Source organism: Hordeum vulgare, chromosome 5H (genome assembly GCF_904849725.1).
Source record: "Hordeum vulgare subsp. vulgare chromosome 5H, MorexV3_pseudomolecules_assembly, whole genome shotgun sequence".
Taxonomy (NCBI): Eukaryota; Viridiplantae; Streptophyta; class Magnoliopsida; order Poales; family Poaceae; genus Hordeum; species Hordeum vulgare.
The window spans coordinates 574322140-574394228 of NC_058522.1; the positions used below are offsets into that span (position 1 = coordinate 574322140).

The following is a 72089-nucleotide window of genomic DNA, read 5'->3' on the forward strand; positions in this document are numbered from 1 at the left end:
TAATGATGTGATCCCGTTATCAAATGACAACTCATGTCTATGGTTAGGAAACCTTGACCATCTTTGATCAACGAGCTAGTCCTTTAGAGGCTCACTAGGGAGAGTGTGTTGTCTATGTACCCGCACATGTATTTGAGTTTCCAATCAATACAATTATAGCATGGATAATAAATGATTATCATGCACAAGGAAATATAATAATAACTAATTTATTACTTCCTCTAGGGCACCATGTGATTCACACCCAATAAGTTCTGGGGTATATCATGTTTTGCTTGTGAGAGAGGTTTTAGTCAACGGGTCTGAACCTTTCAGATCTGTGTGTGCTTTACAAATTTATATGTCATACTTTAGATGTTGCTACCACGCTCCACTTGGAACTATTCCAAATGACTGCTCCACTATACGAATCCGGTTTGATACTCAGAGACATTCAGATTGGTGTCAAAGCTTACATCGACGTAACCCTTTACGATGAACTCTTTTGTCACCTTCATAATCGAGAAATATTTCCTTAGTCCTCAAGTTACTAAGGATAATTTTGACCGCTGTCCAGTGATACATTCCTGGATCACTCTTGTACCCCTTGACATACTCATCGCAAGGCACACATCAGGTGCAGTACACATCATAGCATACTGTAGAGCCTATGGCTAAGGCATAGGGGACGAACTTCATCCTTTCTCTTTCTTCTGTCGTGGTAGAACTTTGAGTCTTACTCAAATTCACACCTTACAACACAACCAAGAACTCCTTCTTTGACCGATCAATTTTGAACTCCTTCAAAATCTTGTCACAACATGTATTCATTAAAAGTTTTATCAAGCGTTTTGATCTATCTCTATAGATCTTGATGCTCAATGTTCAAGTAGCTTATTCCAGGTTTTCCTTTGAAAAACTCGTTTCAAACAACCCTATATGCTTTACAGAAATCCTACATCATTTTCGATCAAAAATATGTCAACCACATATACTTATTAGAAATTCTATAGTGCTCCCACTCACTTTCTTGGAATTACAAGTTTCTCATAAACTTTGTATAAACCAAAAAACTTTGATCATCACATCAAAGCGTATATTCCAACTCCGGGATGCTTGCTCCAGTCCATAGAAGGATCGCCGGAGCTTGCATGCTTGTTAGAATCCTTAGGATCAACAAAACCTTCTCGGTGTATCACATACAACCTTTCGTCAAGGAAACCGTAAAGGAAACAATGTTTTGACATCCATCTGCGAGATTTCATAATTAAAAAATGCAGCAACTGCTAACATAATACCAACAGGCTTTAGCATCGCTACGGGTGAGAAAGTCTCATCGTAGTCAACTCCTTGAACTTGTCGGAAACCTCTTTGTGACAAGCCGAGTTTTCTAAATGGTGACATTAACCATCATCGTCTGTCTTCCTTAAAGATCCATTTGTACCTGACAGTCTTACGACCATCAAATAGTTCTTCCAAAGTCGACACTTTGTTCTCATACATGGATCCTATCTCGGATTTCATGGCCTCCAGCCATTTGTCAGAATCCGGGCCCACCATCGCTTCTTCAAGCTCGTAGGTTCATTGTTGTCCAACAACATGACCTCCAAGACATGATTACCGTACCACTCTAGAGCAGTACATGTCCTTGTCAACCTACGGGGTTTGTTAGTAACTTGATCTGAAGCTTCATGATCATCATCATTGCCTTCTTCTTCAATATGGTGTAGGCGCCACAGGAACAACTTCCTGCGCCCTTCTACACTCTGTTTGAAGTGACGGTTCAACAACCTCATCACTTTCCACCATCTTCCCACTCAATTCTTTCGAGAGAAACTCTTCCTTGAGAAACGACCCGTTTTAGCAACAACCACTTTGCCTTTCGGATCTGATATAGGAGGTATACCCAACTGTAGGCAGCCAGGGACCCCCTCCAGTGGGTCTTGGTTCCAACATTTTTCTATTATTCCAAAATAATTCTCCAAAAAGTTTTGTCTAATTCCAAGAACTTTTATTTCTGCACAAGAACAACATCATGGTAGTTCTATTGAAAACATTGTCCATTCGGGTTAGTTTAATTCAAAAAATACAAATTAGAGTCCAAAACAAGAGTAAAAACGTTAGGAAAAGTAGATACAACGGAGACGTATCACCCAACACTTTTAATTTTTGTTTTTGTGTGTTAACATGATTAATCTACTGTAGTAATCATGTTTTGTATCTTTTAGTTTAATAATGTGCCAAGTATAGCCTTTGGGATAGTGTGAATACTTGTTGATTTGTTTCTGTGCAAAAACAAAAACATTTGTGTCTAGTATATGAATTACGTGGTTTTACTGGAACGTCAAAATGTTCTGAAATTTTGAACAGTTTTTCTGTGCTAATTCTCCGTGTTTCCTAATGTTTCAGAATTTCCAGAGATATAAAAGTACGGTTTAAGTTCAGATCTTTACAAACTATTCTGTTTTTGAGACATTCTGTTTTGCATGCATAGTTTGCTTGTTTAATGTTTTCATATCTTATATTTAGTCATATAAATAATGAGAATGACAGAATATAGTATGTATTATGTGAGAATAATTATGAAGCTTGTCTTGGCATTGCCTAGGTGTATGATCTATCTTTATTACACTAACCCATGTCACGAAGTTCCGTTAAGTTTTGTGTGATCGAAGTTTTCAAATTTTGGGTGAGATAACGATATGTGAAGAATAAGGAGCAGCAAGAAACCAAACTTGGGGATGTCCAAGGCACCCCCAAGGTAATATCCAAGGAAGACACAAACGTCTAAACTTGGGGATGCCCCGGAAGGCATTCCCTCTTTTGTCTTCCACACTATCGGTATATCTTATTTGGAGCTATATTTTTATTCCTCACATGATATGTGTTTAGCTTGGTACGTCATTCCATTTTGTTAGTATTTGATTGATTCAATATATAATCATTTTTTCAATAAAAAAGTTCCAAGAATTGCATTTAGAATGCTTGATTTGCATGTGTGATGTATGTTGTATAAAAATTGAAACTTTTGTTGTACTATTTGAATTATGAGATATTACTGGAACATGGAAAATTTCTGAAATTTTTACACAGTACTCTTATAAAAATTCTTTATCATGTCCATAAGTTTCATCATTTTTGAAGTTACATAAGTACAATTTTCAAATTAATTTCTAGAGACTATTCTGTATGGATAGATTGTTGTCATTGTCTTGTTGTCGACTTATCCTTGAGTTTTCATGACTTACATTGGTACATATAAATTATGGAAATTATAGTATATAGTACATAATGTTTGAAATTATTATGCAACTTTATTTGACAGTACATGAAGTGTTTATTTATTATTATATGTACTAACCTATCTCACTAGTTCTTTATAAGTTTTATATGCATGAAATTTCCGAGACTTAGATGAGACCGGGATATGAGAGAATTGAACGAGACACAAAGCTCAATCTTAGGGGTTCCCAAATCACCCCAAGTAAATATTATAAGAAGTCTCAAGCATCTAAGCTTGGGGATGCTATGCATCCCACCTCTCTTCGTCAACAAATATCGGTTAGCTTATGTTGAGCCTAAATTTTTATTTTTCCACATGATATGTGCTATTCATGGAGTGTATTTTTTTATGTTTGAATAAAATTCTCAGATCTGAAAATCTTTATTGAAAGAGAATCCTCGCATTGCTACTTAATTGTTTGGCTAATCATTGTTATTCACTTGTATCTCTTTGAGAGTAGTTTAATATTTACTCTTGTACTTCACGCATATCCTAAGAGTAAATTATGATTGAATCAGATATCATAAATCTGAAATTATCATTCTGCTTTATGCTTAGTACTAGTTTTACATTTGGTTTACAAAGTAAAATCTACTGAAGCTTTGCAATCATCACATTGGCCATTTGAAAAATTCATGAATGATTAATATAAGAAAGAGAACTTTCACCTACAAATATACTATCTTGGGTATCTTTTATGATTGTGAATACCTAGTAATTATTTTCAACCTTCAGCAAATTGTTGAAGTTGGATAAGGAAGACAACGTAATTGTTATGTTTAGGTATATTTGCATAAAAGTTATATTTTTATGGATCATCTAACATGTGGTGCTTGTTTAGAACCTTTTGCTAGCCAAAACTTCATGTTATGCTGAAAAATAAACATATGTTGTGTCGAGCTTCTTCTCTTTTCACTCTCCTCTTGAACGCACTTTAGATTTCGTCTTCTGCAACAAGCTTGACGATGTTCAGTTATAGAGTACCTTCGTAACTATTTTAATAAAATAATAAAAACTAAGTCAACGCCAACGCCAAGGAGGACCTTGGCCCGACCCCGACGCGACTCCCGTGCCCCTTCGCTCCTACCCTTGTGCGAACTATCATCAAGGTTTTTCTTCTCTCTCGCGGGCATAGTCGCCGATATGCCTCGTCTCCTATGTTCACTGGTGGAAAACGGGCCTTTAGTCCCGATTCCAAAGGGCCTTTAGTTCCAGTTTTCCAACCGGGACTAAACAATCGGGAAAACAGGTCGAAACTTTTAGTCTCGGTTGCATTATGAACCGGTACCAATGGCCCTCCACGTGGCTGCTGGGGTTGGAACTGCTCCGGCCGAAGCACGCTTAACTTTTTGGTTCTATCTACCCTAGTTTCCAAGTCTGCACTTGTTGTTTTCTTGACAATAGTAAGCTATCAATCCTATTAACCCTTAGGTCTTGATGTCACAGGATTTAATTTTTGAATTCCAGACAATTATTAAAATAAAGAACAATGATTAACAAACAACAATAATTAATTTAAAAACTCAAAAAAACTTCAAAAAAGGCAAAAAATTAAAAAAAAACTCAAACAATTCTCAAAAAACAAAAAATCCAAAATAATTAAAAGTTCAAAATAAAATAAGTAATAATATTATTGAATTTCAATGAAAATAAAATAAGTAATAATATTATTTTATTCATTTTTTGAATTTTATTCATTTAATATGGCATAATTAATATCTTTAAATCTATAAATTGAAATTCAACAAATAATATATCCATTATTATGAGAAAATTGTAAGGAATCCAAGTATGACCTAAAGCAAAATGATTCATTCAAAAACTAAAAATATTTTAACAGTTATTCCAAATCTAAATACATAAATTGTCCTATTTAGAAAAAGAAAACAAACCAAAAAAGAGAAAACAGACCTTTAGTCCCGGTTGGAGCCACCAACCGGGACTAAAGATCCCTTCCCGCACGGAATTTGGACCGACCAAAAGGAGACATTTAGTCCCGGTTGGTGGCTCCAAGCGGGACTAAAGGGAGGACCTTTAGTCCCGGTTGGTGTTTCCAACCGGGAATAAAGGTCCCATTCGAACCGGGACTAGTGCCTATCGAGCTCCGTCCAGTGTCCTAGGCGCTCGAACTGGGACTAATGCTCACATTAGTCCCGGTTTGTAACGCGACCGGGACTATTGCTCCGATCCGGCTAGGATGAAAGCCCTGTTTTCTACTAGTGGTTCCTTGGACCATGGAGGCGCGTGGATCCTGGACCTTGCCGGTGGCAGGGCATTATTTTTAGCTATTTTTTGTTTTGTTAGGATTTATGCCATGCTCAAGAAGACAAGGTGATGGCTTCTTGAAGGTGGCATAAGATTCTTTCCTTCACGTCTCCGTCCCGGTGATGCTTCAAGCGTTGCCAAAGGACGTGTTGAGGTGTGTCTTCTGCGGATTTCGTGGGATCCAGTCGTGGTTTGTCTTTTGTGGACACGCTTGGATCTGGTCTTCATTAATCTATTCATGTGTGTATGCAGGTTGGATCATTCCGATCTACACTTCTCTTCTTCGATGTCGGTTGTTGTTCTGATGCGACGGCCGCTATGCGGCCTTAGCATGAAAACTTTCGGATGGTTTACTATAATAGTGTTTGCATGACTCCGACGAGGGTGGGGCGATGACGGCGGCACGCCCTTCATCTCAGCACAATGCTTGTAATCGTTGCTAGGTGATCTACAGACCGGGATGTAAACTTTACTTCTAGTGTTGTTTGTACTACCTTGACAATTGTTGAATAGATCGAAAGTTTTCTTGCAAAATATATTACGAAAACCTAGAATCTCATCTTTGTTGCACATCCTTTGTTCTAAAAAGTGAGCTAGGATTACAATTGACAATCATCATGCCATGAATGATAGAGCAAAACACTTGCATAGCGCTCTCTACAATTTTTATGGCGGCTTTTGCTAACTGATATAGTTAACGCACTGCTACGCGCCCTCATCCACAATTATAGAGCGAGCACATGCACAATATATACTCCCTCCGTTCCATAATATAAGTCTTTTTAGAAATTCCACTAGAAGACTACATACGGATGTATATAGACATACTTTAAAGTGTAGATCCACTCATTTTGCTCTGTATTTAGTCCATTAGTGAAATCGTTTGAAAGACTTATATTTAAGAATGGAGGGAGTAGTGATGTATTTTAATGCTTTTGACTTGACAACAATACGTAGTTATAGTTGAATGCCTTTTAGATCCAATGAGACCGGACTTTAGAAATTTCAAAAAATAAAAATTTCAAGTTTCAAAAATCTGAAATATAATAATTTCTACACATGGATGTCATATACCGAAAAAGGATTTCCACTCGCTTTGTATTATAAAGCAACCATCACCGAATACATCCAAGAGACCAAACAACACACACAACACACACACCCAAGGCAAGATAGTAAGGTGTCGTGCACCGGCACACCACCCCACTGACAACAATAGAGAACTGAATCAGACAACAACGAAGCCAGGCCTCCAAAGCGGTCTGGCGGTGCCTCCAAGAAGGGTACAACCAAGGATAGCCGCCAGCGCCCGATCCGCGGAGATCGGGTTTTCACCCGGAGCAAGACGACATGAGGGGATCACCGCAACGGAGCCTTCAGGAAGGGTACATCGTCAACGGCCGCCGCCACCGTCGGCTAGTCAAGGGACTGGGCAAGTGGTGTACCCGACCCTCACACCCCACCATCGCATCCTAACTCCGTCAACCACCCGGAACCACGCCACCCACGAGGCCATGGTTGCCCGCCCACACCTGAGACGCACGCTCCACCACAAACACTATGCCTCTGACCGCTAGAGCCGCCGCCCTACAACCATACATCCCCGAGACCTACACAAAGTCCCCGACTTTGGATCAACCGATGACCCTCGACCGACAGAACCAACCGCACACGATCCGCTGGCGTAGAGCTGCGCCAACCAGACTGCGGTCGAGGAACAAGGGATAAAAGGGAGCGAACAAATCCGGACCAACACACCCGTGCCAGTGATAGGTGACTCGACGACATCCATGCCACTCATCCCTCTAACTGAGCTTCCCGCCGAGCACAAGGAAGGGGGGAGGAGGAGTACCCTCGTGTTGCCCCACCATGGAGCTGGCACAACTCTCCGTGAGGCCGTCCGCAAGCGTGCGCCCGCCGATGAGGGAGACCAAATCGACCCACCAACGCAACCGAGGAAGCTCAACGGGAGGCCCTCCCGCGCCGAGCACCGCCATCTAGCCGCAAGGGCCCGACTGAACGGGGGACATCCACCGATGTCGCGCTGCCCGCACACCATCATGCCACGGCGAGAGAAGCCACCCGCGACCCGCAATATCACGGGCGGATTCGGGCGCACAAAGCCTCAGTTGACGTCACCGCCAGCTGGCCTGCACCACCACCATGTCGCCTGTCGCATCACCGCCACACCCATGTCGTCTACCCACGCTGGAGCGCCGATGCGCCGCCGTGCCAGCAACTAGCGTTGCATTCCGACCGCGACGGTTGTCCCGAGCTGCTCCCCCGAGCGAAGAGACAAAAGGATCCGCCGTCGCCAGCGACGCACGGGCTTCGCGTGCGCGCCCTGACGATGGCGACGGGAGGAGGAGGAGGGGAGGGGAGGCGGCAGATCTAGGATTACCTCACTGGGGCGTCCGCTGGAGCGCCTCGGGATGTAGGATGGAGGGGGTCTTTTTTCACTAACTACTTATGGATGTAATATATGTACATTTAATTTTTTACGCACATGTTTTTACATATGATTATGCAAAAAATACAAGACCGTTTGCTACTACAAATCCACAAAATTATCCTTTTTCAGTAGCTCGTATGCTAAATATCTCGTACAAGTAGAATTCATCTATTATATACATTTTTTTATATTTAGTAAAAAAAATTGAATAGAATTTCTACTTCATAAAATTTAAGCTCACATCAGAGCTCCAGAACATCTCACTCGTAATTATAGGTATCGCGCTATTCATCACCCTGGGTGAGAAATAGTTATTCTTCACTCCTCTGTGTTTTAATATCAATGCACTGTAATTTTATGTTTCGTAAACTTTGTCTTATTTATACGTAAAACGAGACTGTAAAAAAATATAAGCAATATAAAAATATTTTATATCACGTAAAATTACGAGCATACAAAAATAGTGCAAAAAATACAAAAAAATCAATTTTTTCAGGTATTATGACCTATATTTTTTTTCTTTTGTCAAATTTTACGTAGTGATTCAATATAAATGTAATATTTGTATTTAAAATTTAATTTATTTGTAAATTGATCATAAGATTATCTCGGGTGAAGAATAAACTATTCTGCATCCTGGGTGATAAATAGAGTTTTTATCTATATATAAGGTAATTTTTTAATTGAATATTTAAAACATCAACAATATATGTAAAGTTCCACACGTGCAAGTGCTAGGATCATCTATGTGCATGCTTATATGTTTTCATATACTTTTTCCTTCACGTGTTAAACAATTTTTTTAAACTCAGTGCACAAAAATAATAATTATTATAATAATTATTATTATTCTCTTGATATTTGCAAGCATATGAGAAACAAGATAATATTTTTTGGACGCCAATCCGTGGCGAAAAGATCGGCAGGAGGGATGGCAAGCGCAGACGCCTTGGATGGCATTTTGTGTGTTGGGGCCCGGGGCTGGCATTTTGTGTGTTGGGGCCCGGGGCTGGCATTTTACAAAACTGCTATGCCATTTTGTTTAATTTATGAAGAGATTTTAGCGAAAACTCTGAGCGTTCGTTGAGATCCCAACCGAGCGAACGTTCATCAGATATCTATATTGTACTTCTGATTTGAATCTAAGGAGGTTTGTTGATTATACGACAAGGTTACAATAAATCCGAAGTTATCCAACAAGAACTCCAAACATAATTTTGACATATATGAGCACTTACATCTGTTTTTGACAGTTGAAACTACTGTTATTTTGCAGATTAAAAGCAGGTAACTAAGGGGCAATCTACACAGACTGGGTGGAGGTAGTATGTGTGATAGAGGCAATCTAATATATTACTCCCTTCGTCCTAAATTTTTTGTCTTAGATTTGTTTAGATATAAATGTATCTAGTTACGTTTTAGTATTTTGATACATCTATTTTTAGACAAACCTAAGACAAGAATTTTGAGACGAAGGGAGTAGTAAATAAATCACATTCTGGCGAGAGCGAGACACACAACATGCAGGCATCTACTATTGCACGACGATGCCACCGTGCGAGAACACAGATCCACCACAACGATGCCATCATAGTAACACCATTTTTTGTCTCAAAAGACTGGTTTTTAAATTCATCCCTAATTCGATAACCTTGTTAAGGTAGGATCCGAAGAATATTTATTCAGCGTCATCATCGCCATCATCAAAGCCATTCGATCAAAGTATTTAACAAAAAACTATCACAATTTGTGGAACAATGCCTACAAACTACCACTTTACACATTTGTCCCGAAAACTACCAGTTTTTCATTAATCTTGAACTAAAAACTACCATGTCTGAAAAGCACACGATTCATCTCATTTAAACTCGATTATCATAGGGTTGGCTCACATGTAAGTGTTGACGTGGCACAGTAATCAACTCCGTTAACTTTGTATAGATCGTACATTGGCGGATTCACCGACGAAGAGCGCCGCCCGGGCGTTGGGAGACTGTTGCAGGAAGGCACCAGGGCGTCGTCCGGTGGCTCGCCTTGCCTGCAGGTCGTGCTGCGTGGAGGCCCAGGTGCCGCCTGAGGTCGCCGCCGCAGGGAGGCCCCACGACGCCGCCTGGCCGGTCGCGTCGCTGGGAGGCCTCGCCTGCAGGTCGCGTCGTCTCCTCTAGATGCGGCCACGTTGCCGCCGTACTTCATCTTCTCCGCCTTTGATGAAGTTCGTCGCTGCCTCGATCTCTTTCTTCGATGACCCGTGTGACCTGCGGCTGGCGCCAATGGAGGAGCTGGTGTCGCCCAAGCGGCCGGCGACGGTTGGTCTCCGTCGTCCCTCGTTTCATCATCCACCGCCGGCGCCGGTGACTACCTTGGTCTTCCTCCATGGGGAATTTTAGAGGAAGGAGGGGAATTTTAAAGGAAGGAGATATAAATGACACGTGGGCCTCATATGTTGATGGTCAAACTTAACGCTAGTGACTTTTTCAGTCTTGCATGTGGGCCAACACTGTCATAGTCGAGTTTAAATGAGCTGAATTGGGCGCTTTACAAACTTGATAGTTTTTAGTCAAATATGAACAAAAGTGATAGTTTTTAAGATAAATTCGTAAAGTGGTATTTTGTAGACGCGGTTCGACGAATTGTGATAGTTTTTCGTTAAATATTCATTCGGCCAAGACGATAAACAACAGAAAACCTAATAAGCTAGTAAATTCTGCGACCCCACTAGTGGGGACAGGGCCTATAGCCCCGGCCCGTAAGGGGCTTTAGTCCCGGTTCACCAACCGGGACTAAAGGGGCGGGACTAAAGGCCTAACCTTTAGTCCTGGCCCTGTTCCAAGCCGGGACCAAATGTGCTCCACGTGGGCGCCTCGGAGCGCCCTCAGGGGCAGGCCCTTTAGTCCCGGGTCTTAACACGGACCGGGACTAAAGAGTTTCAGATTTTGTTTATTTTTGGGTTTTAGGGTTTAGGTGTTCGGGAGATTAACGTGATGCCTCGTTTGATGTTCGGGAATTAGTTTTCATATAATTATAAATAGAAATAATTATGCATATATATATATATATATATAAGATTAACTTATCTTACAAGCGAGCATATATATACAATTATATGGAGATCTGAATTATCGGGACTAGAGCCCGTCTATTCGATTACATGGACCAACATCAGTAATGGCCCCTAGCTACACTAAATCGTCATTTGTCATCTATAGCTTCCGTCCTCATAAAGGTCGCAAGCTCCTCTGCAACGGCAACCGCACGTTGCTCTGGTAGGGACTTCTCCCTCATGGCCGTGTACTATATAAGAGAAAATGAAAAGTGTTTGAAATTGAATAAATAATTCAAAACTAAAAGGTTTAGTACATTCCATACATGCATTACATAAAAGGTTTAATACATTATTACATTATTGCACCAATATTCCTATCTATTATTTCTGTTTTCTTCTGGATCGTAGCCATGGAGAATCTTCATCATTCAGTAGGATGCTTGGGTCAGTTTTCACTTTGAAGGGCGGAATTTCACAAAACTTATTATAATCTACTGACATGTCTGTCTTGTCATCTACTCCCACGATGTTTCTTTTTCCTCAAAGAATTATGTGGCGTTTTGGCTCATCGGACGATATCTTCTTTTGCTGATTTCTTTTTCTCGTTTTTGTAGACATGTCCTTCACATAGAAAACCTGAGCGACATCATTGGCTAGGACAAATGGTTCGTCCATGTAGGCAAGATTGTTGAGATCCACTGTTGTCATGTCGTACTTTTGGTCTACAACTACCCCGCCTCCTGTCAGCTTCACCCATTTGCACAGAAACAAAGGGATCTTAAAAGTAGGTCCATAGTCAAGTTCCCATATCTCCTCTATGTACCCGTAATATGTTTTCAAACAGTGTCCATTCTTGTCTGTTGCATCAAAGCGGACACCTCTATTTTGGTTGGTGCTCTTTTTATCTTGGGCAACCGTGTAAAATGTATTCCCATTTATCTCATACCCTTGGAAAGTACATATAGCCGAAGATGGTGGCCTGGCCAAACAGTACAGCTGATCTCCAACGGTGTCATCATTCATGAGATGTGTGTGCAACCAACAGCCGAAAGTCTTCTCGTGTTCCCCATTAATCCAAGAGTCAGCCTTCCCCGGGTTTTCGGAGCATAGAATATTCTTGTGTCTCACGATATACGGAGCCACCACGGTGGAATTGTGTAGAACTGTGTAGTATGTTTGAGAGAAAGAATGCCCGTCCATACATACTTTTGCTTTCCTTCCTAGTGTGCCTTTTCCTGTCAGCCTACCCTCATACCGAGATTCAGGAACACCAATCGGCTTAAGGTCAGGAAGAAAGTCCACACAAAACGCAATGACCTCCTCTGTTCCATAGCCCTTGGAGGTGTTTCCTTCTGGCCTAGCACGGTTACGAACATATTTCTTTAAGACTTCCATGAACCTCTTGAAGGGGAACATATTGTGTAGAAACACAGGACCGAGAATTCTAATCTCTTCGACTAGGTGAACTAGGAGGTGTGTCATTATATTGAAGAAGGATGGCGGGAACAACAACTCAAAGCTGACTAGACATTGGACCACATCAATCTGTAACCCTGATAGACTTTCTCGATCGATTACCTTGTGAGAAATTGCATTGAGGAATGCACATATCTTCACAATTGCCAGGCGAACATTTTCCGGTAGAATTCCCCTCAATGCAACCGGAAGCAATTGCGTCATAAGCACGTGGCAGTCATGAGACTTTAGGTTTTGGAACTTTTTGTCTTTCATATTTACGATTCCCTTTATATTCGACGAGAAGCCAGTCGGGACCTTGATACTGAAAAGGACTTCAAAGAAGATTTCCTTCTCTTCCTTAGTAAGAGCGTACCTGGCACGCCCTTGAAACTGCCCTCGATGCATGTCATCTCTTCCTTTATGACGTTCCTAGTCCTCCCGTGCTTCCGGTGTATCTTTTGACTTCCCGTACAAGCCCAGGAAGCCTAGAATATTAACGCAGAGATTCTTCGTCAGGTGCATCACGTCGATTGCCGAGAGGACCTCATGGACTTCCCAGTAGGGTAGCTCCCAAAATATAGATTTCTTCTTCCACATGGGTACGCTCTTATTAGGGCCGTTAGGAACAGGTTAGCTGTCAGGACCCTTTCCAAAGATTACTTTTAAATATTTGACCATATCAAATACTTCAGCACCAGTACGGATGACAGGCTTCCCCCGGGGTTCTGCCTTGCCATTGCAATGCTTGCCTTTTTTCTTTAAGGGATGCTTGGGCGGAAGAAAACGACGATTGTACGGGTACACATTCTTCCTACATTTGTCCAGATATATACTTTCTGTCTGATCCAAACAGTGTGTGCATGCATTGTATCCCTTGTTTGACTGTCCTGAAATGTTACTAAGAGCAGGCCAATCATTGATGGTTACGAAAAGCAACGCTCGAAGGTCAGATTCCTCTTGTTTGTGCTCGTCCCACACACGTACACCTGGTTCGGCCCACAGCTGTAAAAGTTCATCAACTAATGGCCTTAGGTACACATCAATATCATTGCCGGGTTGCTTTGGACCTTGGATAAGCACTGGCATCATAATGAACTTCCGCTTCATGCACAACCAAGGAGGAAGGTTGTAGATACATAGAGTAACGGGCCAGGTGCTGTGACTGCAACTCTGCTCCTCAAAAGGATTCATGCCATCTGACTCAGACCTAACCATAAGTTCCTTGCGTCAGCTGCAAATCTCGGGAACTCTCTCTTGATTTTTCTCCACTGCCGACCATCAGCGGTGTGCCTCAACTTATCATCGTTCATACGATCTTCCATGTGCCATCGCAACAACTTCGCATGATCTTTATTTCTGAACAGACGTTTCAGCCGTGGTATTATAGGAGCATACCACATCACCTTGGCAGGAACCCTCTTCCTGGGTGGCTCGCCCTCAATATCACCAGGGTCATCTTTTCTGATCTTATACCGCAATGCAGTGCATACCGGGCATTTATCCATATTCTCGTACTTCTCACCGCGGTATAGGATGCAGTCATTAGGGCATGCATGTATCTTCTGCACGTCTAATCCTAGAGGGCAGACAAGCTTCTTTGCTTCGTACGTGCTGGCGGGCAATTCGTTCTTTCTTGGAAGCATCTTCTTCATCAGTACCAGCAACTTTTCGAATGACGAGTCAGTCACACCGGTCTCTGCCTTTCACTTCAGCAATTCCAGTGTGCTACCCAGCTTCTTCTCGCCATCTTCACAAGTTGGGTACAACAATTTGTTGTGGTCCTGTAACATCTGCTCGAACTGCAACCTCTCCTTTTCTGTGTCGCAACCTCGCCGTGCATCAGAAATGACCCGGCCAAGATCATCAGCGGGCTCATCTGGTTCCCGTTCTTCATCCTGATCTTCTTCTTCATTGTCTTCCATTGCGGTATCAGCATACTCAGGGAACATAGATCGGTAGTTGTCATCATCGTTCTCTTCTTCTTCATCGTCGTCTTCCATCATAACCCCTCTTTCTCCGTGCTTGGTCCAAACATTATAGCCCGACATAAAACCGGACCGAAGCACGTGGCTCTGAATGACTCTTGAGGAAGTGTAATCCTTCTCATTCCGACATTCAACATATGGACAAAACATATAGCCACCACCATGCTTGTTCGCATCCGCTGCATCTCGAAAAGAATGCACGCCTTCTCTGTAAGCGGATGTGCGTCGATCACCGTACATCCATGGATGGCTCATCTGCGTTATACGACAGTATATCAAATACAATCACGATCCTAAAAATTAGTACCGCACGGTCTAAACGAGGAAATATAGTTGCTAACCTTTTAGAATAAGTAGAAATAAAGAGGAAGAGGTTTAAGCGTGGCTCGGGCATCTCATATCGTAGTTGTGTTCGGTGAACTGAAGCGGCATCGCTCTAACACACATTTCAACAAACACCTCTAGTGCATAAAAAAAATGGAGAGCTAGCACACACCCACACTCTTCCATCCAAGAAAAAGGCAAGGAAGAGGGGAGAGGGGGCTGTGCTATATATAGGCAGAGGACTTTAGTCCTGGTTTAAGACACAAACCGGGACTGAAGGTGGCGCACATGCGGGCTGCACACCGCGTAGCCCTTTAGACTTTAGTCCCGGTTTGAGACACAAACCGGGACTAAAGGCTCCTTACGGGCCAGGACCAAAGCCTCGTGGGCGGCATTGCGATTTGGGGCGACGTGGCCGGGCCTTTAGTTCCGGCCCAGAGGGAGGCCGGGACTAAAGGGTCCAGGCCAAATGCCCGTTTTCCACTAGTGCCCCTCGTCATTTGCAAGCACATGAATGACTGACATTCACATATAATACTATTTTTGTGAATCTACGGAGGTTTATTGATTATTGGACAGGGTTACAATCACGCTGAAGTTATCCAACAAGAACACTGGAACATAATTCTGACATATATAGGCACTTACTTCTGTTTTTCGACATTTGGAAAATAATACTGTTCTTTTGCAGGTACGGCTATCTCATCTGTGATTGCCAGCAGGTAACTAGGAGCCAATCTACACAGACGGGATGGAGCTAGTATGATAGAGGCAATCTAATATATTAGTGAACGCACGCACGCATCTACTACTGCACGATGCTGTCGCCGTAGAGGGCGGCGAACGCGACGTCGGTGTCCTCCCTGGACCGGCCACGCCGCCGCGTGAACGGCATCGTCAGCGACGTCGCGAACCGCGCGGACATGGACCGCCGGTGCCGCGGGGCCGTCGTAGTCGCCGTAGGTGGCGGCGATAGCAGCGCTGCCGACGACACGCCAGCGAAGGTCCAGCGCGCCGACGTCGAGGCCGGACATGTCCACCGCGCACCGCCGGTGGATGCAGCGCGTGCAGAGGCGCCGGGCGGCAGCGCGAGCCTCGGAGGTAGCTGCAGCGGCGCCAAGGACGGTGGCGCTGTAGCGGCGGCTCCGTGGCCTGCCGGCTTCTTCGGGATGCCCGGCTGGAGCTCCCACTTGAAGGGCACGGCGCCGGGCGTCCTGAACGACGGCAGCTCCTCCGTGGACGCCATTGGTTGCCTCTGACGGCCGGTGTGAGGTCTCAACTCTCAAGTGTGGTCGACTGAATCACTGAAGCAAAGCGCAATAATGCAGAGTGCCATGGCGTGCCATACCCGGTGGTTTTATATCGCCATCGTCGGAGACGATCACTTTTGCAGATTGAACCTTGGGAGTTTTATCATTTTCGGAGTTGATTCCTATTTGGACCACCTTTTTGTCACGATCCTATAATTGTGTCATTGCATTTTGGATTTTGCAATATATTCCGATTCGCGACATCACCACATTTTATAGTGTTTGTCCGCTACACACTGTACTTTGGATTCTGTATATGATGTATTCCATTTTGCAACGTCATGACATTTTATAATTTTGCCAGGTTTGCACTATATTCCGATTCGCAACATATTTTGTTTTGGGGTTTGGCCTTACATCGCACAATGCTCCTATGCACCCTTGATCTGATTCGAAGGAACACAATGAAGCAAATATACAGTTCGCCCACCGGACTCTTCTTATTCCGCCGCACTCCCCCAAACTCCGAACCCGAAGCACGCATTTGGTGGGAGTGGCTAGATCATATGGGACCTAGCGCCAAGTAAACGGCAACTGAAAATGTGCCTCTGATTTGGGTAAGGGAAAGAAAAGAGTAGTTCTTCCTGTCATGAAAAATAAAATGCAGTACAAATTAATATTACATATATCCAAAACACGTTGCAAAGTGTCACTACGAGGTAGTCCAAATCAGAATTAACTCTTGTTATGGGTACAAAAAATTAGAGCCGACATGTACCGTCGACGACATGGATCGATACATGTATGCTCAACACGATACGGATAATCCATGGACGTTTCGAGCACAAACTAGTGATGTTTACAGCACAAATTAGTAAGTGGGGCCAGGACATTTCACACGTATATCCTTGCCAATTGGTGCCCACGCAGCCAGTCGACATTGTGTCGATGTCGGAATTAAGCACCAGGGCCAACGTATTGAAACGGGTGTAGACTAATCCTACACCCCTCATGATGGCCAAATGATAGGAGAGCAGTAGCTTTGACCAGATGCGAGGAGCCCGTGATGGAGCGACGAGAAAATTCGAGGACCAGAGTGCAAATACGGCGCTGCTCATTAAGCAGAGGAGACAGGTCCAAAGCTGTATTGTATTGATTATTTAGCATAGTAATACAGGCAGGCAGGAACAAGCTGTTTGATGTGCACGGCCAAATTAAGAGACACAGAGACTAATGACTGTTGTTGTTTTGCTCCAAGTGTCGTCTTCCTGATCACTCATGGCTAAGTCCCACTGGCGTCTTCCTGATCACTCATGGCTAAGTCCCACTGGCATCGCCGGCCGGATTTTATATCATTGTTTGATTATTATTCTATTTTGATCTCTAATTTTTTTGACAGAAAAGTACAAGCTCTCTTAGCTAGCCAACTGATTCCATGGTATTTTTATGTTGCAACACCATTTCCGCACCAACATGACACCGGTGATTCTTTTTTCAGGTTAGACCGAGTTCGGAATTCCACCAGCTCCGTGAAATCCCAGGAGCTGCGCAGCTAGGACACAGCTGCTCCACATTTTTCTACCATAACTCCATCTACTTCCAGAGTGGAGTTGTAGAGCGGAGGTACTCCGAACAGGGCCTTAGTATCATATCAGTGATAGTAGAGTGTTTCAGTGTCCACACTCATCTGCATCCGGTCAAAAACAAATATTAGAAAAATTCAAAAAAAATCATTTTTTATGAAAGATAATTTGATGCATGTGGTCCGCTCTAATTTTTGTATCATTTGAACATCTGAACAGCTCTCAGAAAAAAGACAAATCAGATTAAAACAGTATATGAACAGTAAATTTTTTTAGAGATCCCGAATTTGTCTTTCTATCCTGATTGAAACAAATAATTGGAGGCCCATGTAAAACCTGGGTCGGGCCAGGACGGCATGGATGGCTTGTATGGCCCAGTAATATGGCCTTTTCACACCAACATGGCACCAGCAGTTTTTCTTTTAGCGAAACATTAGTGGTTGTTTTTGTTTTTTACTTTTCAGAAGACACCAATGTTTTTTTCTCTGATTGAGACAGAAATTTCGAGGCCCATGGGAAACTAACCGGGCCAGGACAGCCTGGATGGCTTGTAGTACCCAATGATAGATAGGCCCAACTGGACTAATCGGCCTATCCAGCTAGAAACCAATACATGAATGCATTTTTGCAAATAAAGCATACAAATGCTTGGATTTACTTTTCGAGATCAGCACACGAATTTCAATATGCGCAGGACCACAGGATTGACAAAAATTCCCAAAACCAGTGACCGCAGGCTTAACAAACACATTGGCAGACAGGAAGCATAAGCGTATGCGTATGCGTATCGCGTAGTCTCCCAAATTCCTCCTTTTCTAGTGAGAAGTTGGAACAGGAGTGTGTTCTCACCTTGTTGACCTCAAAGGAAACCTTGCCCTCCAACCAGCCAATCTGCGACGGTTCCTTGCCCTCCAACCAGCCAAGCCAATCACAACTCTTGTTGATGTTGATTACATTGTTTCCTGAAACAATAGACAATATAAATGAGATTGAAACTACATCTTTAAACAAAACATTCGACAATGACAGGAGGTACTTTATTTGTTGCATGGATGACTTCCGGTTTTCATGCTCGAATTCTTTCGCCGGACGGTAAGCATCAATAGTGATGTTCAGTTAAAAGAAAGAGGTGTCGTATCTCTCAAAACGAAAACAAATGAAACTATGAGACAACAGGCCCAAGAATTAGGGTCAAGGTCTCCCCTGCTGTGGTATGGTTAGTGATATCATTTGTGGTAGTTAAACAAACTAACACCTTATCGCTTGAGCACCATACCAACTTGTGTTTACTTATTTGCAGGCACAAACCTACTACAAATCAGTTTAACATGGTCTGGTATGCTGTATGATAACATGTAACATGAGTAATCAGCGTCCACCTATGCTGGTTTTCCTAGCTAGCATTTTCCTGCCAGCAGCTGCAACGCTGGCCAGAGCCTCTTCCGGGCGCTCCGTCTCGCTGCCAGGATGCCCCGACAAGTGCGGCGACGTGCCCATCCCATACCCATTTGGCATCGGCGCGCACTGCGCCGCGACCAGCCTGAGCAGCTACTTCAACCTCACCTGCAACGGCACGATCGATCCGCCGCGGCCAATGGTCGGGAACGACGAGGCAGTGGTTGAGATCACCGACATCTCGCTTGAGCACGGCGAGATGCGCGTGCTCAGCCCGGTCAATCACATCTGCTTCACTTCGGAGACCACCTTCACCAAGTTCCTCGGAGGGTATGAGCTGCAACTCACGCCCTTCCTCCCCTCCCCATCGCGCAACCGCTTCACGGTCATCGGCTGCAACACACTGGGGCTCATCAGCGGGTACAAAGGCACCGCCAGCCAGTACGTGGCTGGCTGCTACTCCTACTGCGAGGGCGTCAACAACACGACTGAAGGCGCGCCGTGTGCTGGGATGGGCTGCTGTGAGGCTGCCATCCCTGCCAACCTCACCTCCTTCGGGGTCAAGTTTGAGATGAACCAGAGCAAGGTATGGGGCTTCAACCCGTGCTTCTACGCCATGGTGGCGGAGGTTGGGTGGTACAACTTCAGGCAGCAGGACCTCGTCGGCAGACTTGGGTTTATTGATGATCGAGCCCAGAGAGGTGCCCCCGTTGTCGCTGACTGGGCAATTAAGAACGCCTCATGCCCAGAGGAGGGGAAGGACATGCCCAATGACTATGCCTGCATCAGTGTCAACAGCCATTGTGTGGCCGCGAACAATGGTCCGGGGTACTTATGCCAGTGTTCCAAAGGATATGAAGGCAATCCTTATCTTTTGAACGGCTGTCAAGGTTATATCTACTCAAATTTAACTTCCGTAGTTTTCCAGGGATCATTCTCTCAAAACTGATGCAATTCTAAACCATATCTCAGTGTTAGTTCCACAAGATGTATCATGAAAAATTAGGTTTCAACACAAGCCTTCAAAAAAACATTGCTAGTAGCAAAAGGCAGCACTCATAGTCATATTTGATTTCTACCACGCCAAAAAAAAAGAACTGGAAAATAATGGCCTTCTTTTCTACTGTGAATTTTTTATTTTAACACATGATGTAATGTTACTTTAGAACAAGTAATGTATAGGGAAGTTTACAGCATTACAAAGCGAACTGACTGGTTGGCTTCATTACTTGTTGAAACTTTCTTCGGCTGACATATAACAATGAAAATAATGTGTGTTTAGTTTGACTATTGAGTGCATGTTCTCGTTATTGTCTTCAGACACAGATGAGTGCGCATTGCGTAAGCAGCACACCAAGTATAAAGATTTGTATCCGTGCAAAAATGGGGTCTGCCACAACACACCAGGAAGCTACTTTTGCAAATGCAAGAAAGGAACAAAATCTGACGGTACAGATTTTGGATGCCAATCTCTGCATTCTCCAGCTGACAAAATGGTTATTGGTAAGTATCATCATGTAAAGAGGTTACCTCTGATTCATATTTTCATCTACATTAAGGCGTGTCGCGTAATGACAAACACCCATGTAATACTAACATATATAATATTAATTCTAGACACTACTTAGAAGGAAAAGAGTAGAAAATACTGAAGTCAAAATCTGTGCAGAAATTTACTAGAAATATATTTTTACAGGCCTCAGTGTTTCTGCCACGGTGGTGATGGCCTTAGCATGCTTGTTGCTCATGCAATTGCAAAGGAAAAAACACAAGAAGGAGAAAGATGAGTATTTCAAACAAAATGGAGGACTCAAGTTATATGATGAGATGAGGTCAAGGCAGGTTGACACAATTCGTATACTTACTGAAAAAGAGATAAAGAGAGCCACTGATAACTACAATGAAGATCGAGTTATTGGCTGTGGCGGCCATGGGATGGTATACAGAGGAACTTTGGATGATCAAACAGAGGTCGCCATAAAAAAGTCCAAAGTAATCAGCGATGATTGGAAGGAAGAATTTATCAATGAGATAATAGTCTTATCACAAATCAATCACCGAAACATTGTGAGGTTGCTAGGCTGTTGTCTGGATGTGGATGTCCCAATGTTGGTCTATGAGTTCGTCCCTGGTGGTACTTTATCTGAGTTTCTTCATGGCGCTGGTTGTAGATCACCAATCCCTTTGGATCTTCGCCTGAAGATTGCTACACAGTCAGCAGAAGCTCTAGCGTACTTACATTCTTCGACATCTCGCACAATCCTACATGGGGATGTCAAGTCTGCCAACATTCTCTTGGATGATCAGCTCAATGCAAAAGTTGGCGATTTTGGAGCATCGGCACTTAAGTCCATGGATGAAAGTGAATTCATCATGTTTGTTCATGGAACACTGGGCTACCTTGACCCAGAGAGCTTTATCAGTCGTCATCTCACCGACAAAAGTGATGTATACAGCTTCGGGGTGGTTCTTCTGGAGCTGATAACAAGAAAGAGGGCTATATATACTGACAACTTCAATGAAAAGGAATCATTGTCATATAGTTTTCCGTTGATGTTTCATAAGAGGAGACACCTTGTTATGCTGGACACTGAAATTATAGATGATGCAGTTACGGTGGTGCTTGAGAACATGGCGGAACTTGCAGTGCAGTGCCTTAGCTCAAAGGGAGATGACAGGCCAACGATGAAGGAAGTTGCTGAGAGCCTACAGATGATGAGGAGACTCCGACTGCACTCAGCTAGTGATCCTGAAAATAATCACTATACACATAGCTATGGAGGATCATCTTCAGTTGTGGTCCCTTTGGAAGAGACAACACGTGGGACCATCGATATGTCCGAACTGGTTGTCGATCTTTCAAGATGATGTTTGTAATTTTTTATGCACGGTCAATTCTTTTGTTTGTGATATGTGACAATAAATATTTAACCCCCACTGTGGCAATAGTTACACCAATTTATGGGGCAAAGAGCCTAACATTCAATTTGACATCCCAGAGAAATCACCACATACACCATTGTTTTGGTTTTCACAAGAACACACACGCCATTGCAGGAACATGTGGATGACAGGCGTAAATTTTGATTATGGGTATCCAGACTTTGTTTTGGCCATTTAATTTGTAAATGTTCCCATTTGAACTTAGGACATATCTACTTATGCAACACAAAATGGATTTTATTAGTTCCATAACAGCAATCGGAATTTACCTGTGCTGGGTGAGGAATGAGTGTCTCCCCATTCCGCGTGTCGATACGCGCTACAGATCCAATCATGAGCTGGTGACCAGCTGCCACTGAGCAGACTCGCTGGCGTCACTACAAACTGATCCAAATTCACCAGTACCGGCATTCACCACCGGCCTCCATGCCACATGGAACCCTCCCTCTCGGCCAGGGTCACCGTGGTTCGCACGACAGAACCTTAGCGCTGGAAGCCCGCAGTGGCGCCCTGGACGAGCCGCTGCGCTCATGCGTCTGCTGATGTGGAACAGCTCTGGAGCATCCTGCCATTGCTGCACAGCTTCATGCTTCCCCGCCTTTTGTACGGCACCTCAGCTGGTTCAGAGGTTGGCCGGCAAGTTGGGGGAGGGATGCTTGCACACTGGAGCAGTGGGTTGAGTGATTGAAGATATTCCTGGGAACCGTATCGTGACTTGCAAAGCATAATCTTCAATTGGCACTTTCATTTCTGATTTGTTGTATTTTCTAACCCGTGGGAAATAGAAGTTCACTCATCGCATTCTTTGCTCTCTTTGCTGCCACTGTCACCAAACAACCATTGTTCTCAAGTAGCAGCGATCATGACTTGTCCAGAACATGGCGATTATTTCGCCAATTTTGATCCGGTTCACCTCGTCTGCCTCATTTTACTTTTCCGAAAACCAACAGGAACCGCATGTTTGTCAACGTTCGATAGCCAAATGATAGGAGAAGCAGTAGCATCGATTTGGAGATGCTTGTGAAAAAGCGAAGAGATCCAAATACCTAGCTGCCAACTGACTCCATATCCTTCTTTCTCTGCAACTATGTTTCGACAGCAATACATCATCAGAGTTTCAGCGTATAACTTGGGCCGGGTCAGAAGCCGGATGGTATGCATTTTCCCGAGCCCAGAGGTAAATAGGCCCAACCATACCACCCAGCCCATCCAGCTAGAAACCTGAAACTCATCACCCGCTCCTCTCCTGATGCCCCTTATAACATAAATATATTCTTCTAGGTGAACACATGAATGTTGATATGTTGCAACTGACCAATCCACACACCCTAACAATGCAAGTTAACACACTTGCGAATGAGAGTGTATTGTGTAGGCTCCAGATTGTAGAAGTTAATCATGTTGTTTCTTTAGGATTAGGAAAGAAAGTCAAACCGAGTCCTAGTAGTATTAGGATTCCTAGTCCTAGTCTATTTTCATAGTCCCTTGTGGACGTGTATAAAAGACACCCTAGGGGTGTTGATTGTAACACCAGAAAAACGAAAAGCAATACAAAGCAAAGGCTCGACACGGGCCTTTAGCCATCAAATCCATCGATCAGTTTTATTCGTGTCGCTAGTTACGCAAGTTCCGTCAAGTAGCCGGCCGAAGCAAGAATCGCGTAGGCACGCCTGTACAGCTGCATACGCACGTTCAAAAGCCAACAATTGGTATCAGAGCCTCGACGATCTACGATCTACGATGACGGACAGCGACGCTGAGTCGGTCAAGTCCGGCAGCGGCGGTGCCAAGGCGAACAAGAACGGCGACAAGGTGAAGAAGGGCGTCAAGTCAGCAACCAGTGGTGGAGGAACGAGCGGCGCCAACGTCCAGGCGCATCGCAACATCCCCATCTAGTACCCGATGCTCACTGACGCCAACTACGGCGTGTGGGCGGTGAAGATGAAGATTATTCTTCGATCCCTTCGAGTGTGGGAGGCCATCACGGACGACGAAGTCGACGAGGAGCGCGACGAAGGTGCCATGGCCGCCATATCCCAGTCCGTGCCGGATTCCGTGCTAATGACATTGGCGGAGTTCGAGACGGCAAGAGAGGCGTGGAACGCACTCAAGGAGATGAGGATCGGAGAAGATCGCGTCACCAAGGCTCGGGCACAAGTGCAAAAGCGCCAGTTTCACAAGTTGCAGATGGAGGAAACTGAATCGGTGAACGACTATGCCATGCGTCTTACTACTTTGGTGGGAGAGATCCGCGCGCTTGGTGCAAAGCTCGATGAGACCGAGATTGTGGAGAAATTTTTTAGTTCGGTGACTGATAAATTCACGTACATCATCGGCACGCTCGAGCAGCTTTACGACATCGACGACATGACCATAACGGAGGCAATCGGACACTTGCGGACATGGGAAGAGAATGCTTGTGGCTGTCGGAAAGGCAAAGGAGGAGGTAGCGACCAACTCATGTACTCGCGCGCAGATTGGGAGGCCCCAAGTAGCAAAGGAAGGCGTGATGGTGGCGAAGGCTCAAGCAACGTGAAGCGCGACGGACAAACCGAAAAAGGCAAAGGAAAAGGCAAGCCACAAGGTCATGGTAAGGCGGACCAATCTAAAGGGCGGAAGCCACAGAACTTGGATTTATCCGAGGTTAAGTGCTATAACTGCAACGAGATGGGTCACTTTGCAAAGGATTGTCCGAAGCCTAACAAGCGGGAGATCAAGGCAAATTTGGCAAAGCAGGAAGACGAAGGCCCGGGTCTTCTGATGGCCGAAGTTTGTGATCTCGCTAAAACGGTGGTTGTGAAACCAACCCGGAAGGTGCTACTTCATGAGAAGAATGTGACACCTAAGTTATCCGGGGATCACAATGGGTCGTGGTATCTCGACACGGGTGCCAGTAACCACATGACGGGATGCAAGGAGAAATTCCTCGAGCTGGAATACGATGTTGAAGGCTCGGTCAAGTTCGGTGATGGTTCAGCTGTGGAGATTTGCGGGCAAGGATCTGTCCTCTTCGAGGGTCTCACAGGCGAACATCGCATACTCACCGGAGTGTACTACATCCCACGGCTTCGCAACAACATTATCTCTATTGGGAAGCTTGACGAGAATGGATGCAAGGTGAATATCAAGAACGGAGTGATGACGATCTTCGACAACCTCCGAAACGTGCTAGCTCGTGTTAATCGCACACGGAATAGGCTCTATATCCTCAACCTTGATCAATCTCAACCGGAGTGTTGGCTCGCCAAGAGTGATGATGATTCATGGTTATGGCATGCTAGATTTGGACACGTTAACTTCTACGCCTTGAAGAAGATGTCAAAGATGGAGATGGTATCCGGGATGCCATTTATCGACCATGTTGATCGAGTATGTGACGGGTGCTTGGTTGGAAAACAGCACCGCAAGCTGTTCCCTGCTCAGTCTACCTATCGTGCAAGTGATGCACTCGAGCTGCTTCATGGTGATCTATGTGGCCCTATCACCCCGGCAACTCACGCTGGAAAGAAGTATTTCTTCCTTGTGGTAGACGACTACTCGAGATATATGTGGGTCATTCTCCTACGATCTAAAGATGAGGCGTTTGAAGCGTTCAAGAAGTTGAAGGCTGCAACAGAGATGGAACACAAGCTGAAGGTTCGCGCTCTACGGACAGATCGCGGCGGAGAGTTTACGTCGAATGAGTTCAACGACTACTGCGAGAAGATCGGCATAAAGAGGTTCCTCACGGCACCTTACACGCCGCAGCAGAATGGGGTCGTTGAAAGGCGCAATCGAACCGTCGTTGACATGGCAAGGAGTTTACTCAAGAGCAAGAACCTGCCGGGGACTTTTTGGGGAGAAGCTGTCTCGACGGCGGTCTATCTTCTCAACCGGGCTCCAACGAAGGCGGTGATCGGCACGACTCCGTATGAAGCAATTTACGGACGTAAGCCGAATGTGTCTCATCTACAGACATTCGGGTGCGTGGCACATGTGAAGACGGCGGAGCCGCACCTCTCAAAGCTTGCCGATCGTAGCACCAAGATGGTGTTCATCAGATACGAGAGCAGTTCTGGCACCAAGGCATACCATTTCTATGATCCACAAACCAAGCGTCTACGGATTTCACGCGACGTCGTGTTTGAAGAAAACCAAGCGTGGAATTGGAGCGCCGCAGCCGGCGATGCTCCAAACAGTAACATATTTGCAGTTGAATTTCCAACTGATGATGCAGGGGAGGATGTCCAGGTGGTTGGCAAGACGCCCAACCAAGGTGACCACAATGGTAGTGATCATCATGGTGCCGATACCGACGACGACGTGCATAGGTCGCAAGAAGATAGCGACAACGAAGCGCACGGCACGGGTGGAGATCTCGATGACAACATCGACAACGAGGCGCATAGTGACGATGACAATCAAGATGATGATCATGATCACGACGACTACGCCGACGACGCGGATGTCGATGACACGCCCGAGACTCAGCCATCTTCCTCAAGTGCATCAACATCGACACAATTTGTGTCACCTCCTTCGCAAGCCACAACGGATTCCTCAGGGCCTCATCGCTACAAGACCCTCAAGAAAGTCTACAAGTACACAAAGCCAGTTACGCTCGAGTACTCCGGACTATGTTTGTTCGGAGTTGAGGAGCCGGCGAACTTCGTAGAGGCGAGCAAAAGTCCTAGCTGGACGCACGCCATGGATGAGGAGATGAAGGCAATTGAGAGCAATGGCACGTGGACTTTGGTAACCCGACCTCCAAACCAAAAGACGATAGGTTTGAAGTGGGTTTACAAGTTAAAGAAGGACACGGAGGGTGCCATTGTGAAGTACAAGGCAAGGCTCGTTGCAAAGGGCTACGTACAACGTCAAGGAGTTGACTATGATGAGGTGTTTGCACCAGTTGCTCGAATCGAGACGGTGAGAGTGCTCCTAGCTTTGGCGGCACAAGAGGATTGGAAGGTTCATCATATGGATGTTAAATCCGCTTTCCTCAACGGCGATCTCACAGAAGAAGTGTACGTGAAACAACCCCTCGGCTACGAGAAGAAAGGCGAAGAAGGGAAAGTTTACAAGCTCAAGAAGGCACTTTATGGGTTGAAGCAAGCGCCAAGAGCTTGGAACTCAAAGTTAGACCGAAGTCTGGTCTCGCTCGGGTTCAAGAGATGTCCCCTCGAGCACGCAGTCTATACAAAGAACTCCAAAGGCTCAAACCTGCTAGTTGGAGTTTATGTCGACGATCTGATTATCACCGGAGATAGCGTACAAGAAATTGAACGTTTCAAGGCGCAAATGAAGAACAAGTTTAGCATGAGTGGTCTGGGATTACTCAGCTATTACTTGGGCATCGAAGTGAAGCAAAGCTCCGGAGAGATTTCCCTATGTCAATCGGCTTACGCGGTCAAGTTATTGGACAAGTGTGGCATGTCAGATTGCTACGCGACACAAGTTCCAATGGACCAACATCACAAGTTGAGCAAGCGTAGCTCAAATCCGCCGGTGGACAACACAATTTATCGAAGCGTTGTGGGCAGCCTAAGATATTTGGTGCATACCCGACCTGACTTGGCTTATTCAGTCGGGATCGTGAGTCGTTTCATGGAGAATCCGACAACCGAGCACATGAGCGCGGTCAATCAAATCTTGCGCTATGTGAAAGGCACCATTAATCTTGGTTGCACGTACAGAAAGGGAAAGGAAGGATTGATCCTTCGTGGATATTCAGATAGTGACATGGCAGGTGATGTTGATGACCGAAAGAGCACAACGGGCATGGTTTTCTACCTTGGCCCGAATCTGATTAGCTGGAATTCTCAGAAGCAAAAGGTGGTGGCACTGTCTTCATGCGAGGCAGAATACATAGCGGCAAGCACGGCGGCTTGTCAAGCAGTGTGGCTGAGAAGACTCCTAGCTATTCTTGCAAAGCGGGAGGTGCAGAAGGTGTCATTGAAGATTGACAACCAAGCTGCAATCTCATTGTGCAAAAATCCGGTTCATCACGAAAGGAGCAAGCACATAGATACCCGGTTCCACCACATCCGGGAGTGCATTGAAGAAGGGTTGATCGAGGTTCAACATGTGAACACGAAAGACCAACTTGCCGATATTTTCACCAAGTCCCTCGGTCGACAGAAGTTCATCGAGATGAGGAGGAAAGTCGGAGTGCAAGAAGTGAAGTCAAGCAACAAGATTAAGGAGGTGAATGTAGAAGTTAATCATGTTGTTTCTTTAGGATTAGGAAAGAAAGCCAAACCGAGTCCTAGTAGTATTAGGATTCCTAGTCCTAGTCTATTTTCATAGTCCCTTGTGAACGTGTATAAAAGACACCCTAGGGGTGTTGATTGTAACACCAGAAAAACGAAAAGCAATACAAAGCAAAGGCTCGACACGGGCCTTTAGCCATCAAATCCATCGATCAGTTTTATTCGTGTCGCTAGTTACGCAAGTTGCGTCAAGTGACCGGCCGAAGCAAGAATCGCGTAGGCACGCCTGTACAGCTGCATACGCACGTTCAAAAGCCAACACAGATTTCTTTTCAAATGAGCTCAAACAGGTCTGTGCTCACCTTGTTAATTTTCTATTAAAGGTAGGCCAGAACTGGTCAATCTGTGATGATTCCTACTGGCTGTATGTTACCACACAGCAGATCACCTCGTTTCCTGAAGACAAGAGAAAATAAAATGAGGGGGTGAAACCATTGACAAAAGAACCCCACAAATAAAGAATCAAGACTACGGCAAACACGCAATCAAGGTCAAAGCATCTGTGGATGTTAACGTGCACTCCAATATACTAATACCACTTGTAGTAGTTAACTGACACTCTTGGAGATTCCCTCTCATGAATAACCATATACAATCAGTATTGTGCAGCAAACTTGCAAGTACATGTACGAGTACATACATGTAACATGACTAATTGGCATCCAATCATGCCAGGAGCATCAACAGCCCTGCTAGTTTCCATGGTATGCATCTCCTTTCCAGCAGTGGTAGCAGCGGCCGGAGCCTCTTCCGAGCGCTTCCATGTCGTTGCCAGGCTGCCCCGATAAGTGCGGCGATGTGCCCATCCCATACCCTTTCGGCATAGGCGAGCACTGCACCGCGACCAGCTGGAGCACCTACTTTGACCTATCCTGCAATGGCACAATCGATCCACCACGGCCAATGATTGGCGATCCTGTGATGGTGTCAACAACACGTCAGATGGCGCACCATGTGCTGGGATGGGCTGCTGTGAGGCTGCCATCCCAGCCAACCTCATCACCTTCGAGGTCATATTTGAGATGAATCAGAGTAATGTATGGGGTTTCAACCCATGCTTCGATGCCATGGTGGCCGAGGTTGGGTGGTATAATTTCAGGCAGCAGGACCTCACCGGCAACCTTGGGTCTATCAATGATCGAGCCCAGGGGGGTGCTCCCATCATTGCTGACTGGGCCATTACGAATGGCTCATGCCCGGATGAGGGGAAGGACGCACCTAATGACTACGCCTGCATCAGTGCAAACAGCTACTGCATGGCTACGAACAATGGCCCAGGGTACTTATGCCAGTGCTCCAAAGGATATGAGGGCAATCCTTATCTTCTGAAGGGCTGTCAAGGTTAGATATTTACTATAATATAACTTGTGTAGATTTTCAAGGATATTACTCTATAAACTGATGGAACTCTAAACCATATTCAGTGTCAGTTAGACAAAATACACTTCCATCGTTCCATGAAACATCTGTATGGAAACTCACCAGCACGTGGATTCTTAATTTCACCTTGTGTAGCAACTCCAACTTTTAGTTTCAACAGAAGTCTTCAAAACTTCTGTGCAATGTGCATACAGGTGACCACCTGGCACACCTGCACTAAAACAGTGAAGTCCAAATTCCAATAGAAATTCACTGTCAGTTTCCCCAAAATATACTTTTGCAGGCCTCATTTTTTGTGTTTCTGCAACTGTGCTATGGCCTTAACATGCATGTTGCTCATGCAATTTCAACGAAAAAGGCATAAGGATATTTCAAACAAAATGGAGGTCTCGAGATATATGATGAGATGAGGTAAAGGCAGGTCAACACAATCCGCATACTCACAGAGAAAAAGATAAAGAGAGCCACTGATAACTATAATGAAGATCGAGTTATTGGAGTGGTGGTTATGGTCTGGTCACAGAGGAACTTTGGATGATCAAAAAGAGGTTGCCATAAAGAAGTCCAAAGCAATCAACGGCGATTGGAGAGAAGAATCTGTCAATAAGATCATAATTTTGTCACAGATCAATCACAGAAACATTGTGGGATTACTCGGCTGTTGTCTAGATGTAGATGTCCCAATGTTGGTCTACGAGTTTGTCTCCCATGTCCCATGGTACTCTATCTGAGTTCCTTCATGGTGCTGCTCCTAGATCTCCAATCCCATTCGATCTATGCCTGAAGATTGCTATACAGCAGAAGCCCTAGCTTATTTACATTCGTCAACATCTCGCACAATCCTACATGGGAATGTCAAATCTGCCAACATTCTCTTGGTTGATCAGCTCAATCTAAAGGTTGCCGATTTTGGAGCATCGGCACTTAAGTCCATCGATGAAAGTGAGTTCATAATGTTTGTCCATGGAACACTTGGCTACCTTGACCCTGAGAGCTTTATCATCCGCCAGCTCACCAACAAAAGTGATGTGCACAGTTTTGGGGTCGTTCTTCTGGAGCTGATGACACGAAATAGGGCTATATATTCTGACAGCTTCAATTGAAAGGAATCATTGTCATATAGTTTTCCCTTGAAGTTTCATCAGAAGACGCGCCACATTATGCTGGACTCTGAAATTACAGATGATGCAGGGTTGGTGCTCCTTGAGAACATGGCTGAACTTGCAGTCCATTGCCTTACTCAGAAGGGAGATGATAGGCCAACGATGAAGGAAGTTGCACGGGAACAATGCTCATGAAAACAACCGCGATGCGCATAACTATGGAGGGTCATCTTCTGTTTTCGTCTTGTTCGACGAGGAAACACACGGAACCATCGATATGTCTGAACTGGTTGAAGATCTTCCAAGATGATGTTTGTAACTTTGTATGCACAGTTAATTCTTTTGTTTGTGGTATGCACTACTAAACCCACACACTGTTGTAAATTGCAAATAATTTACAGTGACAATAACACTCTAAAAACACAGCCTCTATAATGATTTAGGGTGCACTCTAAAAGTATTTTAGAGGCTATGGAGTGCTTTCTCATTTCAGACACTCTAAAACTGCAGCCATTATATTTTTGTTTACATGAACCCACTTGGCAGTGGTTTACCATTTCTTTCTTTCTTTTTCCCTTTCTTTTTCTTCCTGTTCATCCCGGCTGCACCTCACCCGTCTAGGCCGGCCACTCTGCTGACGGCCTCTACCTACAGGGCCACATGTTTGTCAACCTTTGATAGCCAAATGATAAGAGCAGTAGATCGATTTAGAGAAGCTTCCACTCAAGCGAAGAAGAATAAATTCTTAGCTGCCAACTGAGTTCACATCTTCTTTCTCTTCAACTATGTTCTGATAGCAATATATGGTCACATATTCTCAGCTTATAGGTTGGGCCACATCGAATTCCGGATAGTGTGCATCTAGCTAGGCCAGAAGTAAATAGGCCCAACCATACCTCCTGGCCCATGCAGCTAGAAACTCGCCACAGCTTACTACATGAATACCCCTAAAAAAAAACTTACTACATGAATGTTGACATGTCCTATACTGACCAATTTCTTAAAGAAAAGCCTCTGAGAATGCAAGTTAACGCGTTGGCGAATGAGTGTATGTCTAGGCCACATATTTCCTCTTTTCTAATGAGAAGTTGGAACCGGGGTGTTCTGACCTTGTTGATAACTCCAAATCGTCTCCTTCACATTATCACCAACACCAAATCATCTCATTTCCTGGAAACAACAGAAAATAAGGTGAGGGGGGCGAAACCATTGACAAAAGCAAGAACTCCAAATAAAGAACTAAGAGTAAGATAAACACAATCATGGTCAAAGTCTCTGTGCGTGCTAACATACACTATAGTAATACCACTTGTAGTAGTTAACTGACACTCTTGAATATTCTCTCAGATGAGCTATATACAATTAGGATTGCATGGCAACTTGCAATTGCTTTTTTGCAGAGACAAGCATACCACATACTGATTTAGCTGGGCAAGCTGATGTGCTGTTTGCATACATATAACATGGGTAATTGGCATCCAATCATGCAAGCAGGATCAGCAGCCCTGCTAGTTTTCATGCTATGCATCTCCTTTCCAGCAATGGCAGCAGCGGCCGGAGCCTCATCCGACCGCTCCATGTCTTTGCCAGGCTGCCCCGACAAGTGTGGCGACGTGCTCATCCCATACCCCTTCGGCATTGGGGAAGACTGCGCCGCAGCCAACCGGAACAGTTACTTCAACCTCATCTGCAACGGCACGATCGATCCACCACGGCCGATGGTTGGTCAACCCGAAGCAGTAGCTGAGGTCACCGACATCTCACTGGAGCATGGCGAGATGCGTGTGCTCAGCCCTGTCAACCACATCTGTTTCAAATCAAACACCACATTCACCAAGTTCACTGGAGGGTACCAGCTGCAGGACACGCCCTTCCTACCCTCCCCATCGCGCAACCACTTCACAGTCATCGGCTGCAACACCATGGGGCTCATCGGTGGTCAAAAGGGCACCGCGAACCAGTACGTGGCTGGCTGCTACTCCTACTGTGATGGTGTCAACAACACGTCGGATGGCGCACCATGTGCTGGGATGGGCTGCTGTGAGTCTGCCATCCCAGCAAACCTCACCACCTTCGAGGTCATCTTTGCGACAAACCAGAGCCAGGTATGGGGCTTCAACCCATGCTTCTACGCCATGATAGCCGAGGTTGGGTGGTACAATTTCAGGCAGCGGGACCTCGTCGGCAACCTTGGGTTTATCAAAGATCGAGCCCAAGAGGGTGCTCCCATAATCGCTGACTGGGCCATTAGGAATGGCTCATGTCCAGAGGAGGGGAAGGACACACCTAATGACTATGCCTGCATCAGCACAAACAGCTACTGCATGGCCACGAACAATGGTCCAGGGTACCTATGCCAGTGCTCCAAAGGATATGAGGGCAATCCTTATCTTCTGAACGGTTGCCAAGGTTAGATATTTACTCGAATATAAATTGTGTAGATTTCCAAGGACATTACTTTAAAAACTTATGGAACTCTAAACCATATTATGTGTTAGTTAGACCAAATACACTTCAAGGAAACATCTATACGGAAACTCACCAGAAGGTGAATTCCGAATTTCACACAGTGTGACTGCCTGGCAGCAATCATATAATCATATTTGGTTTGCAGCACACCTCAGTGTAGTAACGGCAAAAAAAAAGTCATGTTTGCTCTTTGCTGTAATATTAAGTTGAGACAAATTTACAGAAAGCCAAGCTACAGCATTACAGAGAGAATTCCCTACTTGACTTTATTACTTTTTGATCAATATTTAATGAAAGTAAAGAGGAATTTGTGTTTAATTTGATGCTTCTAAGTGCTTTCGTCAATATCTTCAGACACAGATGAGTGCATGTTGCGTAAGCAGGACCCCAAGTATGAAGATTTGTATCCGTGCAGAAAAGGGATATGCCACAACACACCAGGAAGCTACTTATGCAAATGCAAGACAGGAAAAAGATCTGATGGTACAAATTTTGGATGCCAATCTTTGCATTCTCCAGCTCAAATATTGGTTATCGGTAAGCATCGTTCATGTAAATACTTTATTTATATTCATGATTCCATCAACATTAAGATTTGTACTGCCATAACCAACATCATTTAATATATAAAAAATTACCTCGGAACCCTACTTACAAGTTGCAAACAAGAGAAAAAAACAAAGTCGAAATTCTAAAAACAGGAATTTACTAGCATCAGTTTCTCCAAAATATATTTTTGCAGGCCTCAGTGTTTGTGTTTCTGCAACTGTGCTGATGGCCTTAACATGCATGTTGCTCATGCAATTTCAAAGAAAAAGGCACAACAAGGAGAAAGATGAGTATTTCAAGCAAAATGGAGGTCTCAAATTATATGATGAGATGAGATCAAGGCAAGTCGACACAATTCGCATACTTACAGAGAAAGAGATAAAGAGAGCCACTGACAATTACAATGAAGATCGTGTTATTGGATACGGTGGTCATGGTATGGTCTACAGAGGAACTTTGGATGATCAAAAAGAGGTTGCCATAAAGAAGTCCAAAGCAGTCAACAATGATTGCAGGGAAGAATTTGTCAATGAGATTATAATCTTGTCACAAATCAATCACCGAAACATTGTGAGGCTACTCGGCTGTTGTCTAGATGTAAATGTCCCAATGTTGGTCTATGAGTTTGTCTCCCAAGGTACTCTATCCGAGTTCCTTCACGGTGCTAATCCTAGATTGCCAATCCCATTTGTTCTTCGCCTGAAGATTGCTACACAGTCAGCAGAAGCTCTAGCTTACCTACATTCGTCGACATCTCGCACAATCCTACATGGGGATGTAAAGTCTGCCAACATTCTCTTGGATGGTCAGCTCAACGCAAAGGTTGCTGACTTTGGAGCATCAGCACTCAAGTCCATGGACGAAAGTGAGTTTGTTATGTTTGTCCATGGAACCCTTGGCTACCTTGACCCTGAGAGCTTTATCAGCCGCCGCCTCACTGACAAAAGTGATGTGTACAGTTTTGGGGTGGTTCTTCTGGAGCTGATGACACGAAAGAGGGCTATATATACTGACAGCTTCAATGGAAAGGAATCATTGTCATATACTTTTCCTTTGATGTTTCTTCAGAAGACGCACCACGTTATGCTGGACTCTGAAATTACAGACGATGCAGACATGGTGATCCTGGAGAACATGACTGAACTTGCAGTTCACTGCCTTAGCCAGAGGGGAAATGACAGGCCAACGATGAAGGAAGTTGCAGAGAGACTAGAGATGATGAGGAGACTCCATTCGCACACAACCAATGGTCATGAAGACAACCGCTATGCACGTAACTATGGGGGATCATCTTCGGCTGCTGTCCCATTCGACGAGACAACACGCGGGACCATGGACATGTCCGAACTGGTCGAAGATCTTGCGAGGTGATGTTTGGAATCTTGTATGCACATGCACAGTTAGTTCTTTGGTTTATTTTATGCAAAACTAAACCCAGCCGCCCTTATGATTGTGAAGCGTAACAAGTTAACCTGTTCATGGAGCAATTATCCTAACATTCGATCAAATCGCCACACTTGCATTTCTAGGTATGCAGCATGTATGTACATAACGCGTGCATACTGTATAGTTTGACCATGGACAGCCATAATGTGTGTATACTGTATAGTTTGTTGGTTATTGCCATGTGAATTGTCCCCATTCTGAACTCTGAAGATGTATTCTGCTATTTACACTGGTGAATCGAAGTTCACCTGTGGTGGACGTGGAATGGATCCCCTTGTGTTGGCGCAGCTCAATCCAATCCTGAACCGGCGACCAGCGGCTGCCGAGCAGACTCGCGGCCGTCGCGCTGAACCGATTCGAATTCACCAGCACCGGCGTTCACCACCGGTCGCCGCGCCGCACGGACCTGTCCCGCCGAGTCCGCGGGACGGAGCCTCGGCGCCGGCAGCTCACGGCGGAGTCCCGGAGGAACCGCGTGGCCACCGCCGCTGCTGACGCGGCCTCTCGCTGAAGCCTCCCTCCATCCCCTGCCGCAGAGCCCTCCCGTCGAATCCGCGTCTCAGTTCGGAGCCGGAAGCCCGCGCTACTCCTGCCGCACCAATGCGGACGCTCGCTGAGGCCAGCCTCCGTTGCTGCACAGAGTCGTGCTTCCCCGCCGGCCGGCCGCCACCACGGCAGTCGGCGCCGCGGCGGCGTGGGAGGCCGTCCGGCGACTTGGGCAAGGGACTCTCGCTGCTGTAGTGAGGAGTGGTGAAACGCAGAGGATATTTTCGTGCACGCGTATTCTTAACTTCAAAGCGTATTCTCTTTTACCGCTTTCCTTAAAGCATCTACAGACGATCGCTCGATAGTCGATACCCGCCTCAAACCATGGGCGGACAGCCAGGTCATTGAACAGTCAAAAAAAAAATCCCACTCAGGCCTCTCAAGTCTATCTTCAATTTTCGGATTGTTCGATGCCCTTCATATCTAGATTAAATATAAAATGGATATAAATGATTCGGGCGTTCAGAAGCGTTCGCCACGTCAGCTCGACCCATTCCAACCCCACTCGGTCCCCACATAATATTCCCATCCGGAAAAGCTAGCTCGGTTCACTTCACTCTCGCTCCATCACTTTTCCTCCTCCTACTCTGATATCGATCCAGTCTGACGTTACCGGCGACCATGTCGAGCTCCCGTAGTCATTCAGGCTCTGACTTCCATGTCCACGAGTAGCTGGCCCTTTGCATTGCCCTCGAGAGGTTCAAGGTGGACACACGGGGGTGCAAGTGTATCTAGTGCCCCTTAGTGATTTTTGTGATTTGAAGACTTATAGGTTAAGTATCTAATGTGTTCATGAGTGTACACAAGATCTATAAGTCGTTGAGGAGTTTGAAATATTCGATGAATATCGACCCCTAAAAATGTATATCTTCGGCTGAAGAAATTGGTCTGAAGCTGAAGAGTTGAATCGCGAAGAAATTGCGATGAAATTGATATTCCTCATGAAGATATTGAAGATGACGAATTCGGTGTGTCCTGAAGAAAATCAGTCTGAAGACTTTGAAGCATGAAGATTTATTCTTTATGTTTTATTTTTTTCACTATTGAGTCATAGGAACACCATACTGTTAAAGGGGGTCGAGGTAACACTTTGGAATGAATTTCCTTATGATGCTCAACCCAAGCCTAATCCTACCAAAAGCCTCATATGAGGAATTTGAGAGACATGAGGACTCTCACAGTTGAGGGTCCCGACCGTTACCGCAATTCGCGCCACATCACTGATCTTATTCACACCAACGGTCATATTATTTAAGGGCATTAATGTCAAATCATATTGGGATGCTCCCAGGCTATAAATAGCCGCTCCCACAACCATTAGCTGGTTGGCTGCTCCATTAGAAACTGACACTTGTCATAAGAGCAACCCAAATTCCTTAGTGTCTTCGAGAGTAAATCATCAGTGAGGAAATACCCTAAACACCAAACCACAAACCAAAAATCAAGTGATTGAGCATCACTGAAGAATTTGTTCATGTGCGGGACTGGAGCATTTTACCTTTGAGGACTGTGCATCCTCCAGACGGTTGGGCGTCATGGTCTAAAGCAATCCAGCAGTCAATTGTGGATCGTCGGGGTGACCAAGTTTGTGAGGGTTTGGAAGTCTGCCCTGAATACTTACCACGAGTGTTGGACGAGGACTCTGTGTTATTAGCTCAAGGAGAATACGGTAGGGACTGTATGTCCCGGGACTATGTGTCATTTGGTTTCAATACCAAGCCGCTTTAAACCAGACGTACAACTGTCACAACAGTTGGAACTGGGTCATCAACCATTGTCTTCACTGTGAAACGGGTTCTATTTCTTCAACTCTTTAAATTCCTCAATATTGTATATTGAAGATTTTCATTGTCTCTGTTTGAAGAATTTGTTGAAGACTTTCTCTGAATTTTCTCAACCTCAAATTCTTTAAGCCAGTTAATCATCACCTGCTTACTCTGTGTCTGCGTACTGTGCAAACTGTTTTTCATATTTCTCATCTTGAACACCGTTGTAGTGATACTTTGCACCTCTGATCCTTTGATGTTCCGCTGCAAGTTAGTCATCAGTGAGGAATTTCCTCAAAAATGAATTTCCTCAGTGATGAAATTCTAAAAATCTCCTATTCACCCCCCCCTCTAGTCGATATAACGCACTTTCACGGGGGCAATTGCAAATCAGTTGTCTCGCCTCTATACCCTGCCGGCATAGCTCATACACCAAAATTGGCCCCTCCTGGCCCGCGCGCAACTCTGCAAGGACTTCACAGTCAGCGTCTCCCTCGTGTCGTCTCCTGCCCCCGTCGATTGCTGCTCTGGAAGGGCACCGGTGGGTGCTTGTGCCCGCCTCATCGGCACGGACGCCCATCGCCAGCCGCGAGAGGTAGTGGGCAAGGAGAGGGACGCGACGGGGAAATCTATGTTCCACCGCCGCAAGTTTTCGATGGATCCCGACGAGGACGAGAGGATCCTCGCTTGGGTCTACCGCCGATCGCTTACAATGATGAAGATGGATGCTCGGTGGCTTCGCCGAAAGAACGCCAAGCGCTTCGGCTTGCCATTGAGCAGTCGGAGCATGGGGCGGAGGCTAGCGAAGATCAAGCAGCACCAGGACGTGGCAGTTCGGTGGCTTAAAGGGATCATCATTCTCTCTGACTCCTACTCGGGTGCCGACGACGACCATGACGCCTCATCCGACGACTCGGGTGATCCTCCACCAGTCGTTGATGTCTAGAGCTGCGCTATCGACGGAAAGGGAAAAGGGCTAACGAGGAAGTGGTGAAGATCTGCCTCTCCACTTTAATTTCAAGTTTTTAGATGTAGTTTAAACTTGTTCGTCGTTTATTTGCATTATGTGAACTTTGGTGATCTTTTGATGAGCCGTTGGTGATCTCTTGGTGAATGGATTGTGTATTTGTATGCCCGATTCTATGTTTGTTTCATGATCTACGTATTTTTATCGATGTTGCACGGTTTAGTATGGATATAGGGGATGTCATATGAGATATATGAAGGTGGACAAAGCGATTTGAGGACTGAGGGGTTAGTGTCGGCGAACACGAATGTTTGAGTACCTAGATTTGCCGAGTCCAGTTGTAGATGCTTTTACTTCCTTGTTGAATTGTTAGCAGAAGATGGATCATCGCTAGTGATTGTGTACTCATGACAAGCAGATCATTTTTTTTAATCTTATGATAATAGAAAAAACACCAAGGGTTTTATAAACGATGGTATTTATGAAGAGAATCTGGATTTAGATGTAAATAGAGAATGATTTTGGTCTTCAGAAATTTTCTTGCTTTTCCACAAAAACTCCAAAAAATTGAAAAGGAAATGAAACATGAACATAAATACATAGTTTTTTTGCGAGAAAAATTTTTATCTATTCATTTTCAATCATGATAGTATAACGAACATTAAAAATAATAAAAATTACATCCAGATCCGTAGACCACCTAGCGACGACTACAAGCACTGAAGCGAGCCAAAGGCGCGCTGCCGTCATCGCCCCTTCATCGCCGGAATCGGGCACAACTTGTTGTAGTAGACAGTCGGGAAAGTTGTTGTGCTAAGGCTCTATAAGACCAGCGCACCAGAACATCAACCGTCGTCGATGAAGAATAACGTAGATCGGAAGGACCCAATTCGAATACACGCGAACGTAGATGAATAACGACGAGATCCGAGCAAATCCATCGAATATAGATCCATCGAAGACACACCTCCACACGCCCACGAATGATGCTAGACGCATCACTGAAACGAGGGCTAGACAGAAAGACATTTATTCCATCTTCAAGGAGCCATCGCCGTCTCGTCTTTTTAAATAGGACACAAACCCTAACAGAACTGAAAGAAACAACTAAAAACGGAGCCCTCCCACCGGCCCTTTCAAGGGTCCACCGCGCCCCCATGGCCCTAGGGCCATCGAAGATGAGATAGACCTGCGGTGGCACCGACGAGAGGCAGGAATCCTAGCTTTTTTTGAAGGAGAGGCGACGTCGGGGTTTCAGAAGCCAGATAATTAAATATAGTTCATTGCATAATTCACAGAAAATGAAGATAAAAAAACTGAAAAGCAAATGAAACATGAATATAAATACATTGTTAATTGCATAGTTTAAAATTCAATACGAAATGTTCTATATTAAACATAAAACAACATATATTATTACTTTTAATATTACTACTATTTTTATTTTTATTACTATTGCAAAACTAACTCTAGCACTACATTGAGATAAAATAGATCTACTCCAGGTCATCACGTAGAAGGTGGTGATCGAAGTCCTCATCGGAGGAGATGTTCATCGCCCCTCCGCCGAAGGGGTTGGCCTCGTGGTCATTGGCGGTAGGCATCACACCTCCTCCTCGTAGAAAAGCTCGACCTTGAGCCCATCAAACATCTCGTTGAGATAATCTCGACGTCCTTGTGCGTGTCCTCATTGGACTCGAAGGACGCTAGATTCCCGGCAAGGAGCTGCATGTGGATCGTTCTCGACGAGCTTCGCCTTCGCCACCGACTGGCATCGTCACGCTATGCCTTGAGCTGCACCTCGACCTTGTGTTGCGCCTTCCCCTCGTACGTCCTGGGAGGTGACCCTAATGGGAGGTACGAGGAAGGCCGTGTATGAGTGTTGTCAAGGAAATTGAGCTTCGTCCTCCTCTTGAAGTAGCGCAACACCGTGGCGTGCGATTACCACTGCCATGCATAGCTATCACTAGTGGAAAACGGGCCTTTGGCCGGGACCCTTTAGTCCCGGCCTGCCTCTGGGCCGGGACTAAAGGCCCGGCCACGTCGCCCCAATTCTCAATGCCTCCCTTTAGTCCCAAACCGGGACTAAAGGGACACTAGTGGTGGCAACCGTTGGTATCCCTCTTTAGTCCCGGTTGGTAGCTCAACCCGGAACTAAAGGCCTAACACGTGGCCTGCCGTAGTGGTGGCAACCGTTGGTATCCCTCTTTAGTCCCGGTTGGTGGCTCAACCCGGGACTAAAGGCCCAAACGGTTTGCATCCCGCTTCACAAAACCACAACCGAAGCAGAGTCTCTATCGCGTCGCCCTTTCTCTGTTCTTCTTCCTCTCTCGCTTCTTCCCTTCTCTGTTCTTCCCCTCTCTTCTTCCCTTCTCTTCTTCCATCATGCCAACTCGCTTTGGAGAGGTGCTCGCACATGGCAAGACCAAGCTCGATGTCGTGTACACGAACGAGAGCAGGGAGGTGCCGCATTTTCTTAGACAGTTGAAGGGACGATGGCTTGACGCCGCAGTGGATCATGAAAAGTTCTTGGGGCTTGATCTGGAGTACACGGCCGATCAACGCGGTGTTGCCGTCATCCAACTATGTTTCAAACACCATGTCTTGATCTTCCAATGGGAGAGGTAAGTTTTGAGGCTTTCTTTGATCCAAGGTAATGACATTGTAAGTTCATTTGTTTCAATCATAGTTGGTTCCCTTCAAATAGTTGTAGTGAAACAATTTTGATTAGTTGAAGGGGAACACAATCTGATTGGAATAGTGTTCCATAATCTGAAAAATCGTATTAGAATCAACTAGTGTTTAATATGTTCCATTGGAATCATAGTTGGTTCGCTTCAAATAGTTGTAGTGAAACAATTTTGATTAGTTGAAGGGAACACAATCTGATTGGAATGGTGTTCCACAATCTGAAAAATCTGATTGGTTCAATATGTTCCATTAAATCATAGTTGTAGTGATACAATTTTATGCGGTGTTCTTTGATCCAAGGTTATGAAAATTGCATATAGCTAGTGATCTCTCTAGGTTCCATTGGATAGCAATATGATATGCCATAGTCATGAAAATTGCATATAGCTAGTGATCTCTCTAGGTTCCATTGGATAGCTATAGTGATCTCTCTAGGTTCCATTGGATAACAATATGCAATATGTCTAGCTTATTGAATATTTGCAAAACCGTGGGAGAATATATATATATATATATATCATAGTTAATTTACGGTTTCTTGATCAATTCGTAGGATATGAAAATTGCATAGGATAGCAATATGTTCTATTTGAATCCTAAAGATAATTTTCTCTTTAGTTGTAGTGAAACATGTTTCCTTATTGCAGCAGTATGTAACATTTGTTCCATTTTAATATGTTTCTGTTGCAGTAGTGACAAGCATTGTCCAGAACTCATGGACTTCCTTCGCAGCGGCATCACTTTTGCTACCGTTGACATAACGAACGACAAGCTGAAGATGAGGTACAGCTTCAGTATTGAGATACCAACTGGTTGCCTCATTGATCTCCAAACGGTATTCAGACTTCGACATGTCAGGACTTCGATGGCTCATATGGCAGTTGCCTTGATCGACGAGGAATATGGTAATATGAAGACCAATTTCCCAAAGTCTCAGCACAAACTTTGGGAGAAGGCCCCACTTGATCGTATCAACATTGAGTATGCAGCAAAAGATGCATACGTTTCATACGAGTTGTACCGCAAGATTCGAGTCGTCAACTATGGCCAGCGTCACCTCGAATAAGGTGGACATTCTGATTCGCGTCGTCAACTATGGCCAGCGTCACCTCGAATATATATATCTATGGTAGCTATTATTATGCACTGTTTGGACTAGTATCATGTACTGCTCGGACCAATTTATATATGTCTAGTTTCTGTTTATGCCATTATAGTTTCCAAATTTGAATGGTTTAGCCCTTTCTAACTTCATTTGCTACTTTTTAATGGTTTAGCCCTTTCTAACTTCATGGTATCATGCATTTCGACCACATATATATACAAAAAGTATTTAGTTCAAATAAGTTCAAAAAATGAAATCCCTTTTGTAACAGATCTGTTTTTGATTAAAACAGTCATTTAAAAATGGAAGACCATTAGCCCCACGTGGCGTGGGGGTTGCTTCTCCTTCTTCTCTTTGTGCTAGATATTTGTTATGCACTAGGGGAAGAAGGAGTAGCGACCATCATCGACGGTCGAAAAATCAGGTGAGGGAGTGTCCACCATACATGAGAGAAGAAGAATGTCGACTGTTGCTGTGGGGGGTCGTTTCTCCTTCTTATCCTTGTGCTAGATATTGGTTATGCACTAGGGGAAGTAGGAGTAGCGACCATCATCGACGCTGATACTTCGAGAGAGATTGTCCGTTTTGTACATGAAGTGCATCCAGTTTTTGTCGTAGACCTCTCAACTTTTTAACACATGCTATGTGGGTGAAATGATGATAGCATGCCAACTTTCAACATTTTCAGAGTTCATTTGTAGTGCTTTTCAATTTCAGGGTCAACTAGCTCAAAAAAAAGTAAATGCACGAAGAATACCAAATTAAGTCAAAAATTGTTGAAATTTTGTGATGTGCCTTTGAATGGTGCATTTTGAACACACAAAAACTATGGAGTTCAAATAAGTTCAAAAAAATGAAATCCCTTTGTAAGAGATGAGTTCTCGTTCGAAACGCTGATACTTCGAGAGAGATTGTCCGTTTTGTACACGAAGTGCATCCAGTTTTTGTCGTAGACCTCTCAACTTTTTAACACATGCTATGTGGGTGAAATGATGATAGCATGCCAACTTTCAACATTTTCAGAGTTCATTTGTAGTGCTTTTCAATTTCAAGCTCAACTACCTAAAAAAAATAAGTAAATGCACGAAGAATACCAAATTAAGTCAGAAATTGTTGAAATTTTGTGATGTGCCTTTGAATGGTGCATTTTGAACACACAAAAAGTATGGAGTTCAAATAAGTTCAAAAAAATGAAATCCCTTTGTAAGAGATGAGTTCTCGTTCGAAACGCTGATACTTCGAGAGAGATTGTCCGTTTTGTACACGAAGTGCATCCAGTTTTTGTCGTAGCCCTCTCAACTTTTTAACACATGCTATGGGTGAAATGATGATCGCATGCCAACTTTCAACATTTTCAGAGTTCATTTGTAGTGCTTTTCAATTTCAGGGTCAACTAGCTCAAAACAAAATAAGTAAATGCACGAAGAATACCAAATTAAGTCAGAAATTGTTGAAATTTTATGATGTGCCTTTGAATGGTGCATTTTGAACACACAAAAAGTATGGAGTTCAAATAAGTTCAAAAAAATGAAATCCCTTTGTAAGATATGAGTTCTCGTTCAAATTATTAATAAACATAGTTTTTAATTGAAAATAACAAAATAGAAAATAGTTTGGATAGTCAAAATAATTAATTTTGAAAATAGAAAATAGTTTTGAATTATTTATTCAATTTCAAACACTTTTCATTATCATAGTTTTGTCAAATTCTCAAATGCAAAAAGAATTTTAATAAACATAGTTTTTAATTGAAAATAACAAAATAGTTAATAGTTTGGATAGTCAAAATAATTACTTTTGAAAATAGAAAATAGTTTTGAATTATTTATTCAATTTCAAACACTTTTCATTATCATAGTTTTGTCAAATTCTCAAATATGCAAAAAGAATTTTAATAAACATAGTTTTTAATTGAAAATAACAAAATAATATGATAGTCAAAATAATTACTTTTGAAAATAGAAAATAGTTTTGAATTATTTATTCAATTTCAAACACTTTTCATTATCATAGTTTTATCAAATTCTCAAATATGCAAAAAGAATTCTTAATAAACATAGTTTTTAATTGAAAATAACAAAATAGATAATAGTTTGGATAGTCAAAATAATTACTTTTGAGAATAGAAAATAGTTTTGAATTATTTATTCAATTTCAAACACTTTTCATTATCATAGTTTTATCAAATTCTCAAATATGCAAAAAGAATTTTTAATAAACATAGTTTTTAATTGAACATAATAAAATAGATAATAGTTTGGATAGTCAAAATAATTAATTCTAAAAATAGAAAAAATTGAAACTATATGAGAATTTATAGAGAAAATTCAATCTAAATTCAAAGTGCACTTTGAATTCAGGTTGAATTTTCTCCATAATTTCGAATATAGTTTTAATTTTCAGTGAGTTTAGGTCCGTAAGCCTGCTTTAGAGAGGAGCTCGATGGAGAAGCTGCGACGGGGTTTATAAACAAGTGTTTGTCCCCCTCGCTAGGCGAGGTGGGACTAAACTTATCGTGCAGCCGAGGAGGGGCTTTAGTCCCGGGTGGGGCCACGCCCCGGGACTAAAGCCCCTCGCCTGCCGCCTGCCGAGGAGGGGCTTTAGTCCCGGTGCGTGGCTCCACCCGGGACTAAAGGCCCCTGCTTCCCGCCTTCTGGTCTGCCCGAAAAGAGGCCTTTAGTCCCGGGCCGTGGCTCCACCCGGGACTAAAGGGGGGTCTTTTGTTGGAAATATGCCCTAGAGGCAATAATAAATTAGTTATTATTATATTTCTTAGTTCATGATAATCGTTTATTATCCATGCTATAATTGTATTGATTGGAAACACAATACTTGTGTGGATACATAGACAAAACACTGTCCCTAGTAAGCCTCTAGTTGACTAGCTCGTTGATCAAAGATGGTCAAGGTTTCCTGGCCATAGGCAAGTGTTGTCACTTGATAAGGGGATCACATCATTAGGAGAATCATGTGATGGACTAGACCCAAACTAATAGACGTAGCATGTTGATCGTGTCATTTTGTTGCTACTGTTTTCTGCGTGTCAAGTATTTGTTCCTATGACCATGAGATCATATAACTCACGGACACCGGAGGAATGCTTTGTGTGTATCAAACGTCGCAACGTAACTGGGTGACTATAAAGATGCTCTACAGGTATCTCCGAAGGTGTTCGTTGAGTTAGTATAGATCGAGACTGGGATTTGTCACTCCGTGTGACGGAGAGGTATCTCGGGGCCCACTCGGTAATACAACATCACACACAAGCCTTGCAAGCAATGTAACTTAATGTAAGTTGCGGGATCTTGTATTACGGAACGAGTAAAGAGACTTGCCGGTAAACGAGGTTGAAATAGGTATACGGATACTGACGATCGAATCTCGGGCAAGTAACATACCGAAGGACAAAGGGAATGACATACGGGATTATACGAATCCTTGGCACTGAGGTTCAAACGATAAGATCTTCGTAGAATATGTAGGATCCAATATGGGCATCCAGGTCCCGCTATTGGATATTGACCGAGGAGTCTCTCGGGTCATGTCTACATAGTTCTCGAACCCGCAGGGTCTGCACACTTAAGGTTCGACGATGTTTTATGCGTATTTGAGTTATATGGTTGGTTACCGAATGTTGTTCGGAGTCCCGGATGGGATCACGGACGTCACGAGGGTTTCCGGAATGGTCCGGAGACGAAGATTGATATATAGGATGACCTCATTTGGTTACCGGAAAGTTTCCGGACATTACCGGAAAAGTTTCGGGCTCATCGGTAGTGTACCGGGAGTGCCGGGAGGGGTGCCGGGGACCATCGGGAGGGGTGTCACGCCCCAAGGGGTCTCATGGGCTATGGGAAGAGATAAACCAGCCCCTAGTGGGCTGGAATAAGTTCCCACTAAGGCCCATAAGGTTTGAGAAGGAAAAAACACAAGGTGGAAAGAGTTTCCAAGTGGGAAGGTGGAATCCTACTCCAAGTAGGATTGGAGTAGGACTCCTCCACCTCCAATTTCGGCCAAACCTTTAGGTTTTGAGGCTGCCTCCTCCCCTCCCTCCCACCTATATATACGGAGGTTTTAGGGCTGATTTGAGACGACTTTTCTCACGGCTGCCCGACCACATACCTCCATAGTTTTTCCTCTAGATCGCGTTTCTGCGGAGCTCGGGCGGAGCCCTGCTGAGACAAGATCATCACCAACCTCCGGAGCGCCGTCACGCTGCCGGAGAACTCTTCTACCTCTCCGTCTCTCTTGCTGGATCAAGAAGGCCGAGATCATCGTCGAGCTGTACGTGTGCTGAACGTGGAGGTGCCGTCCGTTCGGTACTAGATCGTGGGACTGATCGCGGGATTGTTCGCGGGGCGGATCGAGGGACGTGAGGACGTTCCACTACATCAACCGCGTTCTCTAACGCTTCTGCTGTACGATCTACGAGGGTACGTAGATCACTCATCCCCTCTCGTAGATGGACATCACCATGATAGGTCTTCGTGCGCGTAGGAAATTTTTTGTTTCCCATGTGACGTTCCCCAACATCTTTAGTCCCGGTTGGAGCCACGCACCGGGGCTAAAGATCCACCTATATAAGCGGGACTTTGAAAAATTCCCACCCAAATCGTCCATTTCTCTTCTTCTTCCTCTCGTTCTCTGCCCGGCGCGGCACACCGACGACCTCGACGACGCCGTCAGGCTGCCCGCCGTCCTCCTCGCCGCCGCCTGCCGTCCTCCTCGCCGTCGTCGTCGTCCTCCTCGCCGCCGCCGTCCTCCTCGCCGCGCGCCGTCGACACCTCCGGTCGGTAAGCCCCCCGCCCCCTCCTCCGGCCGGTAAGCCCCCCGCCCCCTCCCCAACACTCCGGCCAGTAGAAGAAAATAAGAAAAAGGAGAAGAAAAGAAGAAAAAGGAGAAGAAAGGAAGAAAAAGGAGAAGAAAGGAAGAAAAAGGAGAAGAAAGGAAGAAAAAGGGAAGGAGAAGAAGAGAAGAAAAAGGAGAAGAAAAGAAGAAAAATGAGAAGAAAAGAAGAAAAAGGAGAAGAAAAGAAGAAAAAGGGAAGAATGGAAGAAAAAGGAGAAGAAAGGAAGAAAAAGGAGAAGAAAGGAAGAAAAAGGAGAAGAAAAGAAGAAAAAGGAAAGAAAAGAAGAAAAAGAAAAAGATTTTTTTGTCATTTAATTCCTATTGTTATTAGGTTTGTGCTAGATTATTAGGGTTAGTAATATTTAGAATTAGGTTAGGGTTACAAGAAGAAGAAATATGAACAAAAATAAGAAAATAAGGTTAGGAAAAAGGAAAATAAGAAGAGGAGGAGAAGAAAAGAAGAAAAAGGAGAATAAGAAGAGGAGAGGAGAAGAAGAGGAAAAATAGAAGAAGAGGAGAAGTAGAAGAAGAGAAAAAATTAGAAGAGGAGGAGAGGAGAAGTAGAAGAAGAGAAGAGGAGAAGTAGTAGAAGAAGAGGAGAAGTAGAAGTAGAAGAAGTAGAAGAAGAGGAGAAATAGAAGAAGAGGAAAAAATAGTTTAGGGTTACAAGAAGAAGAAATATTTTTTTTGTCATTTAATTTTGCTATCGTATAGTGTATATGCTTAAGTATTAATAGTGTTTCTTAGATTATTGCTTAATTTCGCTATTGTATATGCTTAAGTGTTAATAGTTTAATTTTGCTATTGTATATGCTTAAGTGTTAATAGTTTATTTTTAGCAAGAAAATTAATAGAACTAGTTTATTTTTTAGTTCATTTTACGATGCCTATCCCGCATCCTCGTCGTCGACTCGGCGGAGGACACCTGCTTGATCAGAGGGGCCCTGTCCGGGACTGGGCTCCGCCCGGCTGGTATATGGGAGGTGCTACCTTCCGGGGGGCGTAGGTTGGTGAGGAGCCAGCCCGTCGTTGACCCGATCCTTGTTTGGTGGCGGTCGCGTGGGCCAGTGAGGGTGCCGAGGCTTCCGGACACCGCGGAGGTGGTACGTCACCGTGTCAGTGAGGAGGATGAGCACGTCCGTCGCTACATGGTTGCGTTGGAGGGCAGGTTCGAGCATACCTGGCAGGTTCTCCGGGGATCTCACTAGAGCTATGATCCTGTGATGGTTCCTTCTCTTTGGGTGTCCACCGCCCGCACCGATATCCATCGGGTGCTACGGATCTAGATGTATCAGTGATGCTATATGTATGATAGTATTCGAGGAGTATTAGTGATAATATTCAACGATGTACGGACAAAAGAGATGATGTATTTGCTTATAATTGAATGCATGCTAATTTGAATACTACTTTATTTTAGCCCTGATGCACGCTGGCATGGCCGTGAGATTCCAACTGGCTTTGCTAAAGTCGGGGTGGATGAAGTCATGGCGGGGTTTCATGATATGGAGCTCGACATAGCTGGACCCGAAGATGAGAGGGCACTCGGAGAAGTAATGGGTGGAGTCATCCTATGGGACAAGAACTACATCAAGCTTCCAGGCTCGGCCCCAAGGACAACACCGCCTCCGAGTCGTCGCAGGTCACCTACACCTCCATTACCTCCAAGCCCTCCACATGACGTCGGCCAGCACAACACGAGTCCATCTCGATCACCGCTGTCGGACTTGGGTCGTCCGTCTCCGCCGCCGCCAGCTCTGGATACTAAGCGGAAGCGTGCCACCAAGAACGCTCCGCCGACGATTTCTAAGCGACGGAGGCCCCCAAAGCGCAAACGGTTGCCCCTCCCAAAGGTACCTCATGCTAATCTTCCTATCAGACCTTATAATCGTACCCCCGAGGAAAACGCCAGGATAGCAAAGGAACATCATGATGCGCAGATGAAAAAGAAGGAACCCGAGCCCCGCCCGGAATACACCGAGAAGCAAATAGCATTTGCAAAATACTTCACGACCCTTCCATCACAGTATGACTTACACCATAAGCCTGATGACTATACACGCACATTGCAGAAGGAAGTGAAAAAGAGCAGATCACGTGCAAGTGCAAGTGGGAGCAAATCAAGTTCAACTACAAGCAAGAAAAAATCAGACGTTCCTCAGCTTGGACAACAGGCCAAACAGTCGATCCCACCCCTCAAGGTGTTAACCGAGAATGTCCCCCCTCCGGTGCAGGGGCAAGATTTCGAATTAGCAAAGAAGTGGGCGGCTGAATGGGGTATCTCGGTTGAAGACATTCTGGCTTCCCAAGACGACAAGTTACCCAAGGCTGTGGTAGCCCCTAAGCCACAGTTTGTCACGGGAGCGCCTTTGGTCAGCAAAGATGATCTCCCAACAAATATGCGTTACTTGCATACATGGTACTTAAGTGAATCAAAGAATGGGAGAACGATGATCGTGGTGAGTGTCCCACGGGAGTACTACGGCCGCACCGAAGAAATCCATATCGACTTTCATGAACTCTTCCAGATGTACAATGGCGACGCCCTCGACAAATCGCTTATGAGTTGCTATTGTCTGTAAGTTTTTCAATTCGTTGTCTACATATAACTTGTTTAGTTATTTCAATTCATTGTCTATATATAACTTGTACTCTGTTATGCAGAATGAAGATTTTGGATTGTCAAAGAAAGAACATCCTAAATATTGGGTTTATTGACCCAGATAAAATACATATAGCGACGCTAACTGATAAACCCAAGGAGACGGAGGAAAACCTTCTAAGGTTTCTAACAGATCAAAATTTCTGTGACAACATACTGTTTCCATACAACTTCAGGTGAGGGTCTTTACTCTGTTGTGTCCATTCACTTATAAGTGTAATTGATAAGTTACTCACACACACATATATATATATATACATGTGCAGCTTCCATTGGATTCTGTTGGACATTCAAATTGATAAGGGAAGAGTTGATGCCTTCGACCCATTATCGAGACCCTTGGAACAGTTCCAAAGCCTGCAGGACATGCTCCAAGGGTAATTTCAATCATTCTTGCGCTCTATCGGTCTCTTTCGATGATTTTCTGATATATCAATTAATGAAAAACTTAGCAAATCATTATCCTTGTCGGGCAGGGTTTGGAAGCGGTTCAAGTGCGTGACTCCCGGTATCGAGCCTGAGAAGCTGACCTTTAGAGCGGCTCAGGTAAGTAGTAGTATGATATACTTCTATTTTCAATACATTTATGATGCTAGATTATTATTTTGATTATATATATTCTATTTTCGTAAAGTGCGACCAGCAGCCACGGGGAACGCATCTATGCGGATACTATGTTTGCGAGACCATTCGCACGTTTACCTCTGAGCACAAGGATCACAGATTCGACGTAAGCAATGAACATTCACACCTCTATTTTTACCCGTCATTCTTTGTTATCATGATTGATATTCATATTCATCTCCTCTTCTTATATAGTACACGACCATGAGGACGAATGTCCTACTAGAGCAACGCGCGATTGCTGTTGCAGAGGAGCTTGCGACCTTTCTGAGGACGGAAGCTATAGATGACAAAGGACAATTTAGTGTAGCTAGGGGCCATTACTGATGTTCGTCCATGTAATCGAATAGACGGGCTCTAGTCCCGATAATTCAGATCTCCATATAATTGTATATATATGCTCGCTTGTAAGATAAGTTAATCTTATATATATATATATATGCATAATTATTTCTATTTTAATTATGTGAAAACTAATTCCCGAACACCAAACGAGGCATCACGTTAATCTCCCGAACACCTAAACCCTAAAACCCTAAAACCCAGAAATAATTTCATTCAAAAAAAAACCCAAAAATAAACAAAATCTGAAACTCTTTAGTCCCGGTCCGTGTAATGAACCGGGACTAAAGGGCCTGCCCCTGGGGAGCTACGAGGCGCCCACGTGGAGCACCTTTAGTCCCGGCTTGGAACAGGGCCGGGACTAAAGGTTAGGCCTTTAGTCCCGCCCCTTTAGTCCCGGTTGGTGAACCGGGACTAAAGCCCCTTACGGGCCGGGACTATAGGCCGTGTCCCCGCTAGTGTATGACAGCAATATCAATTCATAACAAAAATTAAATTGAGATTCCAAGACCATGGAACCAAACCTGGCCAAACAGGCCGGCCCGCCTGCCCGCCCCGACGGCACGACACGGGCCCGGGCCGGCACGATTTAAACGGGCCGTGCCAGGCACGCGACACGCCTCGGGCCGTGCCTGGGCCTGAGGGCTGGGCACGTGGGCCGGCACGGTACGGCCCGTTTGTTTTTTTACTTATTTATATATATATATAATAAAATAATAACCTAATAGGCCGAAATCGACCCAAAACACATCCCAATATATTAAAATAGACCCAAAAAACAACCTAACAGGCCAAAATCAGCCTAAATAATAGCCTAAAAATAAAAAAAAAACTAACAGGCTATTGGGCCTGGCGTGCCTACGGGCCGGCCCGTATAGCCTTCGTGCCGTGCCTGGGCCGGGAGGCTGCCCCAGCGGGCCGGCACGGCACGACCCGGCTAATAATCGGGCCCAGGCGTGCTGTGCCGTGCCTGACACGATTATGATGGGCCGGGCCGGGCCGACCCAGGCCGACCCGGGCCGGGCCGACCCGTTTGGCCGGGTCTGCATGGAACCACCGTTGCGAGAACGACCCACCGACGTGCCACTGTCACCGCTCCCTCCAGCAGTTCATGCCAATGTCAGCTTGTTGACGTCCAGCCATCGCCAGCTTGCTCCCGGTCTCGCACAATCCTGCGACTGTACGTCGCTGCATTCAGTTTTTAGATCACCAGGGAGTCATCCCCGGTTCCATTATACTCTATCCGTTCCTAAATATAGGTCTTTTTATAGATTTCAATACGAACTATATACGGATGTATATAGGCATATTTTAGAGCGTAGATTCACTTAGTTTGTTCTGTATGTAGTGTTAGACGAGTTGTATAGGAGTTGTATAGGATAAGGAAGGTTGTTTAAACTTGTTTCTATCTCTTCCTTCTTCTCTTTTATCTCGTGTAACCTCTTGAGAAGATATCAACCTGTACTCTAAGATATTGTGATATAAATACATTGCGGTCCGAGATAAAGGGTCCTACGCTTTGTCATATGGTCATCAGAGCCCTTTCTCTCGACGCCTAGCTACCAAGAAGAGAACTAGCTCCATCGATCATGAAGAGAGGCGACGATGTCAGGCCCCACGCTTCCCACCGTTGCATCTACCCCGATTGCACCCGCCGCGCCCACATCCTCCTCCAACACCTCGCCCTCTCTCGGTCCACCTCCATCGAAGAAGCTCACCAGGACGAACTTCCTCCTCTGGAAGGCCGTCGTGCTACCCCAAATCAAGGGAGCACAAATGGAACACTTCCTCGACGCCGCAAGCCCGGCGCCCCCTGCCACCATCGCCATCACCAAGGATGGGAAGGAAGAGCAGGTCTTAAACTACGCCAGATCAATCTGGTACGCGTAGCAACAACAGGTACAAGGATACCTCATGGGATCTCTCTCGAGAGAGGTTCTCGCGCAAGTGGCGATGCTCCAGACGCCGGCCGAGGTATGGACTTCCATCCATGCCATGTTTGCTGCACAAACACAAGCTCAAAAGATCAACACAAGGATGGCGCTCACCAATCTGCAAAAAGGTAACCTAACCATGGCAGAATACCTTGGGAAGATTAAAACCCTTAAAGATGAAGTTGCCTGCGCCGGTGCACCGCTCGGGGATGCTGACGTCATCTCCCACGTCATAGCCGGCCTCGACATCGACTACAACCCCGTGATCTCGGCATTGGCCACGCGGGTCGAACCGGTTACGGTTCAGGAGCTCTATAGCCAATTTCTGAGCTTCGACGCCCGTCTCAGCATGCTGCAGGGAACCAATCTGCGTCAATCCTCTGTCAGCGCCGCCTCCCGCGGACGTGGCCGTGGGCATGGACAGCAAGGGCGCGGATGCGGAAACAGCGACGGCGGACGCGCTGGAAACCAGGGTCAGTCTCGCCCTGGTGGTGGTGGTGACCGCGGCGGTGGCTACAACAATGGCTACAACGGCGGCGGCTACAACAACAATCATCGACCAAGATGCCAGCTTTGCAAGAAGCCGGGCCACGAAGTCATTGACTGCTGGCACCGATATGATGAGGACTTCATGCCCGACACAAGGCATGCTACTGCAGCCACCCGGGAACACGGTGGAGCTGATGGTGAGACGGTTTGGTACGCCGACTCTGGTGCTACACATCATGTCACGAACGAGCTAGAGAAGCTGGCCCTCCGAGAGAGGTACCACGACAATGATCAGATTCACACTGCAAGTCGTGGAGGTATGGATATTCTTCACATTGGTCAATCCTCTATTAATTCCCCTAGCCTTAAACGTGATCTTGTCCTTAAAGATGTTCTCCATGTTCCACAAGTCGATAAGAATCTAGCTTCCATGTCCCATTTGACATCAGACAACAATATTTTCTTTGAAACTCATCCTACCTATTTTTCATCAAGGATCGGGCAACGAGGGAGCTCATCCACCACGGTAGATGCATTGGAGGACTATACCCCATCACATCAAGAGTCTTTGATCGAAAGCGTCGTCGCCAAGTTCACTCTGCCATTAAGACGTCACTAGACAGATGGCACCAGAGATTAGGGCATCCTTCTTCAAATATAGTCAAGCAAGTAGTCAATAAAGGCAACCTTGCGTTGTCAAGTAGTTTCAATACAGAGTCTGTTTGTGAAGCTTGTCAATGTGCCAAGAGTCACCAACTTCCCTATCCTTTGTGAAACAGTGTGTCTCATGCTCCTTTAGAGCTTATTTTCGGTGATGTATGGGGTCATGCAAGAGATTATTTTGGTAGAAAGAAATATTATGTCAGTTTTATCGATGATTATAGGAAGTTCACATGGATCTATTTGCTTAAGTTCAAGTCTGAAGTCTTTTCTGTTTTTCAAGAGTTCCAAAAACTTGTTGAGAGACAATTTGACAAAAAGATCCTTACAGTCCAAAGTGACTGGGGAGGAGAGTATGAGAAACTTAACTCCTTCTTTCGTAGCATTGGCATTGTTCATCATGTCTCTTGTCCCCATGCTCATCAACAAAATGGCTCACTCCGCCATATTGTAGAAGTTGGCCTATCACTCCTAGCTCACGCATCCATGCCACTCAAGTATTGGGATGAGGCTTTTATCATGACCACTTACCTTATAAATCGCTTGCCTAGTCGAGTCATTGGCAACACTAGTCCCTTGGAACGTTTGTTTCATCAAAAACCAGACTATAGTTCCCTCAAAATATTTGGGTGTGCATGTTACCCAAATCTGCGTCCCTATAATCATCATAAACTCGAGTTTCGGTCCACACAATGTGTGTTTCTTGGCTATAGTAATCTCCACAAAGGCTACAAGTGTCTAGAAATCTCATCCGGTCATATTTATATTTCCCCTGATGTTATTTTTGATGAAACCATGTTTCCTTTTGCTAAACTCCATCCTAATGCGGGAGCTCTGTTGCGTGCCGAAATCTCCCTTCTTTCCGAGCCTATGTCATCTTCTAATCACGGGGGTGAATTAATTAGGACTAATCATGTGAAAAATTCCATGGAAACCTTTGAATCTGGTGTTGAATGTGCAGCTACAGGGCATTATTTCATGTGCACAGATGCAGCCAAGACCCGTGCGGAACCCCAGGTTGATCCGCCGGCTGCTGCAGACCCTGCAGGCGCGCGATCGGAGGCTGATACTCGGCGCAGTCTGCCCGACGCGGGATCCGAGGAGGATCCTCCCGCGCCAGCCGACGGCCTCGCCCCAGGCGACCGCGTGACCGACAGCGCTCCAGGTGCGAAGCCCACCAGCGTTAGCGCCTCCTTCGATGGGATCCCAGGCGCGGAGCCCATTGGCTCCGCCAACAGTGGGCCGGCTTCCGACACTGTTGGCGAGGGGGAAAGACCGACCGGATCGACTGGATCTTCTGCGACCGATTCCTCTGTGGGCAAACCTGCAGCAACGCCAGCTCCTCCTCCTCCTCCTCATACACGGTCTCGGTCAGGTGTTGTCAAGGAGAAGAAATATACAGACGGTACAATCAGGTATGACACACTTAAACGTGCCTTTCTCACAAGTACTGGTGAATCAATAACTTTGCATGATGCCCTTGCTCACAAGGATTGGAAGAAAGCTATGGATGTTGAGTATGATGCATTGATTCAAAATAAAACTTGGCGGTTAGTTCCACCAAAGAGGGATGCAAATGTGATTGACTGCAAATGGGTATATAAAATCAAAAAGAGAGTTGATGGTAGTATAGACAGATACAAAGCTAGACTGGTTGCAAAAGGGTTTAAACAAAGGTTTGGTATTGATTATGAGGATACCTTTAGTCCTGTTATTAAATCAGCCACTATTCAACTTGTACTGTCTATTGCTATTTCCAGAGGTTGGAGCCTACGACAGCTAGACGTCGAGAACGCGTTTCTTCATTGTGTTCTTGAGGAAGAAGTGTTCATGCGGCAACCACCAGGATATGAAAACAAGAACACACCACATTATGTCTGCAAGTTGGATAAGGCTTTGTATGGGTTAAAACAGGCCCCAAGAGCCTGGTACTCAAGGTTAAGTACACAGTTACAAAAACTTGGGTTCACACCATCAAAGGCAGATACCTCCTTATTCTTCTACAGTAAGAACAATGTTACTATATTTGTTCTTGTTTATGTTGATGATATAATTGTTGTCAGCTCAAGTCCAGATGCTACAACTTGTTTTCTTAAGGATTTGAAACTAGAGTTTGCTCTTAAAGATCTAGGAGATCTTCACTACTTTCTTGGAATTGAGGTAAAGAAGGTAAAAGATGGTATACTTCTTACACAAGAAAGATATACTACTGATATTCTCAAAAGAATAGGTATGGAAAAATGTAAGCCAGTTAGTACACCTATCTCTACTTCAGAAAAACTCACTGTTGAAAGTGGAGAAGCACTTGGGTCAGATGATGCAACAAACTATAGAAGTATTGTAGGTGCATTGCAGTATTTGACTCTCACACGACCTGATATTTCATATTCTATCAACAAAGTATGTGAATACTTACATGCTCCTACTACTTCTCATTGGACAGCAGCAAAAAGAATTTTGAGGTATCTTAAGTTTACAGAAGGACTTGGTCTTCAAATTGTAAAGTCTCCATCTATGCTTGACTACGTTAGTAGGCCGATAGCAAGTTTTATGTGGGAGAGGCCACTGCTAGCATGTCATCCCTTACTTGGAATTCTATGCACTTATGATTGGAACTATTAGCAAGCATCAGCAACTACTAACGTTCATTAAGGTAAAACCCAACCATAGCAATAAGATCTATTGGTCCCCCTTCAATCCCGTATGCATCAATTTCTATGCTAGGCTGAAGCTTCTGTCACCCTTGCCCTCCAATACATAGTCCTATTAACATACTACTAACCCTATGGTGTGATCCACGCGCGCGCTAATATGATGGGCACCAAAGGACAACAACATAACCACAAGCAAATTAAACCAATCATAGCAATTCATCAATCACCCATAGAACAATGAAAATATACGCAGACATCATAGGATGGCAACACATCATTGGATAATAATATGAAGCATAAAGCAGCATGTTCAAGTAGAGGGTACAGCGGGTTGCGGGAGAGTGAACCGCTGAATATAGATGGGGGAAGGTGATGGAGGTGTTGGTGAAGATGACAAAGGTGTTTGTGTAGATCGCCATCACACGATGATTTCCCGGGCGGCGTTCTGGCGCCGCCGGGAGAGAGGGGGAGAGAGCCCCCCTTCTTCTTCTTCTTCTTCTTCTTCTTCCTTGAGCTCCTCCCTAGATGGGAGAAGGGTTTCCCCTCTGGTCCATGGTCTCCATGGAGGTGTTGGAATTATGCCCTAGAGGCAATAATAAATATAGTTATTATTATAATTCCTGTATCAAGATAATCGTTTATTATCCATGCTATAATTGTATTGAATGAAGACTCATTTACATGTGTGGATACATAGACAAAACACCGTACCTAGCAAGCCTCTAGTTGGCTAGCCAGTTGATCAAAGACAGTCAGTGTCTTCTGATTATGAACAAGATGTTGTTGCTTGATAACTGGATCACGTCATTAGGAGAATCACGTGATGGACTAGACCCAAACTGATAGACGTAGCATGTTGATCGTGTCATTTTGTTGCTACTGTTTTCTGCGTGTCAAGTATTTATTCCTATGACCATGAGATCATATAACTCACTGACACCGGAGGAATACTTTGTGTGTATCAAACGTCGCAACGTAACTGGGTGACTATAAAGATGCTCTACAGGTATCTCCGAAGGTGTTAGTTGAGTTAGTATGGATCAAGACTGGGATTTGTCACTCCGTGTGACGGAGAGGTATCTCGGGGCCCACTCGGTAATATAACATCACACACAAGCCTTGCAAGCAATGTAACTTAGTGTAAGTTGCGGGATCTTGTATTACGGAACGAGTAAAGAGACTTGCCGGTAAACGAGATTGAAATAGGTATGCGGATGCTGACGATCGAATCTCGGGCAAGTAACATACCGAAGGACAAAGGGAATGACATACGGGATTATATGAATCCTTGGCACTGAGGTTCAAACGATAAGATCTTCGTAGAGTATGTAGGATCCAATATGGGCATCCAGGTCCCGCTGTTGGATATTGACCGAGGAGTCTCTCGGGTCATGTCTACATAGTTCTCGAACCAGCAGGGTCTGCACACTTAAGGTTCGACGTTGTTTTATGCGTATTTGAGTTATATGGTTGGTTACCGAATGTTGTTCGGAGTCCCGGATGAGATCACGGACGTCACGAGGGTTTCCGGAATGGTCCGGAAACGAAGATTGATATATAGGATGACCTCATTTGATTACCGGAAGGTTTTCGGAGTTACCGGGAATGTACCGGGAATGACGAATGGGTCCCGGGAGTTCACCGGGGGGGGGGGGGGCAACCCACCCCGGGGAAGCCCATAGGACTTGAGGGAGGCACACCAGCCCTTAGTGGGCTGGTGGGACAGCCCAAAAGAGCCCTATGCGCCATAGAGATAAAAATCAAAGAGAAAGAAAAAAAAGGGAGGTGGGAAGGAAGGAAAGGACTCCCTCCCACCAAACCAAGTCCAACTCGGTTTGGGGGGGGGGAGTCTTCCCCCCTTGGACTCGGCCGACCCCCTTGGGGCTCCTTGAGCCCCAAGGCAAGGTCCCCTCCCTCCCACCTATATATACGGAGGTTTTAGGGCTGATTTGAGACGACTTTTCCACGGCAGCCCGACCACATACCTCCACGGTTTTTCCTCTAGATCGCGTTTCTGCGGAGCTCGGGCGGAGCCCTGCTGAGACAAGGTCATCACCAACCTCCGGAGCGCCATCACGCTGCCGGAGAACTCTTCTACCTCCCCGTCTCTCTTGCTGGATCAAGAAGGCCGAGATCATCGTCGAGCTGTACGTGTGCTGAACGCGGAGGTGCCGTCCGTTCGGTACTAGATCGTGGGACTGATCGCGGGATTGTTCGCGGGGCGGATCGAGGGACGTGAGGACGTTCCACTACATCAACCGCGTTCACTAACGCTTCTGCTGTACGATCTACAAGGGTACGTAGATCACTCATCCCCTCCCGTAGATGGACATCACCATAATAGGTCTTCGTGCGCGTAGGAAATTTTTTGTTTCCCATGCGACGTTCCCCAACAGTGGCATCATGAGCTAGGTTCATGCGTAGATGTCTTCTCGAGTAGAACACAAAAGTTTTTGTGGGCGGTGATGTGCGTTTTGCTGCCCTCCTTAGTCTTTTCTTGATTCCGCGGTATTGTTGGATTGAAGCGGCTTGGACCGACATTACTCGTACGCTTACGAGAGACTGGTTTCATCGTTACGAGTGACTCCGTTGCTCAAAGATGACTGGCAAGTGTCGGTTTCTCCAACTTTAGTTGAATCGGATTTGACGGAGGAGGTCCTTGGATGAGGTTAAATAGCAACTCATATATCTCCGTTGTGGTGTTTGCGTAAGTAAGATGCGATCCTACTAGATACCCATGGTCACCACGTAAAACATGCAACAACAAAATTAGAGGACGTCTAACTTGTTTTTGCAGGGTATGCTTGTGATGTGATATGGCCAACGATGTGATGTGATATATTGGATGTATGAGATGATCATGTTGTAATAGAAAATATCGACTTGCACGTCGATGGTACGGCAACCGGCAGGAGCCATAGGGTTGTCATTATACTAACGTTTGTGCTTGCAGATGCGTTTACTATTTTGCTAGGATGTAGCTTTAGTAGTAATAGCATGAGTAGCACGACAACCCCGATGGCAACACGTTGATGGATGATCATGGTGTGGCGCCGGTGACAAGAAGATCGTGCCGGTGCTTTGGTGATGGAGATCAAGAAGCACGTGATGATGGACATATCATGTCACTTATGAATTGCATGTGATGTTAATCCTTGTATGCACCTTATTTTGCTTAGAACGACGGTAGCATTATGAGGTGATCTCTCACTAAAAAAATTTCAAGACGAAATTGTGTTCTCCCCGACTGTGCACCGTTGCTACAGTTCGTTGTTTCGAGACACCACGTGATGATCGGGTGTGATAGACTCAACGTTCACATACAACGGGTGCAAAACAGTTGCGCACGCGAAACACTCGGGTTAAGCTTGACGAGCCTAGCATGTGCAGACATGGCCTCGGAACACATGAGACCGAAAGGTCGATCATGAATCATATAGATGATGTGATTAGCATAGGGATGCTTACCACTGAAACTATACTCAACTCACGTGATGATCGGACTTGAGATAGTGTAGGTGGATCATGAACCACTCAAATGACTAGAGAGATGTACTTTTTGAGTGGGAGTTTAGCAAATAATTTGATTAAGTTGAACTCTAATTATCTTGAACATAGTCTAAGTCCACCTTGAATATATTTGTGTTGTAGATCATGGCTCACACGACAGTCATCCTGAATTTTAATACGTTCCTAGAGAAAGCTAAGTTGAAAGATGATGGAAGCAACTTTGTAGACTGGGCTCGTAATCTTAAGCTAATCTTACAAGTTGGGAAGAAGGACTATGTCCTTAATGCTGCGCTAGGAGATGAACCACCCGCTACGGCTGATCAGGATGTTAAGAACGCTTGGTTAGCACGTAAGAAGGACTACTCAATAGTTCAATGTGCAGTCTTGTATGGCTTAGAACCGGGACTTCAACGTCGCTTTGAGCGTCATGGAGCATTTGAGATGTTCCAGGAGTTGAAGTTTATCTTTCAGAAGAACGCCCGGATCGAGAGGTATGAGACCTCCGATAAATTCTATGCTTGCAAGATGGAGGAAAACTCGTCTGTCAGTGAACATGTGCTCAAAATGTCTGGGTACTCAAACCGTCTAGCTGAGCTGGGGATTGAACTCCCGCAAGAAGCTATCACTGACAGAATCCTTCAATCACTGCCGCCAAGCTATAAAGGCTTTGTGTTGAACTACAACATGCAAGGGATGAACAAGTCTCCCGGCGAGTTGTTTGAGATGCTGAAAGTCGCAGAGTCTGAACTCCGCAAAGAGCATCAAGTGTTGATGGTGAATAAGACCACTAGTTTCAAGAGAAACGGCAAAGGCAAGAAGGGTAATTCGAAGAAGAGCGGCAAGCCTGTTGCCAATCCGCCGAAGAAACCCAAAGCTGGACCTAAGCCTGAAACGGAGTGTTACTATTGCAAGGGTATGGGTCACTGGAAGCGCAATTGCCCCAAGTATCTGGCAGATAAGAAGGCGGCCAAAGAAAAATCAGGTATATTTGATATACATGTTATTGATGTGTACTTAACCGGCTCTCGTAGTAGTGCCTGGGTATTCGATATCGGTTCTGTTGCTCATATTTGCAACTCGAAACAGGAACTGCGGAATAGACGAAGGCTGGCGAAAGATGAAGTGACGATGCGCGTAGGAAATGGTTCCAAGGTTGATGCAATCGCCGTCGGCACAGTGTCACTTCAGTTACCGTCAGGATTGGTGATGAACTTAAATCATTGTTATTTAGTGCCTGCGTTGAGCATGAACATTATATCTGGATCTTGTTTATTGCGAGACGGTTACTCTTTTAAGTCAGAGAATAATGGTTGTTCTATTTCTATGAGTAACATCTTTTATGGTCATGCACCAAATGTGAGAGGATTGTTCATATTGAATCTTGATAGCGATACGCATATACATAACATTGAGACCAAAAGAGTTAGAGTTAACAATGATAGCGCCATATTTTTGTGGCACTGCCGCTTAGGTCATATTGGTGTAAAGCGCATGAAGAAACTCCATGCTGATGGACTTTTGGAGTCACTTGACTTTGATTCACTTGACACGTGCGAACCATGCCTCATGGGCAAGATGACTAAAACTCCGTTCTCCGGAACAATGGAGCGTGCAAGTGACTTGTTGGAAATCATACATACCGATGTATGTGGTCCGATGAGCGTGGAGGCACGCGGTGGATATCGTTATTTTCTCACCTTCACTGACAATTTGAGTAGATATGGTTATGTCTACTTGATGAAGCACAAGTCTGAAACATTTGAAAAGTTCAAGCAATTTCAGAGTGAAGTGGAAAATCATCGTAACAAGAAGATCAAGTTCCTACGGTCTGATCGTGGGGGTGAATATCTGAGTTTTGAGTTTGGTGCTCACTTAAGACAATGTGGAATTGTTTTACAGTTAACACCGCCTGGAACACCACAGTGTAATGGTGTGTCCGAACGTCGTAATCATACTCTATTAGAGATGGTGCGATCTATGATGTCTCTTACTGATTTGCCGTTATCATTTTGGGGCTATGCATTAGAAACAGCTGCATTCACTTTAAATAGGGCACCATCAAAATCCGTTGAGACGACACCATACGAGCTGTGGTATGGCAAAAGGCCAAAGTTGTCGTTTCTTAAAGTTTGGGGATGTGATGCTTATGTCAAAAAGCTTCAGCCCGAAAAGCTGGAACCCAAAGCAGAAAAGTGCGTCTTCATAGGTTACCTAAAAGAGACAGTTGGGTACACCTTCTATCTCAAATCCGAGGGCAAAGTGTTTGTTGCTAAAAACGGAGCTTTTCTCGAGAAGGAGTTTCTCTCGAGAGAATTGAGTGGGAGGAAGATAGAACTTGACAAGTTTGTCGAACCTCTCATCCCTCTGGATGGTGGCGCAGGGCAAGGGGAAACCTCTGTCATTGCAACGCCGGTTGAGGAGGAAGTTAATGATAATGATCATGAAACTCCAGTTCAAGTTTCTGTCGAACCACGCAGGTCGACGAGACCACGTGCTTCTCCAGAGTGGTACGGTAATCCCGTCTTATCAATCATGTTGTTAGACAACAATGAACCTGCAAATTATGAAGAAGCAATGGTCGGCCCAGATTCCAACAAATGGCTAGAAGCCATGAAGTCCGAGATAGGATCCATGTATGAGAACAAAGTGTGGACTTTGGAGGTACTACCTGAGGGCCGCAAGGCTATTCAGAACAAATGGATCTTTAAGAGGAAGACAGACGCTGACGGCAATGTGACCGTTTATAAAGCTCGACTTGTGGCAAAGGGTTTTTCACAAGTTCAAGGAGTTGACTACGATGAGACATTCTCACCCGTAGCGATGCTTAAGTCCGTCAGAATCATGTTAGCAATAGCTGCATTTTTCGATTATGAAATCTGGCAGATGGATGTCAAAACGGCGTTCCTTAACGGTTTCCTTAAGGAAGAATTGTATATGATACAACCCAAAGGTTTTGTCGATCCTAAGAATGCTAACAAGGTGTGCAAGCTCCAGCAATCCATTTATGGACTGGTGCAAGCATCTCGGAGTTGGAACAAACGTTTTGATCAGGTGATCAAAGCATTTGGGTTTATACAAGTGGTTGGAGAATCTTGTATTTACAAGAAAGTGAGTGGGAGCTCTGTGGCGTTTCTAATATTATATGTGGATGACATATTACTGATTGGAAACAACGTAGAGTTTTTGGAGAGCATAAAGGGTTACTTGAATAAAAGTTTCTCTATGAAGGACCTAGGAGAAGCTGCTTACATTCTAGGCATTAAGATCTATAGGGATAGATCAAAACGCGTGATAGGACTTTCACAAAGCACATACCTTGATAAAGTTTTGAAGAGGTTCAAAATGGAACAGTCCAAGAAAGGGTTCTTGCCAGTTCTACAAGGTACGAGATTAAGTAAGACTCAGTGCCCAGCAACTGATGAAGATAGAGAGCATATGCGCTCCGTCCCCTATGCTTCAGCCATAGGTTCTATCATGTATGCAATGCTGTGCACTAGACCGGATGTTAGCCTGGCCATAAGTATGGCAGGTAGGTTCCAGAGTAATCCAGGAGTGGATCACTGGACAGCGGTCAAGAATATCCTGAAGTACCTGAAAAGGACTAAGGAGATGTTTCTCGTGTATGGAGGTGACGAAGAGCTCGCCGTAAAAGGTTACGTCGATGCAAGCTTTGACACAGATCCGGACGACTCTAAGTCGCAAACCGGATACGTATTTATTCTTAATGGGGGTGCAGTAAGCTGGTGCAGTTCCAAGCAAAGCGTCGTAGCAGATTCTACATGTGAAGCGGAGTACATGCCTGCCTAGGAGGCGGCTAAAGAGGGTGTCTGGATGAAGCAGTTCATGACGGATCTTGGAGTGGTGCCAAGCGCACTGAATCCAATAACCTTGTTTTGTGACAACACGGGTGCCATTGCCTTAGCAAAGGAACCACGGTTTCACAAGAAGACCAGACACATCAAACGACGCTTCAACCTCATCCACGACTACGTCGAGGGAGATGACGTAAATATATGCAAAGTGCACACGGATCTGAATGTAGCAGACCCGCTGACTAAACCTCTTCCACGGCCAAAGCATGATCAACACCAGAACTGTATGGGTGTTAGATTTATTACAATGTAATTCGCATGATGATGTGAGGGCTAGATTATTGACTCTAGTGCAAGTGGGAGACTGTTGGAATTATGCCCTAGAGGCAATAATAAATATAGTTATTATTATAATTCCTGTATCAAGATAATTGTTTATTATCCATGCTATAATTGTATTGAATGAAGACTCATTTACATGTGTGGATACATAGACAAAACACCGTCCCTAGCAAGCCTCTAGTTGGCTAGCCAGTTGATCAAAGATAGTCAGTGTCTTCTGATTATGAACAAGATGTTGTTGCTTGATAACTGGATCACGTCATTAGGAGAATCACGTGATGGACTAGACCCAAACTGATAGACGTAGCATGTTGATCGTGTCATTTTGTTGCTATTGTTTTCTGCGTGTCAAGTATTTATTCCTATGACCATGAGATCATATAACTCACTGACACCGGAGGAATACTTTGTGTGTATCAAACGTCGCAACGTAACTGGGTGACTATAAAGATGCTCTACAGGTATCTCCGAAGGTGTTAGTTGAGTTAGTATGGATCAAGACTGGGATTTGTCACTCCGTGTGACGGAGAGGTATCTCGGGGCCCACTCGGTAATACAACATCACACACAAGCCTTGCAAGCAATGTAACTTAGTGTAAGTTGCGGGATCTTGTATTACGGAACGAGTAAAGAGACTTGCCGGTAAACGAGATTGAAATAGGTATGCGGATGCTGACGATCGAATCTCGGGCAAGTAACATACCGAAGGACAAAGGGAATGACATACGGGATTATATGAATCCTTGGCACTGAGGTTCAAACGATAAGATCTTCGTAGAGTATGTAGGATCCAATATGGGCATCCAGGTCCCGCTGTTGGATATTGACCGAGGAGTCTCTCGGGTCATGTCTACATAGTTCTCGAACCAGCAGGGTCTGCACACTTAAGGTTCGACGTTGTTTTATGCGTATTTGAGTTATATGGTTGGTTACCGAATGTTGTTCGGAGTCCCGGATGAGATAACGAATGTCACGAGGGTTTCCGAAATAGTCCGGAAACGAAGATTGATATATAGATGACCTCATTTGATTACCGGAAGGTTTTCGGAGTTACCGGGAATGACGAATGGGTTCCGGGAGTTCATCGGGGGGGGGGGGCAACCCACCCCGGGGAAGCCCATAGGCCTTGAGGGAGGCACACCAGCCCTTAGTGGGCTGGTGGGACAGCCCAAAAGAGCCCTATGCGCCATAGAGATAAAAATCAAAGAGAAAGAAAAAAAAGGGAGGTGGGAAGGAAGGGAAGGACTCCCTCCCACCAAACCAAGTCCAACTCGGTTTGGGGGGGGAGTCTTCCCCCCTTGGACTCGGCCGACCCCCTTGGGGCTCCTTGAGCCCCAAGGCAAGGTCCCCTCCCTCCCACCTATATATACGGAGGTTTTAGGGCTGATTTGAGACGACTTTTCCACGGCAGCCCGACCACATACCTCCACGGTTTTTCCTCTAGATCGCGTTTCTGCGGAGCTCGGGCGGAGCCCTGCTGAGACAAGGTCATCACCAACCTCCGGAGCGCCATCACGCTGCCGGAGAACTCTTCTACCTCTCCGTCTCTCTTGCTGGATCAAGAAGGCCGAGATCATCGTCGAGCTGTACGTGTGCTGAACGCGGAGGTGCCGTCCGTTCGGTACTAGATCGTGGGACTGATCGCGGGATTGTTCGCGGGGCGGATAGAGGGACGTGAGGACGTTCCACTACATCAACCGCGTTCACTAACGCTTCTGCTGTACGATCTACAAGGGTACGTAGATCACTCATCCCCTCTCGTAGATGGACATCACCATGATAGGTCTTCGTGCGCGTAGGAAATTTTTTGTTTCCGATGCGACGTTCCCCAACAGGAGGCGGAGGGGCGAGAGCCCCTCCGAGATTGGATCTCTCTCTCTGTGTCCTTTTGTTTCCGTGCTCCCCAATTCTGGCCTTTCACCGTTTCTTAAATTCCCTTAGATCCGTAAATCCGATTGAGGTGTCCTTTTAACACGATTTTCTTCCGGATATTAGCTTTCTTGCAGCGAAAGAAGGGCCCCAACCGCCTTAGGGGTTGGTCACGAGCCTGCCAGCCGCGCCTGGGGGTAGGGCGCGCCTCCTGGGCTCGTGACCCCCTCGGGCATCGTTTCGCGTTGATTCTTCCTCCCAAAAATCATAAATATTCCAAAAAAAATCCCCGTAGGTTTTTTATTGCGTTTGGACTTCGTTTGGTATGGATATTCTGCGAAACAAAAAACATGCAACAAACAGGAACTGGCACTGGGCACTGGATCTATATGTTAGTCCCAAAAATAGTATAAAAAGATGCCAAAAGTATATGAAAGTTGTAGAATATTGGCATGAAACAATCAAAAAATTGTAGATACGACGGAGACGTATCAACATCCCCAAGCTTAATTCCTACTCGTCCTCGAGTAGGTAATGATAAAAAAAGATAATTTTTGATGTGGAATGCTACCTAGCATAATCTTGATCATATAATCTAATCATGGCATGAATACTAAAACACGAGTAATTCGAAGCAATAGTCTATTATTTGACATAAAGACAATAATATTTCAAGCATACTAACAAAGCAATCATGTCTTCTCAAAATATCATGGCCAAAGAAAGTTATCCCTACAAAATCATATAGTCCGCCTATGCTCCATCTTCCCCACACAACGTATTTAAATCATGCACAACCCCGGTTTTAGCCAAGCAATTGTTTCATACTTTAGTGTTCTCAAACTTTTTCAACTTTCACGCAATACATGAGCGTGAGCCATGGACATAACACTATAGGTGGAATAGAATATGGTGGTTGTGGAGAAGACAAAAAGGAGGAGATAGTCTCACATCAACTAGGTGTATCAACGGGCTATGGAGAGTGAGTAGGGATTGCCATGCAAGAGATGCACAAGAGCTATAAGTGTATGAAAGTTCAAAAAGAAACTAGTGGGTGTGCATCCAACTCGCTTGCTCACGAAGACCTAGGGCAATTTGAGGAAGCCCATCATTGGAAAATATACAAGCCAAGTTCTATAATGAAAATTTCCCACTAGTATATGAAAGTGATAACATAGGAGACTCTCTATCATGAAGATCATGGTGCTACATTGAAGCACAAGTGTGGTAAGGATAGTAGCATTGTCCCTTCTCTCTTTTCTCTCATTTTTTTATTATTATCTTTTTCTAATTTTTTTGGTGGGCTTGTTTGGCCTCTTTTTTTTATTTGGGCTTCATTGGCCTCTTTTATTACTTCCTCACATGGGACAATGCTCTAATAATGATGATCATCACACTTTTATTTACTTACAACTCGATATTTAGAACAAAATATGACTCTATATGAATGCCTCCGGCGGTGTACCGGGATGTGCAATGATCTAGCGTAGCAATGACATCAAAAAAGGACAAGCCATGAAAACATCATGCTAGCTATCTTACGATCATGCAAAGCAATATGAAAATGATGGTGCGTGTCATAATAAACGGAACGATGGAAGTTGCATGGCAATATATCTCGAAATGGCTATGGAAATGCCATAATAGGTAGGTATGGTGGCTGTTTTGAGGAAGGGTATATAGTGGGTGTAATGCACCGGCGAAAGTTGCACGGTACTAGAGAGGCTAGCAATGGTGGAAGGGTGAGAGTGCGTATAATCCATGGACTCAACATTAGTCATAAAGAACTCACATACTTATTGCAAAAGTCTATTAGTCATCGAAACAAGGTACTACATGCATGCTCCCAGGGGAAGGGTTGGTAGGAGTTAACCATCGCGCGATCCCGACCTCCACACAAAGGATGACAATCAATAAATAAATCATGCTCCGACTTTGTCACATAACGGTTCGCCATACATCATACGTGCATGCTACGGGAATCACAAACCTTAACACAAGTATTTCTACGAATACACAATTACTCACTAGCATGACTCTAATATCACATCTTCATGTCCCAAAACTATTGCAAGAAATCAAACATATCATATTCAGGGATCTATAAGTTTTATGTAGGATTTTATGACTAACCATGTGAATGACCAACTCTTGTTAACTCTCCAAATAGGTATAAGTGAAGCATGAGAGTTTAATTCTTTCTACAAAAGATATGCCCCGCTCTCAAAAATATAAGTGAAGCAAAAGAGCATTCTACAAATGGTGGTTTTCTATGTGTAGGGAAACAGGCAATCCAAACTTCAAATGATATAAGTGAAGCACATGAAGCATTCTATAAAGCCATACTCAAAAGATATAAGTGAAGTGCAAAGAGCATTCTATAAATCAACCAAGGACTATCTCATACCAGCATGGTGCATAAAAGAAAAAGGGAAAATAAACACAAAAGACGGTCCAAGCATTTGCACATATCATGTGACGAATAAAAATATAGCTCCGAGTAAAATTACCGATAGATTGTAGACGAAAGAGGGGATGCCTTCCGGGGCATCCCCAAGCTTAGACGCTTGAGTCTTCCTTGAATATTACCTTGGGGTGCCTCGGGCATCCCCAAGCTTATGCTCTTGCCTCTCCTTATTCCTTCATCCATCGTGGTCTCACACAAAACTTGAAAACTTCAATCACACAAAACTCAACAAAACCTTCGTGAGATCCGTTAGTATAATAAAGTAAATCACCACTTTAAGTACTGTTGTGAACTCATTCCAAATTCATATTAGAATTATATCTACTGTAATCCAACTTCACCATGATTCATACCCCCCGATACTACCCATAGACTCATCAAAATAAGAGAACAATGCATAGGAAACAGAATATGTGAAAAACAGAACAGTCTGTAGTAATCTGAACACATACCATACTTATGATACTCCAAAAATTCTGAAAAAAATTATGATAATTAAGGAAATTTGTATATAAATCAGCAGCAAAAAGAACCAACTCAATAGCGCTCTCTGTATAGAAATAAGAAATGATTTCGTGAGTGCAAAATTTCTGCCTTTTTCAGCATGATCAAACAACTATCACCAAAACTAATCATAAAGGCTTTACCTCGCACATTATTTTTATAATACAATGGAATTGTACAAGGGGATAATTATTTTTGCGAGAAACTTCCATGAAAAATTCTACATTGTTTCCATGAGCATGAACACAACTGTTCAAGGTCGACCCTCACTTCCGCAATGCATCACCTTTCAATCGCTTCTATTTTTGAAAAAAGTTTTAAGTTCCCCTCTATATTTTTTTTGTTTTTAAACTATATAAAAGCACTCAACAGAAATAAATGACTCTCTAAAACTTTTGTGTTGTCTCTGAGGCAGCGCTTTCTTTAAAGCCATTAAGCTAGGCATAAAGTGCTCAAGTAATGGATCCACACGGATCCCAAGGTATATCAAAGCCAATTTTAATTATCAATGATTTGTAATTTAGTAGTGAGCACAAGGTAACATATATCATGCAATGACGAAGTCTAACTCTCTTCCTATGCATTAGCATGTCATAAAAGAACAATTCATGCACATCAAGTAAAGGCCAATACATAGCATAAGGAGTTTCTTGCAATTTTATCATATTAGAAACATAGAGAGGTGGAGATGTAGTTCCTTTCTCATAATAATTGCAAGTAGGAGCAGCAAGCACATGCATATTATATTCATCAAAATCATCATGTGTAATAGTAGAAGGCAACCCATCTATTTAACCCCTAATAAGAGCAAACTTCTCCGATATAGTGTAGTTGGGAGAGTTCAAAAAGATAATAGGACTATCATAAGTGGGTGCGATAGCAACAATTTCATGTTTAACATAAGGAACTATAGCAAGTTCATCTTCATAAGCATCATTCATATTGGCATCATGGCCACAAGCATAGCAAGCATCAAGTTCATCAAAAAGGGATATTTCAAACGAATCCAAGGGATCATAGCAATCAACATAGCATTCATCCTTCGGTAAGAACAAAGGGAAATTAAACAATGTATGAGTTGAAGAGTTACTCTCATTAGAAGGTGGGCACGGGTAGCTAGTCCGCTCTTCCTCCTTTTGTTCTTCGCTCTCCTCGTCATCTTTTTCATCTAATGAGCTCATAGTTTCAGCATTTTCTTCTTCCATAGTTTCCTGCAAAATATTAGTCTCTTCTTGGGCAGCGGAGAATTTCTCCATAAATCGATAAATATGGGCATTATATTCATAATTAGTATAACAATAACGAAGCATAACCAAATTTTCAGATCGGTAAATAGTATCATCATTATCATCACACTTTTTAAACAGAGCTTCAATTTCATAAGCACCCATAAAAGCAACAAACTCTTCTATTTGTTCCACATCATAGTAATCATATATACCATTAGCATAAGAAGCCAAGGTTTCATTAGCATTAAATTTACAAGAAAAGGGAAGGTGTTGAGCCTTCATCCTAGAGCAACAGGTAATATCATATCTCAAGCATAGATCCCAAGCATACCATTTCAACATATGAATTTGATCCCATAATAGTTTCCATTTTTGAGTCAAGCGATAATCCCTAAAGTATTCACGTTGATCCAACGTGTATCCCATTATATAATTGAATGGGGTTTTCTCAGGATTATTAAAGAAGTGCATAATATTTTCCACATAACCAGCATCGAGGGTTTTAGGAGGTTCCCCATCTCCATGAGTAGCAAGTACACCTAATTTGTTTTGGTATTTCATGTTCCATATCCATAACTAAAGATAGAGAACAACTTAGAACAGCAAATAAATCTACTTAGTGATAAAGCAAACAAGCACACACGAGAATATTCACCCCACACTATTGCTCCCCGGCAACGGCGCCAGAAAAAGGTCTTGATAACCCACAAGTATAGGGGATCAATTGTAGCCTTTCTCTATAAGTAAGAGTGTCGAACCCAACGATGAGCTAAAGGTAGGACAAATATTCCCTCAAGTTCTATCGACCACCGATACAACTCTACGCACACTTTACATTCGCTTTACCTAGAACAAGTATGAAACTAGAAGTACTTTGTAGGTGTGATAGGATAGGTTTGCAAGAAAATAAAGAACACGTAAATAAAAACTAGGGGCTGTTTAGATAAAGAAACAATTACGTTAGTTTAACGAGTGTGGAAAAGTGGTGGTAGGATTTGCGGAATTGTCCCTAAGCAATTGACTACGTTACTAGATCGATGGCAAGTTTTATGTGGGAGAGGCCACTGCTAGCATGTCATCCCTTACTTGGAATTATATGCACTTATGATTGGAACTATTAGCAAGCATCTGCAACTACTAACGTTCATTAAGGTAAAACCCAACCATAGCAATAAGATATATTGGCCCCCCTTCAATCCCGTATGCATCAATTTCTATGCTAGGCTGAAGCTTCTGTCACCCTTGCCCTCCAATACATAGTCCTATTAACATACTACTAACCCGATGGTGTGATCCACACACACGCTCATATGATGGGCACCAAACGACAACAACATAACCACAAGCAAATTAAACCAATCATAGCAATTCATCAATCACTCATAGGACAACGAAAATCTACTCAGACATCATAGGATGGCAACACATCATTCGATAATAATATGAAGCATAAAGCACCATGTTCAAGTAGAGGGTACAGCGGGTTGCGGGAGAGTGGACCGCTGAATATAGATGGGGGAAGGTGATGGAGGTGTTGGTGAAGATGACGGAGGTGTTGGTGTAGATCGCCATCACATGATGATGTCCCGGGCGGTGTTCCGACGCCGCCGGGAGAGAGGGGGAGAGAGCCCCCCTTCTTCTTCTTCTTCCTTGACCTCCTCCCTAGATGGGAGAAGGGTTTCCCCTCTGGTCCATGGTATCCATGGCAGCGGAGGGGCGAGAGCCCCTCCGAGATTGGATCTCTCTCTCTTTGTCCTTCTATTTCTACGCTCCCCGATTCTGGCCTTTCACCGTTTCTTAAATTCCCGGAGATCCGTAACTCCGATTGAGGTGTCCTTTTAACACGATTTTCTTCCGGATATTAGATTTCTTGCAGCGAAAGAAGGGCCCCAACCGCCTTAGGGGTTGGT

General features: G+C 44.5%; 3 protein-coding genes, 1 non-coding gene and 2 pseudogenes across 4 annotated transcripts; 5 read left to right on the forward strand and 1 right to left on the reverse strand.

Moving 5' to 3' along the window:
* Positions 1–15582: 15582 nt before the first annotated feature.
* On the reverse strand, positions 15583–16296 carry LOC123399457. The gene has a single exon (XM_045093866.1). It carries the CDS (start codon positions 16033–16035, stop codon positions 15598–15600), a length of 438 nt encoding a protein of 145 aa, XP_044949801.1. The 5' UTR covers positions 16036–16296; the 3' UTR covers positions 15583–15597.
* Positions 16297–18591: 2295 nt separating this feature from the next.
* LOC123394980 (wall-associated receptor kinase 5-like) lies at positions 18592–22223 on the forward strand. The gene is made up of 3 exons (XM_045089890.1): positions 18592–19907; positions 20338–20520; positions 20714–22223. The coding sequence occupies exons 1-3, from the start codon at positions 18968–18970 to the stop codon at positions 21883–21885; spliced, it is 2295 nt and encodes a 764-aa protein (XP_044945825.1). The 5' UTR covers positions 18592–18967; the 3' UTR covers positions 21886–22223.
* A 6632-nt stretch (positions 22224–28855) lies between these two features.
* LOC123394982 lies at positions 28856–30862 on the forward strand (annotated as a pseudogene).
* On the forward strand, positions 29906–31861 carry LOC123394981 (annotated as a pseudogene).
* Positions 31862–31870: 9 nt separating this feature from the next.
* Positions 31871–35268, forward strand: LOC123394979 (wall-associated receptor kinase 5-like). The gene is made up of 3 exons (XM_045089889.1): positions 31871–33103; positions 33518–33700; positions 33906–35268. The coding sequence occupies exons 1-3, from the start codon at positions 32134–32136 to the stop codon at positions 35081–35083; spliced, it is 2331 nt and encodes a 776-aa protein (XP_044945824.1). The 5' UTR covers positions 31871–32133; the 3' UTR covers positions 35084–35268.
* A 17574-nt stretch (positions 35269–52842) lies between these two features.
* LOC123400555 lies at positions 52843–52981 on the forward strand. Its single transcript, XR_006610788.1, has one exon. It is a non-coding gene; the product is annotated as a small nucleolar RNA Z247 (small nucleolar RNA).
* The last annotated feature ends 19108 nt before the right edge of the window (positions 52982–72089 follow it).

Coding starts and splice junctions, on each gene's coding strand:
- LOC123399457 (XM_045093866.1), bottom strand. CDS start 16,035: ATGGCGTCCACGGAGGAGCTGCCGTCGTTCAGGACGCCCGGCGCCGTG.
- LOC123394980 (XM_045089890.1), top strand. CDS start 18,968: ATGATAACATGTAACATGAGTAATCAGCGTCCACCTATGCTGGTTTTC. Junction 19,908..20,337: donor TCTTTTGAACGGCTGTCAAG/GTTATATCTACT, acceptor TATTGTCTTCAG/ACACAGATGAGTGCGCATTG. Junction 20,521..20,713: donor AGCTGACAAAATGGTTATTG/GTAAGTATCATC, acceptor ATATTTTTACAG/GCCTCAGTGTTTCTGCCACG.
- LOC123394979 (XM_045089889.1), top strand. CDS start 32,134: ATGTGCTGTTTGCATACATATAACATGGGTAATTGGCATCCAATCATG. Junction 33,104..33,517: donor TCTTCTGAACGGTTGCCAAG/GTTAGATATTTA, acceptor CAATATCTTCAG/ACACAGATGAGTGCATGTTG. Junction 33,701..33,905: donor AGCTCAAATATTGGTTATCG/GTAAGCATCGTT, acceptor ATATTTTTGCAG/GCCTCAGTGTTTGTGTTTCT.